The following is a 72089-nucleotide window of genomic DNA, read 5'->3' as shown; positions in this document are numbered from 1 at the left end:
ACTTCTATTAAACCTTTTTCTGCCCATTAATCACGGTTTTTACAAAACCATGTTGAGAACAGAATGGAATGGAAAGTTTCAAGAAGTTGGGAAAGAAATACACAAGGGATGCGCTCAGTCATAAATTAAATGTGTGTAAGGTTATACGTTTTCTACGTAAATAAAAAATAAAATCGGGAGCATGCAGTGCTTTTTATGTTTCGGGTGCGATTGGCGTTGCAGTTCGTACTATGACGAGCGTTTCTCTTTTTACCGGTAGGTGGCGCGGTTGTAAACTTTTTTTGGGTTATCCATTATAGGCAAGAATTAGCTAAGTAAGCTAATTATCAAAACAATTCAATTAGTTAATATGTGATTTATTGTTGCAATGTTAAGCTAGATGCCATTAAATTCAATCGATCCCCTTAAAACAATCGTTGATCATCGTCATCGTTTTTTCCACCAGAGGGCTGCCAGATCTATTTGATAATGGCACGTTCCGCCCCCTGTTGCCATTTGGGTTCAGTGCATTCTGGCCAATAGGTGGCTGGGACATCTCGTGTTACATTTGCATTTTCAGGCTATAAAATGCAGCTTTGGTATCCAAGTTATTTCCCCATTCTTCCTGTGCAGTGCATTTTACCCGACTTATTTATGGGTACCATACATCCAAGCAGTGCCGAATTCCTCTGTTAAAACATCGCCAATAACAGCTATAAAACAGGAGCAGTCGCTGTTGCTCAAGTATAAGAGTGAGTTACATTGATAAATGCGCCCTCTGTGAGGAAGTTGTGCTACTAATTTGGGTCGTCCCCTCTAAAATAAATGCGGTCCATTATTACTAAATTAGTTAAACTTGCTGTATTAATAAATCATTATTGGACGACGGACGGATCTGGGGAAATGCCTGCTATAAAAGGGAAATTAGGTGAGAAATTTGAACAACAGATGAATAATTTGGGAAATTCAAGTCGGATGCAATGCTGACTCGACTCAGTGGCTGTGCTGCTTGCTTCCTATTGACATTTTTTTTTCGGCTGCCAAACATTGTTGGGGCAGGTCGGTCGCTGAGGCGCTGGGGCGCTGGGGCGGTGGGGCGCTGGGAGGACCTACATACATAGATATACAAGTATGTACGTATTGCATTCGCATGGCGTATGGAAATGTGGAAATGTTGCCCGATTCAGATGTCTTGCAGCTGCTAATCTGGAGAGCAATGTGGCGTACATTTAAGCGCAGCTCGGTGGCAACAACAATACTTAATCCTTTTCCTTTGGATGGCTGCCTATGCAGGCAGAAAAGCCGCCAGGTAGCTGCGCACAGCGCTGCTGTTGCGGGGGTGGATCCGAATTTTCAGGTGCTTGTGCTACTAACCGACTGACTGACTGACTGACTGACTGACAGACTGACTAATCAGTCGCATAAAGAAACGGCAATTGGCGGGCCCATTCAAGCGGAAGGCATTCGCAAATCGTCCATTAATAATTTGAATTAACTTTCGATAGCAGCCGGGGGCCAAACACTTGTCAGCTTGCGACTGACTCTGCAAGAGTCGATGCGGCAGACGGCGACAGCAGCCCTGGGGGCGCTTAGAAATGACAATGAAGACGCCCACACACGCTCACACGCTCACACCAACACCAACACCAACACCGACACTCAAACACACACGCACGTTCGTGTCGAAAATGGAGAGCGACACACAGACGGGGCATTAAATTCAATTAACAACGCATTGTAAATATTGTCACACCTTTCACAAAAGTCAACAAGGAAGCTACACTCGACCTTTTCGGGCCTTCTTGTTTGCATACAAGTATCTATTTATATATGTATGTATGTGTAGGTGTATGTGTAGGTGTATGTATGTATGTCAATACGTGTAGGTATACATACATATGTATATACTCTAATTGACTTGCCTCTGTGTCTAGGTCAGGCAGCCTCGGATGGATCAATTCCTATACTCCTATATACTCCTGCTTATGGGTAGCTGCTCTTCCTTTTGTTGTTGTTGTTGTTGTTGTTGTCGTTGTTGTTGTTGTTGTTGTTGGTGCTGTATGGAACGTGTGAATATTTAAAAGGCGCTGGGCCGCCCTTTTTCGTTCCATACGCAAGCACTTCAGACGGAATTAAATAGTTACTTGTATGTGTGTACTCGAATCTCTCGATCTAGGGCTATAAGGTCTGACTGACAAATAATTTCACTTCTCCCTCTCTCCCCCTCCATCCACCAACCTATTTTGGGATAAGCTGCTGCCTGCCTGTTTGCTTTTCTTCAGTACAGTAAGTTTAATTGAAAGTTGTTCCTTTTACATATCCAGCGTGGATATAAAATTGCAAAAATGCCATTCATTGCAATATCTCTACAAACAAAAAGTTATTGGCACAAAAGCAGCTAAATGCTTTTATGACCTGAAATATGATTGCTGTTTGTGAAACGGTAGGAACACCCTGGAGGCGGAATTTCAAGACGAGCGCTCTTTATTGGGATTTGCAGTTGTCTCGTCTGTTGATCCTTTATGCGCCTATAACGGGTGGTCCTTCTGGGTGTTACACACGCACACCGTGACATCAAACACAACACTCCTTTGCTCTGTTCAGTGATGTATTTATTAAGGCTTAGTCGTGAAGTGAAGAGCAGCAGCAGCAAATTGATGATGACTCATTCTCATCCGCGTTCTCTCATTATTGTGAGGCTGCTGATCCGATTTCCCTACATACTCGTACACACAAATATAGCGCGCCGAAGTCTGCAGCTAGAATGACGAAGCAATGCGGCCCCATTAGCGTTAACGAGGCGGCGTTGTTTTAATGAATATCATGTTAATGCATATTTTATAGAAATATAGACACAAATGACACAAACGCGTTGACAACGGCTTGGCGCATGTTTGCATACAAAATGCCGAGCACGGCCAAAAAGGCCCTCATTGGCATCCCGCTCTGAGCCCTGAGCCCTGAGCCCTGAACACTGAGTACTGAGCACTGGTCTCTGGTCTCTGGCCAGCCCCGCATTGGATGCCCGTTGTTTGGGTTCCAAATCATTGGCTTTGGCTCCACTGCATTAAACGGACGAGAAGTAAGCAAAGTGTTGCTGCTCTTGTGCTGTTTTATGTCCTCGTTGTTGTTGTTGTTGTTGTACTGTGCCATGCACTCAATAAAAATTGCAGAAGGGGCACGTACTTTAATTTTGCTTACTTCGTGAATGAGTGCAATTGAAATGAATAGAAATGCGACAGCGGAATGGGCGAAGCGCCGAATACCAGCGATGCGCTACGAGTATGTCGTGACTTTTGAAAAAACCCCCGCAGTAGCTGTGATTTTTTCCCCCACACACCATTCCCATACTACGACAGATAGAAAAATAGAAAGAGAGATAAAGAGAGAGAGAGAGAGAGAGGGAAGCAAATCAACCAAGCATTTATTCAAAGGACTATCAGTTATAAGCATACTACAAGTATTTATTACAAAAACAAATACACCTAAGTGTAGCCCTTGTGTTTCTAGAAACCCCCGCCTTGGGCGAAATCGTGCGAAACGAGATACAGACTCCATACAAAATATGGGGTTGCGTTCCTAGATTTCGACAAATGCATCAAACAATCTGTGCTGTTTAAATTTCTATTGTTTTAAAGGTCCACACATTTTCAGAATTTACAAAAAGTTACTTCAAAAGTAAAAAATGTTAAAGCAGCTTAATAAAAAATTTCAGAACCATTTGAACCCATTGGCATAAATTCTAATGAGAAGCCATTTCGTGCTAAGCATTTTTTGTTTGTGGTGGTCCTCTTTCCTGAAAAATAAAGTCATCATTTCCACCAATATCCGTTCAATGTTGCCTCCTTGAGCTCTTTCAGAGATGAAACAAACAATTCGAGGCCATAGGAAGTTTATTTCAGTTGTATCCGCAACCCTAATCGCCTAAAATACTCGTAATAGTGTTTAGATTTCAGATTTAGCTAGAATTCATTGCGTGGCAACAACAAAAGGGGCTTAAAGACGCCTCTCTTTCAAATATTTCTCAACTTCTATCGTGTAAGGGGAGGGGGTTTTTGGAGCGCGTAAAAGAGAAAAGGTGATCGTGTTCGTATTAAAAGAGGTCGTGCTAAGCGAAGGCTACGTTTGTCAAGCAATATAAGTTCCAATGTCGGTTGGACTGTGTATACATATACTTGTATGTATATATGTAGAAAATGGACGAACATCGGATGAAGCTGCCTTTGCGATCAATCATCATTTTTCATCATTTTTCATCATTTTTGTTCTAATTTCCAGTTATTTTGGAATGCATTTTTCACGCTACTCATTGCCTGGCCAAACAGAATTACTCAATTTATTTTATGTACCTGAAGAGCTAAGTGATTAATACTTGTAGAAGAAAATGCCACTAGCTTTCGTAAAGAAGTTCAGTGACAAAAAATGCGAATTATTAATAAACTTGTAATATTTAAATATGCAATTAACCATAAGAGGAGCAATTTCTTGCCAAGTTATTAAAATTAAAGCACCTATTCCAGACAGTTCTTCTGTTAAATTTGGTTTTCAAAAATGACAATAAAAGAGAAGAAAAAAGAATGAAGAATTGAATTCAATATCAATGTTATCTTTTAATATTATTAAAAGCTTGCGTTAAAAAATACTTTAATGAGAATTCTGTTGCTATTACTTGTATGTTATTATTATCTCTTAGTGCGGTGGATAATGAATTGATTTCCAGTCCTGCGACTGCAGAAAGTCCTGTCACAAGCGCCCAACTGTCGCGCATCTATCAAATGACGTTGTCTGAAATATTTGTTGAGTGACAACAGCGACAACGGCCCTGAGGCGCATTTACATGCGAATGCGAATGTCTCCCCGAGCTCGAGTTCGTTGCCGCCAACTAAATTATGCACATAAATGCTGTTGTGCGTTTAACTTGGCCACCGGTCGCCATTGGTGCCCCATTCCCCATTCCCCATTCTCCGCCAACCTACCACCACCTACACCTTCATCGCCACCTTCCACTGCCTTCGACTGCCGACTGCCGCTTATTATTTTTTCATTAAGTTTTCAAGTGGCGCGTCCACTCGACGCCTCGCCAAGTAATTGGCAAACGGATGCCACGCGGCCAAACTGCTTGCCACCATTTGGTATGTGCATAATTTAGGCAGTCCGGCACCACCCGCTCCACCCGCACCACCCGCACCACCCACGGGTGCACCACTCGCACCACATCTAGAAGTGTGCACAGCTAGCTTGTTAGCCACAACAATCGTTGGGCATACAAGTATGCTTAAAGCCGGGAATTAAAGCTCTGCAATGAGCAGCGAAAGCAATTGCCATTTCAACAGGACATGCAAATGGCGAGCCGGGCAGCTCCCACAAGAGTGGCAATTGTTGCCGGCGCTCTTAATGTGGTAAGAATGTGGGGCGCGTTGGGGGATCTTTGCTTTGCAATAGCCATCAATACAAGTGTGTATGTGCGCATAAACAATTTTAATTAAAATTTGCATCGCCTACCCTTTATTGCGGGCACCTTTGTGGATGCGATACGCCCCTATAAAGGGGGCCAAGTCGTTGAGCGTTTTGTAAATTCAAGCAATGCACGAAACGGCAACCAATTACCAATAAAAGGCAAAAGGCGTGAATTTCAGAAGACACGCCGAAGAGACCGACGGCTCCAAACTATTTATTTTTATGTTTTTATCAACAACAAAATGTATCCTTTATAGGTATCTCCGGGAATATCTCTGACCACTTCTACTGTGAGTCGGGGCATAGCTTGCCGGACTGGCTTTCAAATTTTCCCCCACCGGGCTGGTGATTCCCCTCTTTCTCTTTATGCCTAATTAGCTGTTAAGTAGAATTAATGTTCCTCCTCTACTTAGTCATTTTTTAGACCGCCTAAGGCGGAGGCATTAATAGACGTTATTATGCAGGCTTTTCTTAGGAATTTTTATCCTTTAAGTTGAAATCGTAACGCTGCATTATTAGATATCTCTATTTTATAATATTATAATATAATATAAATCATGGTTTTGTTGATTTATTAAATTGATTGAAAAATAATAAAATACTTGTAAAGAAAAGATCTTGACAGACGTTCCCTATCCACAACCAGAGTGGTTTTTGTGGATGTTTTCAGAACCAGAAAATATTACTGTCCAGACCAGAACTTTTAATTTGTACAGTCGGGGCTTTTCTTGAGTTGTAATACTCGTAGATGCATGCGAGTACTTCTAAACTAGACTTGGTTCCGTGAACGAATTGAAAAAAACTAGTAATTTATGGTCGCAACTAGTTCGATGCCCGAAATCTGTCTTGTTTTTAGTGATAAGCGGGCCAACTAGCATTTGCCTTTTACTCTGGACTCTTCCAATGTATTTCAATGTCGCCATGGGGGAATTACAGGAGCCTCAAACCCAAAGTTTTCATATTCCTATGCTCGTCTATAAAGGAGCTGGAATGACAAAACATCCTGGCAGTTCCCTGCACTGCACATAAAAAGACACACACGCAGACACAACACCGATGCAAATTGAGGCAATTAAAAGGACATCAATGTGCGTAGATGCTACATACTATATTAATTGTTTGATTAGTTGTGTATTCATTTGGTTTCAGTTGAGGCCGACCCTTGCATTCCCTTGTTGTTTCATTTAAAAGTTTCTTAAATGCATGGATATAAATGGAAAGCTTGAGTCTTTGCAAACAAAAAGTCACGCACACGCTTGTCTCTAGTCCTGGCTCCAGGCCTGGCTCAAGAGCTGGACGCACAGTCGACATCATCCATTCAGAACAGAAAACTATAGGGGCTGCTCTACTCGTAGCTATTGCCGCAGCGGGCTTTGTTTTTATTGCCAGCTGTCTGTTGCTTGCCATGCGGCGTCTTAATGCTGCTGTTTGCCGGCCAATATTACATCAACTTGAGCAACAGCAACAACAATAATAACAGCAACAAGAGCGTGTGGTGGGCGTCTGAGAATAGGTTTAACCCCAGAACGGCAACAATAACAGTAACGGCAGAGTTGCGTGTCGAGTCAAGGAGTCGGCGCGATAGTCCGCAGAGACGCATGCGGAAAAATTAGCAACAAGCATCTAAAAAAACAAAACAAAACAAAACAAATAACAACACAAATAGAAAGCGAAAACAAAGCAGCCAAAAAGCGAAGCGTGTGCCAATAAATTATTTCGTAAAGACAGGAAAAGCGAACAGCGAACAGCGAGCAGCGAGGGTCAACCGGCGAGAGGCGCTTGGGGGGCGGATAATAGAGGCAGTTGGGAGGCAGTTAGGAGAGACCACATAACTACGTGTTACCTTTGTAAGAAACACACACACACACACACACACACAACTATTGCTTGGTTGACCGAAATGGCATGGAAATTAGGCCAACGGGGCGTATGCGAAATACGCAATGTTGTGGCATAGTCTGTGGCGTGCGGCGTGTGGCGCGTCTGCAAACCACACCGCTCCCAAAAAAAACGTCGAAAACTAAAACTTCAACTTCAAGTGGTGCCTAATGGACAGTTTCATGTAGGTGTTTTTTTTTTTTTATTATAAAATAGAGAAGTGGTAGACACGTTTTCTATGCCAAACCGATTGAGCCACAAAATTGTGACTTCCTCAAGAATCCTTGACCGAATGCATATGTTGAGTTGTCTTTCATAATATTCTACCAATATGTTTATTTAAACTTGTGTACGTACACGTATGTATATGGAAAAATTCCTCCACTTGTTAAGACTTTCAAAATTTGTGATCCAATAAGTAATGCTGTGGCTTGCTTAAGCTTTTATTTAAATGATCTGAATTCAACATCTCTGTATTTTACGCAAATTTAGTAAGAAATACAAGTATATACATAACTTATTAAAGTGATTGTTATGGCTTATTCCTCCAGTGAAGCATTTGTAGCTCCGATTAAACGAAACACCAATGCACTGTGACTTTTCTAATGCTAAGTACTGTTCAACTGAGGCCTCACATCCTAACTTAAGAGTGATTTGAGGTTCGCAAGTATTCTACAATAGTACATTAATTTATAGGAAATGTTCTTGTCGTACTAGGAACTAATAAACAAATAAATAAATAAAATAATACCGAAGAGGCTAAGCTAGGGCAGTCAAGCAACTGGCCGAGCTCTTCCGCCAGTCTAAAAAGGGTATAAGAAAGTCCGACACTTCGGGCCCAGTGTGCGGAAGTACACTTTTTATTTTTATTTTTCTTCGTTATTTCGGCGAGGTGTTGCTGTTGCGTGCATGCGTTCCTGTGTCTGCAATACGTCCAATAAGTCCATAAAGCGGCCAAGGCCAGACGTGAACTTTTTAAAGGCCCAGGCCCGGGCCCGCTGTTGTGGGCGAAGTCTTGTCACGCACGGAATGGGTGCAATAGCATCAACAACAACGCCAAGGAGAGCTGGGCAAGGGCAGCATTGGACATGACTGACACAGGCAGACCGTTGAGCCAGCCTACGCTGCATTCTGATTAGGCAAACAAAGTTAATTGGATGCGACAGGACGACGCACGGACGCACGGACGCACGGACGCATGGAAGCCACAGATCAGCCACGGCCTGTCCAAGCCGAACAGAGTCCAGGAAGGCGAGTGGTGTGGTGTGGTGTGGGGCGAAGGTTAAGCAACTAAAGCATTAGCAGGACGACCTTAGCTCTACTGAGCTGAAACTGAAACCAAAGAAAAGTTGCGCAACTCCCTCACTACGTGCCCTCAGTTCTATTCACAGCTGTAGCTGGTGAGGTGTGTGTGTGTGTGTGTGCGTGTGTGCGTGTGTGTCTGTGTGTGTGTGTGTGAAGTCCACCCCACAGATTGCTGTGTTTATGCATACGTGTACATGCACTCAGAAGTCATGTTTAGGTCGCCATTCTCATATTTCACATGTAGTTGTAAGATTAAAAATAAACAAATAATAAAATTATAGTAGTCCCACAATCGATGGAACATACCTTGAGCTCAGTAGTTCTTGGAAAAGGAGTACGAGTCGAGTACGAGTTCAATTTCTTTCTGTTGCTTATGAGTGGCAATAGTTTCCCATTCTTAAATAAAGCGGCTTCTAGCTTTGAAATGGAAGTCAGGAAAAATAAACAATTGCCGCGAACAAACACGATTTATTGGCAGCGAATTAAATAAATCACAGATGTAGAAAATCTGTGAGCACAGATTGTACGGAACTTAAATCTTTTATTCTCAGATGTGGTTCCCCTTTTTCCGCATTTACTTCAGAAGACAGAATAGTAGAATAATATTTCAAGTTCAACAGTGATTGCATCTCACAGTTTTTAATGAAAAGGAAAGTTCAAATGTTAAAATAAGGGCCCTTCAAACTACTACAAGTACAAGTATATGTGTTTTTTATTGCCAAGAAAGTCGCTGGGAAAGAAGTGCTTGCTCCGACAACATCTGTAAGTTGTTACTAAATTATGATTGAATTAAATTGATTAAATTATGAGTGAAAAGCTTTCTCCATGTGCAGATGTGATGATACAAGTATCTACGATTGTGAGGAAAACCTGAGCGCCCGATTCAGTCCAATGGTGTGGACGAAAGTCGTCAAATATTAGAAACTATATGATTGAATTAAACCTTTAAGTGCGATATATATTTAGGTGACTGTTGATTTTCCCGAGTGCAAGCCGGAAAAGGAGGATTTTTTTAAAATTTAGTTTTCAAGCAATGCAGCTTCAGGAACCAGGATCCATTCAAATTATCCTTGTTCTTAGTCAGCCTCCTAATTGTGCTTCCTTATTTCAAGCATGTGCGGTTAATAGTTTTGTTAGCTTTTGTTTAAATAAACATGGTTGCTCTTAAATAGGTGTGGATAAGCAAGAAAACATAAGAAACTAATCAGTTCCCTTTCGGATCTGAGAGTAGATGAGAAAATACCAAGCAGGGCATTAAAAATCAGTGAACAGGCATGTGAGGAAAAGGAAAAGGGTCGTCACAACTCAGTAACTCAAAATGTACAATGAAGCAAACACTGCAGTGCACTGTAAGCATCTGGCATCAATTAATGAAGTGGCATCAATCAAATAAAAGAAATACATTTAATCGCAAATCACATGGAACTGAATTCACAGGGAACTGAAGAATGAGAAAGTAGATGTAGACAGTAATTCAGATCTTGGGTCAGAATATTGTATATAAGCCCATCAAATTCCAAATAAAACCACTTCAAATTCTGAATTCAATCGTTAGAGTCTTATTTTTGAGCCCTTAATCCTTTTGATAAAATAAAGTGATAAGCACGCTGAAGCAGAGTAGTGAGTGGGGGCAGGAGGCAGGCAGTCGAATATGTAAATGGCTTCGTTTCCCGCCAGCTCAAGTGTCAATTACTCACGTAATGTAATTGTAATAAACCGAATGTTATCATCAGCCCGGCCAGAAAGGCCTCCAAGCCACCACACCTAATTGGTTAGTAAGCGTAAAAGGAAACAAATTTCTGTCAACGTCAACATCAACATCAGCAGCACCCACAACCAAAATCGATAAAACTAACGCAAATAAGCCATTTCACTTGAATATAGGCCTTGGGTGGCCGTGAAGCCTGGCAGGACTAGCCGATTGCGTGAGCTTTTCCGAGTCTCTGCCAACTAGCGCCGACATTCGAAATGGAAAAGTGCGGAGCAGAGTGGAGCGCTTAAACGCTTGATCGATTTCCCAATGCTCACAATTAGTGGTGTCTGGCTGTTTAGCATCCCGGGAAGTGCGCCTACAACAATGTCAAGCCAGGCGACAGAGTAGGGGCCGCTTAAGGGACACCGACTCACTCAAATACATGCCGAATAATTGCCTAATCACTTAAAGATACGAGTGTAAACGAGAAGAGAGCTAGACGGAAGGAGCAGCACACGAGTAGCGGCGCTGCACGGGATAACTCTACGCCCGTAAAACTACAAGTAGGTCAACTGAGACCCAGACTGCTGCCCGCATGTCGTGAACTAAATCAAAAACATTTGCCAACCGCCTCGGGCATTTGTCTGACTATAAAAACGTAAGTACCATGGTCAAAAGGTGTCCTCCCTTGGCTCTTCTTCTTTTAACAACATGAATAAGCTTTTTCTGAGACTTAAGGTTTGCTAAAATAGTTCTAGAATCTGAATTCGTCTCCAGGAACCAGCAATTGCTCACCTTAGTGGGGAATAATTTATATTTAAGATATTTATATTTAAGATTTATATTTAATTTCGTTTTCTGATAACATCTCCTGGATGGCTTGGCACAACTTTATAAACGCTGTCATAGCCTTGAGCATCCTGTCAGCCATTGACAGGTGCACCAACTAACAAGCACATTTCAATTAAAACCGAGCTTACTTTCATGTACAGCAGAAAAATCCAGGGACTGTAATCATTATAAGTGTTATTAAAAAATTACGAAAAAATTACAAAATAATGATTATTTTTTAGTTTTATTCATTCGCTCACAATTTAATGATTCATTTTGAGTTTTACTTTAAAAATTGATAAATAATCATTAATTAAAAATTAATTAATGGAAAATGTTTGCCTAGTCTCACTGATTAAGGATATATACAAATTTTATCCTTAATCCTTATGAAAAAGACAAAATTACAGCTTGATTTTCATTTTTGATCAAAAAAATAAAACTCAAAGTATAATTATTATTTTATATGTAAGTTTTATTTTTTGTTCAACAATAATGATCGTTGGGTAATTTTTAAAGTAACACTCAAAATTAATCATTAAATTCTGAACGAATAAATAAAAATTACAATTTATAAGTCATGGTGAAAATGCATAGATAATCCCTAAAAAAGGATATCTGTAAGCTCCTCGCTTTCTCAAAGTTACTATAAGTGAATGATTTTTTCGTTAAAAAAAAAACAACATAATCATTATTTGGGGTCTCTGGGAAAATCCAAATAACAATATCAAATGTTGATGTGAAAACATTACTTAAGTATTCATTTTTTCGATGGTGGTTGTGCGATGAAGCTGTCCTGCAAATATTTGTAGTATTGCAGTATTGATTCCACCATATATTAGATGATGTATAAATTAGGATTGTAATGATGTAAGAACACATATTACACTGAAGGCTTGTTCTCCCTGCTTTGACGAAAGACACTAGAAAACTAAGTACTTTCAATAAAAAATAAAATTAAAAACCAACATCTTTTACAAAAATTCGATTTAACTGGCTTTGCTTTCAAATACAAAAAGTACGATGTATTTATTGCTTGATAATAGAGTATTAGTATGTGCTATATGTATATATATTTTTTAAAATTTCTCTTAAGTGACAGTGAAGCCATCGATTGGTGTAGTATTCAAATACAGATCTGCCATTTATCAGTGCTATTCGAAATCATGAATAATGCTTTATGTCCAAGAACCGCTGTTACTTTCCATTGCAAAACAGCTGCTTCATATTAGTATTTACAAATCGGGCCCTTGAGTCCCCATTACATCGTGTTTGAAATGAAAAACGCATTAAAACTATTCAATAATGCCTCCAGCTGAAGACAGCAAATAGTAATAAGTATGTTCCTACAAGTAGTTATACATTTGATTTATATATTTGCCTTGGTAACGCAATTGCTGAGCATTCCTTATGGAAAAATGCTTGTACAAGTATAGCTTAAAATATTATCACTTTCTCCTAATATATTGAAGACAATCCATTTCGTGTTGGACCCAAGCTCATCTTGCTTTGGTGAGTAGCTCGAGCCTTTCAGCCTTTCAAACTTTGAATTGATTGTACCAACAACAACTTCAATTTTTCCCACAGTACAATGCTTGGCTGGGTGGCAGTCGGCAGTTGGCAGTTGGCTTGTGTTTGGCCAGAAAAAAGGTTGGCAGAAGCGTCGCGACAATTATGTGTGTTATTTATGGCTAGACGGACGGGCAGACACAACTGTATGACCAGCAGAAACTGGGCGAGGTAAGGAAGCGACTTGGATGGGACCTTAATCGGTAGTAGCTGCCAAAAAGATTGCACAAACTATCAATATTGATTCAAAATCAAGTCAAAGAAAACGCGCAATATGCTTTGAAATTTGCTTTCTGGACGACACACAGTCAGTTGTGTGCTTTGCGCCAGCTGTGCGGCTCTTGACTGATGGATGGCATCTGTTGAGAATGAGTTATAGGCTCTGGAACGGAAACAGCAGTGTTATGGCCATACCCGGAACTTGTGCTGGGAGTTAGTTTCCGACCCAATATGTACCCTATGTAGACGATTCACAATTAATAGTAAGCATTCCAAATATAAATTGTTAAATTGTTGCGTCAATATAGCTCAACTGTGCCCATTATGGCTCTATCTAGGGTTTCCAATTTGTGCTGGCAGTGTCGACTACAGATCCTCTTCATGCTCTAGGGCATGCCTAATAGCGAAATAATGAGAGGTTGGGATCTATTTCATACTGGAGTTTCAACGAAAATACACACTAAATATTTCTCAATCATTGCACAATTCAAAAGGACGCTATCGAGCAAATGCTAAGTATATACTCGTCTAAGTATGTGGCACGAAAAAACGACGAGAAAGCTGTTCGCAATACATAATTATTATATGAGCACACATACTGTATTATATACACACTGATGTAGGACAGTGTCTGGGAGACAAACCCATAGGAATCGTCAAACGACCCACATATAAACCCGCTCAATCGGGCCCAGGCAACTCCAAAAACTTTGTCGAGCAGAGAAACTAAACAAGGAAACTGGTACCGCTCCAGTGATTTTTCCCATGGGATGACAAACATTCCCCGGGGAAAAATCAATTACAGTCTTTGTGTACAAGCAAGCGGCCGAAAAGAAAAATGGTAGGCAGCCTTTGATTGCCGGCAGCTGGATGAGTAGATGGCTTCCGAAGGCAGCTACGAGTACGAGTTCGGCAATGGTGACGTGTCAATGAACTTTGTAAACAATTCTTAATCACATGCCACCGCTGTTGCCGCCAAGAGCCGCCAAGACCGTCGCCCATTGACGCCGATTTCAAATTAAATTGAATAAATCTCAACCTACGCACGCAGGCACGCACACACGCACACCCGCACACTCGTACACTCTGCCGGACTGAGCTACCTTTCTGGAGTCCTGTTCCACTGCTGAACCAATCTACTCGCCTGCCTGGTGGGCTAATGGGGTGATGGGCTGGAAGGTAATGAAGTTGTGCGCGGACGTGGCTCTCCAGCCAACAATGGTCGCGGCAATTCTGCAAAGGCTGTGCCGGCACAGCTGCGACCCGTGAAGAGTGTGCGTGAGTACAGTGTGTGGCATAAGTATATTGAGTAATTGATTCGAAAATAAAAGAGACAAATAGCCAGGCAGCAAAGGTAACTACTTGGCCACTATTTGTGATCGTTAACACTCAATAGCTTTTTCTCTTGATTGGGAAAAGAAACTGAGATGAATAACAATCCAACAATGACTGTCTAAGAATAAAATAAATATTGGAAAATAATAACAAAGCGATGCAAGTAGGAGGTAAGCGACCGCAAAAACAATACACAAAATCAAAGCACAGTATGGAGTATTTGTGAGGCAGCTCCATGGGCTTGCTCTATTATTGAGTGATTAGTGATGGTTTCCACAGAATTGTACTGCGTCATGTGAGTTGTATAAAAATGTGAATTATGTAGCGATATTTAAAGCATGTTATTATTTTAATTAGAAGTAATATTTACATCATCACATAAATAATGGAATTCATTCACGAGAATTTACTGAAGCTGGAGCTACTGTTCTAAATCAAAATCTACACAAATTACCAATGATTGAGTGGAGATTTCAATGTAGGCTTTTCGAAGGACAAATCTAAATTTCAATTAATTATTGATGGATTTTTATGTAGGTATTTAAATAAACTTGAATCTAAAGTATTTAATTTAATAATGTATTTAAATTGCACAGTACTTTGTAAATATCTACACATCCATGTCTCAGATGCAAATATATTGTTCTAGACTCTGATTTCTTGTGTATAAAGCTAGCTGTGTGTAAATAAAGCACAATAAGGACATCCTATATCCTATACCATACTCTTGCTTTCAAAAACCAACTGTTTTATTTTTAACGTACTCCAAAATTCGCAATATAATTAATTCACAAATATTATTGTTGGACAAATGTTTTCATTTCTATCTTTTTTAACACAATAATTATAATACATATCTTGAAAGCTGAACTGCCAAGAGCGTCGGCTTTTGTCTCGAGGCAGCACTTAGATTTGTTCGAAAACAGGTGTGGACTACAGTAGGCGAGTGTGTTTGTTTGCCGCCGCTGGGCTTGTCAAGCTGGAGGCGGTGGCGGGGCGTGGCTATCATTGAATAGGGATTTGGAAACGCGTCAACACGCGCTTTCGAGTTGACTGACAGCCTGCAAGGTTTTCGGGGCCCCTGCGTATCGAGTAAGCGTCACTTCCATCGCGCGTAGTAATCGTGCGCCACTTCTATGTAGCATACTTTTTGGGGCAGCCAGTCAATGCCCACACAGGAAGGTGAATGGTAATACATTTGTGTGTGTGTGTGTGTGTGTGTGTGTGCGTGTGTGCGTGTGCGAGGTCATTGCACGAGCAATTGCTCGGCGCTGCCATTGTTGTTGCCGCAACGCCTTCCTCCTCCCCACCTTCGTTAGTGTTACGTGCTGTTTTTAATTGGCAAAACAAATGTAATTTAAGCATTTAGCAGGCAGATTGAATACAAGTAATGAGTAATCGCACGCAGCCCGAGCCAAGCCCGAGGCAAGCGCGCTGGCAGTCGGTCCAACTGGCAATTAGTGGTCCATTCTCTTATATTTAACTCTGCTGTTGTTGCTGCTCTCTGTCCGCTTTCGTACCCCTCTATGGACAGCTGGCAGTAGTTGGCGGCAAGACCTCGCCAACTAGAACCTACACACAGGGCGCACGAGTGATAAAATGATAATTGCCTGCCATCTCGACCGAAGGAACCATTTCTGATAATGGCTATGATTCTTTTCCGCGTAACAGCAACGGCAACAATACATGCGTGCATGACGACGAATAAGACTTATGGATGACAGCCCTGAGCAAAGCGGCAGCAACACAAACATCAGAAGCGGCAGTGCCAACAGATGGCTTTGCTTCTTAGCCCTAATTCAATTTGGCGCAAAAGTCTTGGTAAGTCGGAGAATTGAGAAACTGTATTATGCATTTAAGCTGGCATGCAAATTGAAAAACACATTTAAACGCTTCACATACTCGTATTTAAAGGTGAGGTAGAAAGAGACGTTGCATACCAGCCACCAGGTAAGAAGGTCTAGCGAGAGGGTATAGGTATGCGAATAAATTGTATTGCAATGAAATATATATGACATGTAGGACTAGAGAGAGGGTATAGGTATGTGAATAAATTTGATTTCAATGAAATATAGTCTCATGCTGTTTGGATTTTAATGAATGAATGGCTTCTTTCTTGCGCTTGAATGACCAATTGCTGCTTCGGAATGACACAAAGGCTTAATGGCGCTATAAATGATATTTGAATATGTCTTTGAAATGTGAATTAAGACTGATAGCAAGCGTATTGCAATATAAATATGTCAGAAATATACGTGTACGTGTATGTATTCGATTGCATTCAATCTAAAGCCTCTCATCCTTTCACTAGTGATTCTCATAATTATTGCAGCCTAAAGCTCAGCATAAGGAACTGCATGCGATGCACTTAGAAAAAGTGCATGACACAATAAGGATGCAAGACTGCAAGGCTGTGGGGCTGTGGGGCTGTGAGGCAACTCAAGTTACGAAACGCCCAGCATTAAGCAGACGGTGGGACATGATGCTGCTGCTGTTTTTGCTGTTTTGCTCATTCTGGCAGTGACAATGACGGCAATAACAACAATGTCGACGAAGACGAGGATGACAACAAACGGAGACAACATCGAGTATCCTGACAGTGACTACGACTATGGAGATGGCAGTGGTGGCTCGCCTTCCCCTTCCCCTTCCCCTTTCGCCGCCCACTAGGCAGTACATCTGCCATCCAACTGGCTGTCATGCTATTGATTTCCATTCACAAAACTTAGCACACAGCAAGCTGAGAACGGGCTGTGGATGGGCTGGGGGGCTAATCTACGCCTTCTGCGAATGTGGAGCAAGGCGTTTTGCGGGCAACTACTGTGAGCCCTGCCGAGTGTAACCATCACAGACGACGATGGTGACAATAAGAAGCAAAAGACAGCGGCGACAATCGCAACAAGAACAGCCCCAGAAACGTACGACAAATATTGCAACTGACCTACTTACTAAAAAATACTGGCTGTCGTGGCGGAGAACGCGAGATCTCAGTGCACGAGTAGACAGCCGCGGAAGTCAAAATACAAAAAATACGATTGGCTTTCAGCTGGATTTGGGCGCTCTATCGCACAAAATCGAACTTTCTACCGTTTTCACCTTTCTCATGCCCTTCACTGAGAAGTGTGACGGTATATTGCCGTTGTTGTGTAAGTTTGTAGCACCCACAAGGGAAAGGGAAAGGGAGGTGGTTCAACACACGATATGGGTGCATAAATGATAAGACAATGACACGACAAATTTAAATCACAATATCCTCCCCTTCCTTCCCTTCCTTCCCTTTGGCTGCCTGTTTCGATAAATCGTTCTCCCCTAGTTCTATAAAGCAGAGATGGAAACGGATGGTCCCCATATGGCCGAAAAATTAGTTGCAAACGTGAATGTGTGCTGATAAAAAATACTCTTCTGCTTATTCATAATTATCAGAAATGAAATCATCTTCAGTATAGCAAAAAAAAAAAGTCCATTGATTTATGCAGTCTGTTTATTTCTTTAGGGCTCTTTAAGATTGTTTCCAACCTACCTCCACTCCAGAACTTCTGCAACGCTCTGAAGTTGCAAAGCTACAGAAATTAGTCCACATTTTCAATTTCCTCCAACAATTAAATGCTTGACTCTCATGAATTCTTCTTAGCTGTGTGTTTTAAAATCTCAATTAAATCTCAATTCTTAAAGCTGGGGAATATTGTAAATTGTTTAAGAAGATGTACATCTGCTTTGGAGCTAGTGTATTTGTGTATTTATTTGTCAATCAACCTGAGAAATAGCTTAGGCGTGTCATTAACAAAACACATTAGTTCATGTGCTTGTACAATATTTATTGGGAGCCCAAGTAAAGACATGATCTCTCTGTGATAGATAATTATTTCGAATTCAACTAATTCTTAGACAAGGCCTGAGCAGCTTCATATTTATGCATAAACCAAGAAACCATAAAAGTCGAATTCCCAGCTGTAGTCATCTTTGTTGGTTACGTCTTAGGTTGGTGTGCTTCTGTGAAGTTGTTGTTTGGTCCTTTGCGGGCAGCAGTGTGAGCGCCATTTCTCCACTGCCACCAATTAAATAGCTAAACGGAGACTTATTCAGTGGAGCATGCGACCCGACTCGATTTTGATTTTGATTTTGATTTAATCAGGCCTTGCAACATGCAGAAATATCTCAGTGAAGATTTCAATGGGAATGTGGGAGAAGTGTTCAATCATTTCATGTTCCTCTCAAAAGCCAAGTTAGGTCTGGTTTTTGTCACTTTATTGGCGTACCACCCGTTGTGATTTATATGACTTTTATTCAAAAAAGTCACTAAAATACTAAAATGTCTGTCATGTATATATTTATATGACGGTTTGTGGCAGAGCCGCGATATTCAAAATACAAGAAATCGAATAATTTGAAAGCGAACATAGAAAGGGGTGTGAAATAATCTTTGGAGCCATGGCAGTCAAGGGGAAAAATAAAAAAGGACGAGGGCAACGACAATGTCGAGAAAACAGGGTGAAGGACAAAATGCTTATTGAAATAGTTCTCAAGTGAGTTCGACGTCGTCATCAGCGGTGCCGCCTGAGAGGCTCTTCAGCCATTACCGCTGTCGCTGGCGCTGCCGTTTTTGTTTTTGTTTTTGTGGTTGTTCAAGTGCTGCTTAGTCGCAGCCAAGTTGCAGCTCAGCCCAGCTCACAAGTTGCACTAACGAATGCACCAGCAGAGGGCCAGGATGTAGGCAACAGCAGGTGGCAGCAGACAGGCGGCAAGTAGCTAGTGAGCGACAGTCGCAACTGGGATGTGCATTCAAAGACATGCGCAAGTCCAGCTCTCCAACCATCCATCTGACAACCATTCTGTTTAGGCCGACCTAAGGGCCAACCGTACTTTGTTTATTCACAAAACGTACTTCAACGAAATATAAGAAATATAAGAACCTACAAAAACGAAATATATCTCTTTTAATATTTCTTAGATTCATATTACAAAAAATTAAATTAGTTAAATAACACAGTTTAAGAAAAAGAGTACATTATTGTGTCTATGTGTGTCTGTGTCTGTGTGTGTGCAATTGTGCAGGTTTTGGTTTTGGCAGAGGTGGCACTTATAGCTATAACGCGAGGTAATTGCCAAATTGAGTGAAAAATTCCAACAAGTACGGCAGTTATGGATCCCTAATAGCGGTGGAGAAGAAATCATCAACTTGTCCTTTCTCGGACTCGGAAGAGTCTGGATACCAAGCTTGGTTATTCCAGCGCCTATACTTTCTTAGATCTTCTTATTTATCTTCTTATTTATTTATTTATTTATGTCAACAAACATTGACTTAGACGGCCATATCGCCTCGGCTTGTCATACTGATGAAGAATATATAGCAATCTGCTTACACATTACATACATTCGCATTGAACTAGTGTGCCTTTTTACGCGGTGGTTACAGGGTATACAAAAACACCTTCATATTTTGGTGATGGCAAAACAGTAGCGCGATACCGACTCTTGTGTACCCTTTTTTATATGTATACTTGTACATCTTTATTGTGGCGCACGGGGCGAAGAAACGAAGTCCTTATTCCAGCCCAGTGATATAAATATATAATATGTAAATATTGTGTACCCTGTTCCCGTCCTCCCTCTCAAAGTCATTCAACTTAAATAAGTCTTAATAAACGATTATAAAATTAGCGTAGTTGTTTAAATCTTTGCAGTGGCAGCTTGCTCATCACTATTGCCCACAAATACTGCCGTGGTGTGTGAATTATTAAGAAACGCCACTACTGTTAAGTGTCGTCTGTTAACACCGTTATAAATATGTGTGTAACACCGATGCAGCTCAAGTCCCATGTGTGTGTGTGTGAGTGCATTTGTATTTATAGTTGGCGGTACTTGTTTTTATTTTATGTGCTGCTTACACTTGCAATCTTGATTACTGTTAAGGGCTCAGAACATTTCGCATTCGCAGTCGCTTTCGCGTCCGTTTTCGGCTGCTGGCAGCTTATGGCCACAAACAGGCTCCGAGGTGGACGAGCAGTGGGTCCGAGGGGAGGAGGAGGAGGTGGCTTTGGTTGCACCTCATAAAAGGCACTACACGCACACGTTCCTAATTGGTCACGGGAATCCGAGGTCCGGGGCCAACACATCATCAAGGAGAGACATCCAGAGCGAATCCAGGGGGAAAACTAGCAGCGTTGTTAGATAAATTAGTTAGTCGGTATAGACCGATTAGCAGAAGTCAGTTGTCGGCTGAAGATTGGTAAACAACAGCGAACAGCGAACAGCTCATTTCCCTAACAGCTTTAAGCAGTTTAACAGCAGGGAAATTTTGCTCGCTGCCGATTGAAAGTGGCGCATTGAAAGCGCCGCATTGAAAGTGGCGCATTGAAAGCGCCGCATTGAAAGCGCCCGCTGTAAGCGACAACTTGATAAGAAAGCCACGCTTGTCGCCCACGAATCAGTTGCAAGTGAGCGCTTGAACGGCACGGAAGTGCCACAGAACCAGTCAGAACCAAACAGTACAGCAGGTAAAGCAGCAGTCGCAACAACATCAGCCGTAGCAGTAGCAGTAACAACAGTAACAGTAACAACAAACAACCAACCAACCAACCAACAGAAAAAGGACCAAAAACAAAAATGTGGCGAATTTAACAGTTTCGAACGCGTTTAAATTCGACAATTTGTTTGAGAGTGCGGGGGATTTATCGTTTTTGTAATTTCTTTGTAAAACTGTGCAAATTTTTTGTTGTTTTTTTTTTTTGGCTTTATATGTAAATAAATAAATATATATTTTTTTGAGTGTGGCAGCAGTGCAAAAGAATTACAAAGTGGCTTTTGATGTTCACAGCACGCTGCGAATAAGCGTGCGTTTGAATGCGAATTGTGTGTGTGTGTGAGGGTGCGTGCGTGTGTGTGAGTGTGTGTGTGTGTGTGGATGTTAAGAGTTATTCAGTGTCCGCGTGAGTTTGATTGTGATTGTGATTGCGTGTAAGTGCAGGAGAATATGAATTTTTTTAAATTGGTCCCGCTTTTGTGAATTTTGTTTGTTGACTCTGTTTTGTGTGTGCTAAGCCAAAAAATAGTGCCAACCATATTGGGTTCATGTGCAGGCCTACGTTTTTCAGTGTGCATCTGTCTGTCCGTCCATTCGTCCGTCTATCTCTCTATTTGTTAGTATTCAAATATTTGAGTCCGTTGATGTGCGAATTTGAATGTTTTTACGTCCGAAAGCAAGCAATAAATCGCTTGCAAGCGGATTGGCAGAAGCACGAGCAATTAAATAAATGTATGACTTGCGTTATTGCATGTCCGACTTACTGACTAACTAGCTGGCTGAATGAGCGAAGGAATGAATGGGTGAATGAATGATTCACGTTGGATCCGCTTATATGTAAGTACGGCTGTTTGGATAGCAATTAGGAACAGAAACATCAACGGCTTTGACGACGCTAATGATGCTGAACACTGACGAATCCTAGATTGAACAACAAGTAGCCGTCACGGATATGAGGAAGCTTCTGCTTCTTAGACGAGAGTTGAATTGAAGTTAGCCAAACCAAGCCATACCACCTACCACTGCCAACAATGAGAAGAACCAGAAGCGCCACAACTACATGCTAGCTGGAATGTGAACTGCCACTGCAACTTTCGCAAGGAGCAGCAATTAGCATACCGCAAATACAAAGCAACGAGAACAACAAGAACAACAAGAACAACAATCAACGACTGCAACAACTGCCAAAAAGACCGAAAGGCCGAAAGACCAAAAGACCAGAAGAACACAACGGCATCGCTAACGCTTAAGAGCTGTCGCAAATTTAAATACTATAGGTGCGTGTGCACATAAAAACATATGTATCCAGACATACTCGTACTCGTACTATTTATGTAACTGCGTGTGTGTGTGTGTGTGTGTGCGTGAAAGCGCGAAGGCAGTGCCAACGGGGATAGCGAGAACATAAGCAACAAGCGTGATGGGAAATGAAAAAACAGCGACAGCGACAACGACAACAACAACAACAAAACGCATTTTGTGAGCCGCAGTAGAAGCAAGCTGTCCCTGCAACCTTTTGATGTCCGCTTTGTGGCCCAGCTTTGTCACCTGCAGCCGCCCGTTCCGCACATGATGTGGTAAGTTGACATTTCGTTTCAAGTGCACTGCATTTAATACACACGCATATATACACACATACATACTTGCATGTGGTGCGAGTGCTCGTACAAAAAAAATACTCGTACATACTATATACATAGAGTATATAAAAAAGAGCGCCACTTACTCGCCCGTCTTTTGGGCACGGCTAGCAGTTGCATGCAACATGCACGAACATCCACCCATGAAGGATCCCCCTCCCCCTCACCCACACACATGCACACGCACACACTCACTAATTTCAGCGGCAGTGTGTGTGTGTGTGTGTGTGTGCGGCACGTAACTGTGCACAGGGTCAACTCATATTAAAAGTTATGACTGTGGCTTTAACAGGACCATCGTAATGTGTCGTCCAGTCGGGTGCGCTTAACCTTTCATTCGATCCACTGGCCCTGTTGTCACCCACTCAGAAGGTCGACCCATAAATTGGAAATGCACCTACTTTTCCGCCAACTATAGTATTGTCGAATAAACTTTAACTTTAGCTTGCGCATCCGCATCCTCATCGATTATGTGATAAATAGAGATTTATATTAGACCTTGCGCGTACAGCTTGAGAAAGATTTATAAAGATAAAATGTTCCCTCTCCTTCTTAATGACCTGTACTAAACGGCACTACACTAGTGCTAGTGCGTGTGTGTATGTGTGTTTAACAAGCACATGAGTCTTCGAACCGAACCACTCCATTGAGGCCCGCAACTTAGAAAGTTATTCTTATGTCCAGTCTCATCTTCATGGGATAATTCTTAAGTAAGCTATAACCATGAATACCTACATACTTATATACTTGTATTTTCACCAACACAAACCCAATTCAATGTTGTTAGCAATTCCGTATCGTTTTCTTGAACTATTTATAATAGGAAAACTCTTTCTGTAAAGCGATGTCAATTCCTGCATTTTTCCGTTCTTGATTATAGAATAGCTCTCAATATCAGTTGCTTACATACTTGTATGTAACTATTTGGAACGGGACACACAATAAACCATATTGCTATTATTATATTCGTTTATACGCATGTCATAAAACTCCAATGAGAATACATTATTCCAATGGCTTAGCTGCAGAAACGTACATGTCTTAAGTTTCAGGTAAGAAAAGTTATTATTCTGCTAGGAAGATTGTTTGGGTACAGAGTATTTCACTGTCGGGCTTGCTCCACTGTAGCATATTCCCGTATGGGGTATAAAAATATGTGTCCGAGTGAAATACAAGTATATGGGGTACGAAATTCAGTTTTTATCATTAATATTAAAACCTATTCATGAACACAATGATTACAAGTATGTATACTGCTTAGTACGTACTATTTGAAGCGGGTGTGTGCGTGTGCGTGTGCCTGTTCTTAGTACACTTCCAGCACTTTTTCAACTCTTTCTCAACAGCCATTTGTTTTATGTTTTTTTTTTTGACTCCATCTTAAAGTTGATTGAGGGCTTTAGGTAGCTAGCTGCGCGCGGAACACTATTCCTGCGCCACTGCGTCTGCCCGTTCCGGCCGTTCCCTTTGTGGCTTGTCATCGCCAAAGCAACAAGCTGAGGATAGGAGAGGTTGCGTTGCCATGCACGAGTATTGCGCCTGTGGTTATTGCTGTTGTTGGGAGTGTTTTCATTGGCTTTGTAAATTTGCGTCATAGATAGAAGTTTAGACAAACAGAGGTACGAACATCCTGGAACAATTCTGATGGCTTTGAGCACTTTAGGAGCACGCTGACAAGCGCTATAAAGCACCAATGGTGGTAGCCACAACAAAAACGACAGCACCGGAACAGGAAGGAGGACCATCGGCGTCAGATGCACCAATGAATAGACGCGCAGCAGGCGTACGAGGAGTACATTGGCCATTTGTGTACCTGTACTGTTTGTTCCACTATGGCCGTGGAAGGAAACAAAAGGGCGTCCAGTCAATACCAAGTTTTCAATTTCGGTCTTGCAGTGTCCCAGCCTCTGCATGCTCCTTTGTCTTTGCCTTGCCTTTGTGTTGGTCCTAGTCTTGGTCTTGGCGGCCAGTATTTACTTATACTTTTGGGTCTAAAACAACACTTTCCGTGTTTATCTCGCGCACGCTTCAACCAATGCCGTTAAGCAATTTTGATAGCAACGAAGCGACAACGTCACTGCTGGCCGTGGAGCCGCGTTCGCAGCCAACTACAAGTATGCCGATTTATGGCATTGCTATTGTTGGAATACAAATGTAATTTTAAATTGAAAATTAATCGGCCAGCGTACGCGCCCTTGACCAAAACGGACCAACGACCTCCAAGTTACCCCATCAGCGATCAAAGTTGAAGGCAACTTTATGAACAGTACAGAACAGTAGTCCCCACTCCTGCCTACTTGCATATTTCATTTACTCGCCAACTGAACAAAATGTCGATGTGCGCACATTTCAATAAGCCTTCGATTAAAAACTAAAAGCATGGCGTCTATTATTATTATGCTGTGCTCGCTATCAGACACCCATCCTGTGCAAGGGCGCAAGGACGCTGCAAATTATAGAAAATCGCGCAAGAAAGTTTTCCAGACATTTTTTCATTCGCAAGTTTCTCCATTTTAGCAGCTTTCTGAAATGGCTCAGAGCTCATGGTGGCATGCTGGACGAGCTCATTTGGAGCAGGAAACCAGCCCGACCGCTTACGCCCTTTTAATAAGCCCGCCTAATTTCTATCATGACTTCCGCATTCCGTTTCAGTGTGTGCGTGTGTATGTGTGTGCCCCTTTTGGTATGCAATTGATTTCATTCCTATTATCTAAAAGCATTTTTCTTGGGCGCCGCACGGTAGCCTGGAACTGGAACTCAAACGTTCAACTAGTTAATAATATTTGTATTAATAATAATTGTAACAATCATCATGTTGTAACAAAAATACATACAGGACAGAAAACAGATAATAAAACTATATAGTTTAAGGCTATATCGATCTGAAGATTTCATCAGATTACAGAAAACAAATCAGCACGAGAACGCTTTGCTTAAAGTTCAATCTTTTGTAGGCCAAAGGAATATTCATTTATTTGCACTTCTTTCCTTTTCTTCTCCTTTCTTTTTAATATCTAAATGTGTATCTCGTATGTTTTTATGTTATAATATTGACAGATATTTGTCAATTAAATGAATAAATAAGTAATTTTTTTTATTTGCATACACTGTGTGTTCCCGAAAATTTGCTGACTTGACCATTCCTATGCATTTATATATAGCATATCCAATAGTTTTTATACCCTGAGTAAAAGGGTATCTTAGTTTTGTGTGTAACACACAGAAGGAGGCGTGGCAGACCCCACAAAGTATATATATTCTTGATCAGTATGAAAAGACGAGTCGATTTGAATATGCCCGTCTGTCCATCTGTCTGTATGAACGCAAGGATCTCAGAATGTAAAGTCTGTTTGTTTTTTCTGATGTACCTCCCACTCCCCCGCTATAAGTGATTTTTCATAACTCCCCTAATTCTTAGAATTTCGAGTTAAAACTTGGTAAGTACTTTACTAGTGATTATGTGTCCATATGCCAAGTTGTATACAAGTAATGATAGGTCGAATATGAGGAAAGTTATAGCCATAACTGTAATCTCTGCCCATACTCTGTTCACAGATGTTGATTCTGCCCTGCACACATACACGCACTTACACACTCATTTTTAATGAATTCTTTCTTGTGGCTGTGGGTACAGGGTATTTAAGAATGGTTGGCTAGCATTCTTGATTCTTGTTTCTACCTAGAAAAAAGGTAAACTCCTGTTGCGCTGTTGCTACTAACTGCGTTCGAAAGTTTTGAGTTAACTTCGATATTAATTGCATTCTATATAGCCTCCTTCACAGCATACCGCTAATCAAGCAATGCTTGGAAATTGTTTTCATTTACACTGCGAATGCCGGTTGGAACCACATACAACACACACATGTACACATATACACACATACACACACATACACACTTACATGTATGTATTTGACGATGCAAGAAACTAAATAGTGGCGTCCGCTTAGTGGCAAATCAATTTGTACCGAAAGATAAACAACCTGCAAATGCACAAATATTCGGATTTTGCGTCGAAAGAACTAAGTCGTATACATACTTAAGAATTTCGTGTTCAATGTCCACAATCTTTCTGACACAAACAATTCGACCGTCGCGTGACGAAACTTCCTTTGAATAGGTGTTATAAATGAAGGGAGAGTGGGGAAAAGTTGCTAATAATTAGATCAGCTTGATGGAAGCTACTTGATATAGTAGTCCTTTCAAGTATGTGTTGTTACATTCTACTCTATGTCACCATATAGCATGTGGTTAGTATAGTTTTAAAAACAAATAGTTCATTGCGAAATCAGCCAATTGTTTAATGGCTGTGTCCGAGGACATAGTGTTCCGATCCGGCTATATTATACAATTGACCTGCTTGCAGCACTAAAGTGTTTATTTGAGTGAAAATTAAATGCCATTCCTTTGCTTAGAACCTGGTCCTATCTGTCCAGACATACAGACAGGCGGTCAAACGGGCATCGTCATATGATTACACCAAATTCTGTTTTTACATTGTAGATTCTATCCATATGTATATAAAATTATTAATTTTCGAACCGTGTTAAACCAAAACTTACACGAACAGAATTAGGTGTAATTATTTAACCCAAACTTGGTACTTCATTTTTACCGCACGATCAACCTGACAACTTCTTTTTGAGAAGATTTACAACGAGTATATAGTACATTTTTTGCAATTACAATCACGCAACAGTTTTTGGTTCTTGTATAGCTATTCTAGAATATGTGTGTAGGACCAAAATAAGTTGTACACACAATTTAATATATTCGTGGCGTAATTAAAAACAGACACCGGAAGAATATTGTCGATGTATGTACTATATAGCGCAAACGCCGTGGCTCTGGAGGGGTCGATGAGTTCGGCTTCCATTTACAAGTAATGTCGACAGCGTCATCGTTATCGTCATCTTCATCTCCGTCGCTATCGCCATGCACAGCTCTGATAACATTTTGCAGGCACTCAGCTTGGCACTCAGCATACATAAAGAATTTAAAACTTAATGGTCATGCGGCCACAAAATCATACACACGCACACGCACACACACACACACACACAAACACACTCATACTTAAAGGCGGGCAGATGGAGCGGCTGGCGCCCGCTGACCGCTGTCCAACAGCTTTGCCAAGCTGCTTGGCCGCCATCATTACCGGTGGCGCTTAAAGTTCTGCCCGGCTCAAGTCATTGCCAGGGAAGGGGCGGCCTGTTGGAAGCTGCTTGGCGCCCAAGTCCGTTGCACAGTGGTCTTCGAGTCAATTTTAAGCAGCATGCCAAGTGTAGAAAATACTTTCGAAATGTTTTAATAAGTATTAACAGACTACGTTTCAGACATACAAGTAGTATGGATGGAACATTCTAAACACAATATGTTTATATTAACATTTTTAAGAATGAAATTATTTACATGAAAATAAGGTTGAGGTTCTATTTGTACTTTTTCTCGTTATTATATTAAGATTGAGAAAATGAGGAGGAAGCATGTATGCCTGTATTAGACATAGTATGGATGGAATATTTTAAACACAATATGTTTATATTAGCATGTTTAAGAATGAAATTATTTAAATGGAAATAATAAATAGAAAAGTATATGATAATTGAGATTTTATTTCCTCCTTATTATTATTTAAGATTGAGAAGATGAGAAGGAAGCATGTATGCCTGTATTGGGTTCGTGCAAAGCATTAACAGCCGAGTTCATTTAGTTAAGTCTGTCTGTGTCCGTCCGAATGAACTCCTACACACAAATACCTTATATGAGTGCGCAACAAGTGTGTTTCGAAATTATCTTCCTCCTCCTCCGTACCACGCCACAGAATTCCATTGCAAGGCCAACTAAACTAACCCACGTACATAACGAATATGTAATTATGGACTTTTTTCTGCATCGGTCGGTTATAAAAAATGTTATTAGCGAAACTATTTTAATCCAGTGCTATTACACGGCAGCGGAGGTTTGTTGAGGTCGGGCTAGCTTCGCTGTGGCATTCCATTTCGTTTTTACACAAGTAAAAGTATTTCATTTCATTATTTTACTTGATTTTCTCCCCTGTCGGTCTATTCTTAGAAATGGTTTCAGCCAAACAATTGTACTCCTGTGCTACGGCCTTAGCAGCGAGTCCTGTCTCCTGCCATTTGCTGTTTTTCTCATGTTTTTCTCATGTTATTGTCAAGCATGGACACCTTAAGTTCAATCCTGGCAGCAAACCACTGGTGCGAGCCAAAAATATCATTATTAAAGTGTGATTGATTGATTTGGCCACAGACTGTGGCTAATCATCGCACGCATCATTTGGTCGCTCTCTGCTTTGTGTTTGTAAACAATGTGTCGGCTTTATACTTGTAAATAAATAAATAAATAATGCAAAATAGATAAATACAATAATAAGCTCGCTTTATTTCTGACCACGAAACATACTTGTACAAGTATGCCTCTACGTACTTGATATGCTTATATTTTGTGCGTGTGTGTATTATTATGTACAAGTATTTTCATTTAATAAATTGAATTTTAAGACATTGAACGCACTAATTTCTTTGTGGGCATCAAAGTGTTTTTGGCCTCTGACACAAAGGCAAAAACGGTATATTAGGTTTCTACACTCAGAGAAAAGCAAGTACTTTCATTCCGAAACCAGTTAAAGACGGTGTCAATATCTGGGTGAGTGCGATAATACTTGTTTTAAGTACAATATCCTAAATTCAAGTACACTCTTCTAACAATAATTGGCAAACATTAATGTACTATATAAGGGGAATCAGAAGAGGCATCAAGCTACTGGAATATGAACACAGTTAGCAGATTAGGAAATGAGGAAAGAAAATACTTTAGTTCCATCATTTTCGAGCGTTTTCTTTCACTGTATCCCGTCTGGACACACACTTACATACACTCGTACACGCTTGAATATTGTGTGCGACTTTAGTTGATTTCCGTTTTGAGTTTTGCCTGGAAACTCATTTTGCGTGGCCGTCTGCTTGAGCTTGAATTCTCTTCAATTCTCTGCCGACGGACTGACGACATCATTTTGTGTGTAAATTAAAGACAGCCGACAAAAGAAGGAAGGAAGCTTAAAAAACAAACTGTGACCTCCGCATGTATTGATCGTCCAGCTGGTAGCTAAACACATATGTACAAGAACAATCAGTGGGCTGTCTAGCCCCTAGGCTGATAGAAACACACACACACACACACACACCCACACACATACACGTACATGCACATCCGTCTATGTCGCGCATCGTTAGGCGCTGCCTGTTTGACTTAATTTGCGTTAAACTTTTCCTTTTTTGTTGGTTAAACATATCATTCGGTTAGCAGGCAAGTCAAGGCATGGCAAAGAATAAAACCAAAAAAAAAAAAAAAAACAAAAATATATCGCACAAAAAGCGAACGGGAAATGTAAACAAAAGCATTAATCATGCTAGGCGCACACTCACACACACACAGGGACTTTGGCTGGCAGGACTAAAGGGTCCATTAAACGTTGGTTTTTGCTGGCGCATTGGTTTCCTGCTTTGTTGGCATGCAAGCATATACAAGTAGTACAGAGAAGGTTGCGATAGAGATGGGCCTGGTCCAACTTTTTCGGCAATATCAGCAGTTTGTAATTGTTCGTATTTCGCCATAAATAAAGTACCTATACTTGTATATGGGTGTACGATAGCATTTATTTATTCCCACTTGCATCAATTTCGACTCGTCCTTCTTTGTATCAGAAAATCCAAAATTTGCAATTGCAATCAATGAGTGCCAAATAGAACCCCATTTCGACTCGCATAGTTTTGAAGAAACATTCAGAAAACAAAACTGAGGTGTCTATAATCTTAAAAAGGGTTTCCAGAACGACAAAATATATTTCGAACGCGAACCCTCCATTTCAAATATGAGGAAAGGCTAAAGTCGGATGCTCTCCGACTATGAAATATTCTGTACCTACTTGTATGTGAAGAATAATAATATAATTTTTGAAATGAAAATATTGGAAAAAACACAATAAACACAATTGTAAATATAAATATAGGTGTTCGTGCGGACAGACAGACAGGCAGACCAGAATAAATCGACTCATCTTGTCATGCCGATCAGGAATATATTTAAATAGAGAGAGACTTCGGGCGAATACTGCTCTAGATAAATTTACGCTTACAGGTTTTTCGATCTTCACAAAGCGCCTTATATACTACAAGTATATAGATGAGCGTCGTTGGAAGTATTGGTACCCTACATTATCTTGGCTTTTAATTTTTTTTTATGCACATGGTGTACAAGTAAAATAGTTTGGCTCTGGGCGCTTCGGCACTCTCGTCGTTCACCATTACCACGATGGCTCATGATCAAGAACACAATTGATTACCATCCCTATTATAGGCACACACACACACACTCACACTCACACATGTGAATCGCTATACTGTCCATGCCCAAACGGATAATATGTGTAAGATAAACAGCAAAGTCAGGCACTCTTGCACGCGTGTCTGTGTGCCGTGCCTGTGCGTTAGAGAGTGTGCGAGTGTGCGTGTGTGCGTGTGTTTGTTTAAATGACAAACTGTTGTTTGCCTAACAGCCAAAAAAGGAAATGCCCCAAAACGGGAGAAATGTAAAACAAAGTACTGAAAATAAAAAGCGGACATGAACCCAAGCAAATCCGCACTCAGACTTATTATGTTTATACGAGGCCACATAATACAAGTAGGTAATATACTACCCGAATACTAAAAGATCATGCATAGAATTGTAACTGTATTGTAAATTTAAGTGCATGAAAATATTTGTAAGTATAGTATGTAGACAGTAGAATGTCCGAGAAACGTATTCTCTGTTGAATACATATGCACAACGATTTGTTTGTTGGGCATTTTTCATGAAATTGACAAGAATAGTGAACTCTTCTGTTTTATAAATATTCCTGAAATGGCATTCCATGTAATATCTATATATTATTTGATTGTTACCCAGATCATCAAAAATACTAATAAATAATAATAATAAATAATCAAGAAAAGCTATGTTTAAAAAATCCATTAAGAAAACAACAATATACAACAGTAGCACACGTCTAAGTAGATTCGTACTGCCAGGCTATCAGTGGGCGGAAAATTCATCAAAACGTTTTCTTTCTTCTCTTCTCTGGAAATGAATAAAATAATATTCCGATTTGAAACTGAAAGATCTCCTTACGAAATCTCTACTCAATAGCTTTTAGTTTTTAATGTTGGTTTATTATTATGTCCATTAGGAAAACGATGAGAGGCGCAAATATAACTGTGATGTTTGATTTAATCAGTTAACCAGTTAACTGTTGTTAGTTCATCGTGTAAACCTAGTGACAGTGCAGTAAAAAGGTCACCAAGCCGTGCTTTATTTATTTACTAAACGAAAACTGTCGCTGCTGTCGAAACTGAACCGCAATAACTGTAAGTGCTCAACAAACACACCGAGCAGCTGGCCAATACTAATAAGTTGCTGCCTCCTTGCCTCAGAGCCTTGTCCCACTGCCTGTGGACCGCCCATACCTATCCCTGATTCTGCGCATTCGTGTCCTTATGTCAGACATGTTCCTTTGCATTATTTCGTGTGTATGATTATACTTACATATTATATTCGTGGGCATAAATTATTGCATGCCACAATACTTGTATAAAAAGTTTAATATAGCATCCGAAACTACAACCACCAAAAAAGTCGGTATTGTTGTCCGTGTGAAGCGAAGGATGAAGACCTCCGTGAACAATCCTTCAGCAGCCACTCAAGAGGCAGCTAAGCTCCTGTTGTGGTCCACTTGGAGTAGAACTCTTTTATACCCCATAACCCGTCTCCTCCAATTATTAGAAAAAAAACATTTAAATATTCCTCTGTATAATCAGTGCCTGTCCCCACTTTCAGGGTGCCACAACTTAAATTAATGTTAATGTGGTAATGGATTCTATGGCAGCCCTACGTGGCGAAGCGAATTCGAACTCGAAATGCTGAATATAGCGATGAATTACAAAAACTCAGAGATATTACAATTTGGTTAGGATATCGTAATAAACAGGACTGTTTTTTATGCCCCGAAAGAGGCGTGCTATGCCCCACAAAATATATATTTTTTTAATCAGCAATTATATCCGAAAGTACAACAAGCCTCTATCCGTTAAATGGTTATAATGGGAATAATGTTGGGCACTCGGCATTCAAGAGTCCGTCGGGCACGATTCTTTTACTCTGTTTTTGTTCAGTCAGATTGGAAAGTGAAGTTATATGTGTATAATACTAAAGGTGAACAGTCTATTAAATGCATTTGCTTTATAGAAAGTACAACAGTATGTGTTATACTTTCTTGCCCCCAAGTAGAGTTGAAAACAATAATATTAGTGAGGGACCTGAGAATCTTTAATTCAAGTATTCAGGTTGGAGTGTTTTGAATGCCATTTTAATAAATATCTTATGGTGTTGTTTTATATTATTGGTTATATTACAACCTTTGTATTCTTTTCTGAGAATAGAAAAAACACAATTGCTTTTTCGGCTATTTCAGAAGAACAGCAAAATTTACATTGTAGTTGTATGCAAATAACAATTATTTAGTATGGGCACAAGCCTGTTTATATATAATATATATTAGTGTTAAAAAGTAATTGTAAGTAAGTGTTTCGCAACAAGTTGAGTTTTTATGGGCTTTATTGTATCCGTATTTAACACTCCGATATTAGATACGCAGTCAATACTCATTAATTTCATTCAGCAATTAAAGAGGAAATTGTGTCGAAACTATGTATACTTGTACTTTTCTGCTCATACCCATTCAGATTTGAAGTGAATCTTTACAGCTGAAAGAGTTTCGTAGTCTTCCTGTTTTTTCTGCTTGTATGGCTCAGGTAAACGGCAGCAGTGAAGTGTTGGCCGCAGCAAGCAATCCAGTCAGTAGTCGGGTTAGCTTGTCACGGCAATTGCGTTTACCTTGGGGAAATTTGGATTATGTCATGTTTGTGTCACGCCGTGCGTCACTCAAGTGGGCAACGCAATGCGAAAACTCCTATACTTGTAGATATACTGCTCACACATGTGTGGGTATAAGTGTGCGTGTGTGTGTGTGATTTGTGCTGACAACTAAGTTTTTGCATACGAAACTATTCGGGACAACACGTCGTATGCTTGATCTGCTACCGAACAACAGACGCCTAAGTCGAAAACAATTCAAAATACAAAATCAAAACAACTTTCTCGAATTTATTTATATAGTATAATCAAAAATCAGATGTAAATCAGTGTTGATTACATAGGGATATATATATTAAGTATATAGGAATATAGAAATAAACATCATAAAATGAATACCAATTCTGCTATCTACTGTTTAATATGGTAATAACCTTTTTATTGCCATTTGTAGTTTCCAAACAAGTAGAGAAGCTAAAGTCGGGTGTACCGACCTGAAATACTCTGTACGTATGTTTAGAATAAGAAAATTAAGAAAAAAATGTCGATCGATTTTACCTCTCTCGGTATTCAACCTCACGTAAAGGGTGTATAATTGCAAATTTACATAGTAATTGCGTGTAAATGAGTGTATGCATGTCTATTCGTGGCTGTGTGAGCATGTTTGCAGTCAACCAAAGCACAGCATCAAGAACAGCTGCGGTCAGCAATTATATTTATAGGTATAACTTGCTGTTAACTCGGTCTATCATAATGAAACTTGGCATACGGATGTATAATCACTAACTGGAGGTACTTGTTAAATTTGAGTTCGAAATTCCAAGAACTACGGGAGTTAGAGAAACTCACGAATTGCAGCGGAGAGGGGGGAGGGAGGGGCATTTCAAAAAACACATTTTCTGCGTATTCAGATAAGGCATCTTGGACTTCAATTGGTGGCCCTAGGTCATATAGTCTCCGAGATATATACGATTATAAGAATGGCGTTACGGAAAAACCCCCATAGGGGGGAAAATCAATAAATAAAACAAACTTTTTACAAAATGTTGAGTGTCTCTAGTTCTTAGTCTCTGAGATCCAGTTGTTCATACACACATAAGGCATCTTTGTGCAAAATTTGGAGTGTCTCTAGTTCTTAGTCTCTGAGATCCAGGTGTTCATACGGACGGACAGACATAGATCGACTCGTCTTGTCATGCTTATCAAGAACATATATACTTTGTGGGGTCTGCCATGCCTCCTTCTGCCTGTTAGATACATTCGCACGAAACTAGTATAGCCTTTTACCCTTTGTGTATAGGCTATACAAATAATACCAAAAATAAGTTAATGACCAATATGGCTCCTAGACACCGAACTGCACATATCCGTGTTTCTGTTTTCGTTTCTATCACGGACGTGTGATATTTGAGTCTAATCCCATTAAAGCCTCGCGACATCCTTTGGTAAAACGAATACCCTAGCGGCTACAGTTTATGTTTCTATATACGGCCAGGCGGACAAGTATACTTGTATATCGATTTGGAAACAGAACGATTACGATATGTATCCACTCTGATGTTACTAAGTGTTTGACCCTTACATAGGCATTAAAAACAGCTTTAAATAAGAATGCTTTAAGATGTTAAGTACCCTGCACTCCAATCCAAATACAAAAAAGAAAAAGGAATATTAGGGAGTCGGGGCAATTTTATTTTAAATAGATTTGTTCCAACGGTCTTTGAAATAGTCTGCCAGTTTTGTTGATTGCTCGAGTGTGATGACGAATCGCAAAGCTTCAGAACCTCTCCTTACTGATCGTGACTCAAGCGTGGAGGATCCGGTACCGTCCGCCACAAATCGTTGCACCTCAGAGTTATCAAATTCAACTTAGAGAACCTGCAAAAAGGCGATCCAGATTGGTAATCAGGTCAAGCTTAGATAAGTACATTACCGTCATTTTAAATCCATTCACGAACGGATATGTTTATAATAAAAAAGAAGAAAAGCTGCAAATATAAGTACAGAATGCAACGAGACGGTAATCGAGACTTGTTATTTCACTTACGGTGTGTCCATTTTTTACGACTTATAATCATTTAGGGAATGATCCAGTCTAGTAAATATGGAAAGCTAGCAACAGAATTTCTGATTGGGCGCAGTGTCACCGATGGCCTCCTTGTGAAAGCTCCACGCCACGTTATAGCGATTGGTGCGGCCTTGATGGAATTCGGTGGTGCGAGCATTGCTTATATTTTTCGCCTTCAAATAGTCCAAAATCTTTGGTAAGTTGGACTTGACACCCAGCATGGTGGTGAAAATAGTCACACGCTCCTTGTACAGCATACTCTCTTCGATGATGCGTTGCACAAATTCCACTTCGCCGCCCTCACAGGTCAACTCCTCGGCACTTCCGGTACGCACAGTTCTGGACGCTGGCCGACGCGTCAGATTTGGAGAATTCGAGTCGAAGATCGGCGGATTGCAGATACAAAAGTGAAACTTGTCTTTCGTGGCATTAGGCGATTCGAAATAACTTTTGAATATTGTGGTCTTGTCCGGTTGCTGGTGAACTTCGATCAGCGACTGCAGCTCATTGCGTTCGACGTTTTTCTGTGCATATTCTATGTTGATCTCCTTCAAATCCAACGCCAGCATGTGCCATTTGTTCTTCTTGGCGGCCAGCAGCGAGTAAACACATGACGAGCCGCAGCCTGCAATTTAGCAGCGAATGTTTGTCTCAATAGCACCCCGCTAATTAGCAATTACCTACCGATGTCGATGCCACGCACTGTGTCCAGTTTAAGCGGCTCAAGCAAATCCTCCAGCCAGAGCACATAGTTTAGACGCAACGCCAAAGTTGGCATCCAGCTGCCGGGCGCGAATTCAACCTTCAGATCGAAATATTCAAGCAGCATCATTTTGGCCAACTCACGCAAAGTATGCTCATTGCGAAAATCCACCGATACTGTGCCATTCAGGTTCTGCAAAGTGAAACAAATTACTTATTAACATATGTAACTAAAGGCCCAAAAATTTAAATTTGTTTATTTTTTGGAAACAATCGCCGACGTGAAAGCTGTATTTCTTCAATAAAAGAGGTGCAGCGACTCTTGTTCCGTAAGGGAAGCAATTTAAGATTGATGATTAGTAATTATTTGTTCCCATCTTGGTAGGATTTACAATCAAGCTCCGCCTAGGACCGGATTGTGGATTAGGGGGATTCCCTTCTCTTCAAGCCCTTCTTAGTAGACATGGCCATGGGTCGACTATTTTCGGCCCGACACGACACGGCCACGAAACACGCACGCGCACGCACGAAGTGCCACGATCGAAAACACGGCCCGTGTCCAACTCTACTTAGCACCTTCGACACAGACCATGCTCAGCCAACAGCTGGTTTTTTATTGATGCTCTCTTTCAAGGGCACACTGTACACACATGTATGTACATAAATGGAAATATCTATATACATATGTATGTATGCATGCGCATTCAATGGCATTGTAAACGTACATACATATGTGACAATGTGAAAGTGCATATATGTATGTACATGTGAATGTACATATGTATCGTAAATGAAAATTGTAACATGTTCTTACCAAAGTACACACTCTTCGGAAGTCCTTGTGCTTAATAGGTAACTTCGTATAGTTGGGCGGTGTGCGCAGAACATTACGCGGATGCATGTTTTTCAAATTAGATCGCGTCATTTCGATCTATTTCAGCAACAACTTGTTTGGTTTTAGCCTGCTTTTGATCTATTTCAGCAACAACTTGTATCGTTTTAGCCGGCTGTAGAGCTGCAAGAAAAAAATCGATGAAGAATCGACTTAATCGATGTTTAACATTTTTGCTAAACATCGACTTTGATGAGAATCGATTAATCGTGTACATTTAAATGCACGCATTTACTTGACGGTGTCGTTGAATGGCTGGTAAAAGTAAGTAAAATTAATATTATTTAAGATTAGGTTAGTATGTTGGTGGCTTGGTGAAGAGGAGGGACGACGGGAAAATTGACAACGTTTCAAATCAGGTATGAATTTTAATGATCAAATCCCTTATTTAGTAAGGCAGCGTGCGGCACGCTGACATGTGGCATTTGTATGTACATATGTACAAGTATACGTATATTTTAGGCGCATGGATCACTTTAATAATTCATTTCAGCATGCTCGACTGCTTCTGAGCGCATGTTTTGTAATGTAGGATACATCCTGTTTGAATACACGCCTTAAAGCCGTATATACAATCCAAATCAACATATACACATGACATACTCCAAAAGGACCACAATTTTTCCAATTTCATTTCGAAATAAGCAGCTGTCTTCATTATTTGTTTGCGTCAAAGACTTTTATAGAAAATCCCAACCCGTAAATCAATTCAACACCCAACTTTAAAAGTGTCGTATTTTATTGAGACCATATTATATTGTATAACACTGTAAGAAATATTATTAACGGCCAGTAGATATTTCTTAATAGCACCTGGTATTCCGCAATCCACAGACCCTCACCGCTTAGATCTCGAATCACACGTGGAGGGTAAGGTACCGGCTTCAGCAATTCTTCTTTGTTTGCGAATCATTGCAATTAAAGGTGTTGTGTTATCATTTGAATGATTGGCACAATTTATCAGACTCGACATACTCACCAACAAAGGCAGGTGTTTAAAATAGTGTACGTGGGTGTGGCTTTTCCAAATCAAGCTGAAAAGTCAATAAAGAGATTTGAATAAAATCTGCGAGAGTTTTATTTCGGATCTTGTTTCTTACCTTGGGCTTTATGTGTGAAGAGTATGTTAGTTTAGTTTAGTATCGTTATTTGAGTTTAACATTTTGTAAGACGTGTATTCTTGCAATCTGTTTGATTGCAAAATTATGCTTTCGATATTTCCAGGTCAATAATGTTTCCGAAATCTGACAATACCTATTACTGGCATCCGCTTTGGTACAAATAGTCAGCCAATTAGTGTTTATAACTTCAACGAATTTATATTTTTAACTTACATGTCATACTTTTTCACTTTGAATTTTGTTTGAGCCATTTTAGAATTTAATTGTTTCCGAAGGACCTGCTGTAGCTCGCAGCTGGAAAGTGACTGAATAATGTTTTTAAAAATTGTATATGGGTATAATTGAATTTTCAAAGCCTACTTGCGCTCATACTAGATTCGACATTAAGAACTGTTTGTAAGTCTAGAAGTCTAGCATTACCAGGTACGGCTAGGTTCTATATGTACACCATCGAAGATATATCCTTGAGTTAATTTGTCTTCTATAGTACATATTTATTGTTAAAATTTCGATCAAATGGAAAACAAGGGGTAACTGTGTGACGGCCGCTGTGGCATTCGATGTTTTATTAATCATAAATATATGATAGACAAGTTCATATCCATAAGCTCGTTATACACTTTTCCTCATCAGCATGGGCTAATGCAAATGTCCTATATTTTTTGGACACAGACGGATGTCGTCTATTATTGAGCATGTTTGAACGTGTTTTTTGAAAACAAAAGATGAAAAAACTAATTTAGATGCATCTTATTCAAAATAAGTTTGTTGTATTTTAAAAATATTGTGAACCAGGAAAAGGAACATTTTTCCTCCTAATGGCTAGATGCACAGTAATATTTATAATAAGGCGGACTTCATTCTTTCAACATAGAATTGATATCAGATATTTTGAGAGCTGTATCGTTGTTTGAAGTCCCCTTTCTACCACAAAATTAATTACATACTTAAGATTTCTTATAATTAAACGCCCGATATCGATATTCTTTTTGAATTGCATACTTGAATATTTTACATGGATTTTTTATCTAAGATTATGTGTGCTGTGCGGTAGAGCTGTAGAAACATCGATGTGGGTAAACATTCGATCTATTAAGGGGAAGAACATCGTTTTATCGATGCATCGAACTTCTATTAAGGAATTTTTCTAAAGGCTTTATTGATGTTTAAACATGGGGAACTTTATTTTGATTTGTCATATTATATAACAAAAACCAAAGAAAGTATAACATACAAAAATAAGAATTCAGCTGTGGATAAGTAGAAAAGAACATAGAACATCGGGAATAAAATATCGATGTATAAATAAAATATCATAACATCGATGTTTCGTCCAGCACTACTGTAACATAAAAACAATAATAACAGCTGCTGGCGGAGCACGTGGCTCCACGTTCCTTAAAGTTTACTTATATTGATGAAACTTTACATGAGTTCACATAGCCCGTAACAAGATGCAACTGTAACAGTAAGATCGGGGTATTACATAGATGGGTACACTGAGAAAAAGCAAGCAAAGCTTGTCATTTCGTGGATTAAGGAGAGCTCGCATACCGAGCGGGGTTATTCTATGTAGCTTCTACATATGTATGTACATATCTAGCCCTTGGATCCAGAAAGATGTTTGTGACGAAGGTGTTTATGTGCTTGCCACAATGTATGTATTTTCCACAATTTAATTCTGCCTGTACAAACAGGTATATGGCATGTGAATTAATGGTCGCGTTAAGCGCATTCAACAATCATTAAATTGGATTGAACATTAGAGATAGGAAGCATTCATATGGGAACCTGTATGCTCGTATGTTTATACATACATACATACATATGTTATGTACATATATACTACTCAGTTCATGTGTGTGTAAGTATATGTTTATGTTTTAAAGTCATTGCGAAGAACAGGGGGCAATTTATCAAAATCGGTACAAAAAGTGACGCGCCTGCTAACGTTGATTTTAATGTCCTGACGCAAACACCCAGGAGCCGCGGAAACAGGCCACCCCTATCCCGCCCATGGCCCCATACTGTACGTACTCGTATATACTTGTATGTATGTATATGTGTACATATGTATGTATGCATGTAGACCCAGCAACACCACCCACCGTGCCCATCTGCCACGTGTCGAGTGCAAATAAAGCACACCTGTTGCCAGCGACGTCAGAGCGCACGAACACACGTACACACCAGTAGTATAAGAATGCTCTCGCACACACATTTACTTGATATTTCATATGTAAGCTGGTGTGTGTGTGTGTGTGTGTGTGTGTGTAAATGCCAATAATGTGGCACTTTCGGCTGCGTGAGGACGACGGCATCTCCAAATAATAAAATACAAATAAAAACAGTAACGGGAAAGTTGTCAACTGCCAGAAACACAGAAATGGCACATCACATCCATAATTTTATAGCTTTTATGTTGTTGCTGTGCCGATGTCAATATCGTTGATGCTATTGTTGATTTTATATGTACGTTGCTATATCCTATTTGCTGTTGTTACTGTTCTGCTACTTGTGTCTTTGCAGCTCCAGTGTTAGCAGCATGAAGGCCAAAAACAATAACAGCAATTACGAATACAGCAGCCATAACAATAAAGCCACTGCCAATCGAAGCGCTTGAACTGGAGAATTGAAGAATTCAAGAATTGAAGAATCTGGCATTTCGGTAAAGGCCTGCAGCGACAGCCCTACAATTTACCAAACCAATCTTAATAGCACGAACGTCCGATAAACGAAGAAGAAATCGAAATTGAGCAGGAGTAAGCAGCAGGAGCTGAAGGAAAACAAGGAAAACTAGGAAAAGTACAAGCAAGCTTGTTGCATTTGGGAAAGCTACAGATTTCCAAGACGACCGCCCATCTAAATGTTCACCGTATTTGGGACCAATCGGTGGGTGAGTACTCTTCACACGCGTATTCCTATGTATTCCTTGCAAACAGTCGGGTAATCGAGTATTTGTTATTGTAGAGGGGACTACAAGTATACCTCTACACAGATCTCCTACAAGTATTTGCAGTGTCGAACCAAAAGACCCTTTCAAAACCTCTAACTTTAGGTTCAATCATAATTTCCGCAATTCTCGACTGTAAAAAAGCAGTTGCCAATTCTAACATACTACTTATATAAGATAATAAAATATATTCTTTTCTCACATTTAATATATTCATGGTTCGGAATGGGATTTTCAATATTAGTTATTTGGCATCATTTTTGAAATTCGCGACGTTTTAATTAAAATTGATTTTAAATTAAATACATTTAAAAATTAACCAAATTTAAATAACAAAACAAATAATATAACATCTTTTTGAATTGCGTTACTTTTCATAGGGATTCTGTCTATGCAGCGACAACAACAACTGTGGGCGTGGCTTCCATTATAATTGACTTATCACGATAGTTCTTAACTTCGAGAAGAAAAGGCATAAGCTATTCCATATTGTTCCGCCTTCAATCACCCGATTTTACTAATGAATTTTGATAGTTTAACAAGCTCCATTTTTGGTATTTCTCTAAGATTTTTTAGAAAGGTTTCAAGCAATGCCCCCGAACTTGCTAAGTGCTGGACAATAACAACAATAAGGTGTTGTAGAATTCTTCCTTCCCTTTCTCTTCTCTACAACTTCTATAGAATTACGTTTAATACCATGGAAACTTCAATCCTTTTAGTTTTAGCAGCAGTTTGGGTTGATAGAGCACACAGATGCCGGGCTGTTGATCATTGCCTGCAGTTATTTAATTTTGTGCCTTAGAGAGTACTAGAGTTGGGATGGTAAGGACTTATAGGCATTAAAAGTCTTTATGGTCTGTGTAGCATGCAACGTACAAGTATATCGCTACTACTGTTGGGCGAGCTGATGGTCGGTGTAGCGGCTAAGCGGAGCACGCGCTTGTTCCGGCTACGGCGGTCGTCGGCAATATGGGGGTGGTTCTTCTTGAAGGCCGCAGTGCTACCTGCTCGATCGCTAATATTTAATGCCATTAAAATTCGCGTGCTTTTCTTTACTCTGGAGGAAAGTGGTAGATTGGATATGAAAGCGAGTACGGAAAAACTAGATTGTCGTTTTAAAGTGTTCTACCTCTGGTCTCTGCTGCGCTGCTGGTGTTACGTCAGCAGGTTCTGTGCCCACCCTACCATGATCACCTTTGGCCGCAGGTCGAAACCAATGATCCCTAATATTACCAGAACCTACGTCAATAGCCCACCTCTCGTCATGGCTTCTAGAAAATTACGACACGTTAAAAAATCATGGTGTAACAATTCATTTAATTTAAATTTGGTCTAAATTCATTTAAATGCCTATACGTGGTGATTAATATAAAATAAAAATAATTTCAACTTCGGTTATCCACATAAAACTGCATATAAAAATGTATATAATATAAAAGCAAATATAAAGTGATAATTAAAAATTATGGTTAACAATTTTAAAATCTAAAGGCATATGTGCAGCATCAGAGCAAAATAATATAAATAATAATATTACGGAGTAAATAAGTAAAGCGTGGTACAGCTAGTGGATCCACGTCCAAAAGGTCTTTCGAGAGTGGCTGCCAGCTGAAAACAAGAACAATACTACGCGAGAGAGGCGGCGGCGTCAAAGCTAATTGCTCTACATTTTGTTTTCCACTATATTGTTGGTGGTGTTAATTTTTTTTCCCTTTGCCTTGCGCTAGCGCATATTTTGCTTCTGCATATACATATGTATTATTTCACAAATTTTCAGCGCACTATATGCGCTATAACAAAAAAAAAAAGAAAATTTTTAAACCATATATAAAAAAATAATGAATAACTAAATGGGTAATTTGTGTCCTTCACTCCATTTTGGAGATTAGGGGACGAACACCCAGCCAAATTTTGCCGCTCATACAGCTTCAAACCGAATCTTCCACGTTGACACTTTGCTGGACCGTTCGACGCGAGTTATTAATTTCTTTTCGGTGGCCCGAGGTCAATGACTCCTCTGGGTAAAAAAACCAAACAGCTGACTCAGCGCACTTTGACAAAAATTAAAAATTGAGCGGCACGCGGCGACTGTCGAATATAAAGGCCGACGGTGAACTGTCGCCTATTCTATCAGTATGACGGAGCCGGTGCAGAGCTTTTCGGGGGATAAGCTGCACTTGTTCTAAGACATAGAACAAAATAGCACTTGTGCTAGAAATTGCACTTGTGGTGCCAATTCTAAATATAAGAGAGCCTTTGTTACACACAAAAAAAAAATATATATGATGCCAATAACCTACCCTAACTGGAACAGCACCACAAATTATGTGAACTAATTTCCTGGGTTCTGGGTGGGGGCTTCTATTGCTTCAATCGCTCGCTCTAAATTAGAATTTAGAATTTCTACTAATCAGCATATATGGAAATATTATGGGTTATATAAACGTAAGCCACACTTTGCAATAACTTGTATAATTTTCTTTTACTTTCTAAGTACTTTCACTAGTAGAGTCGCTACTAAAAAGAATGAGCTTGGTTGGCGACGAAGACAGGTAACCTCCGTTCGCGGACATTTCTCCTTTCTTCCGTCCTTTGACGACGGGTGCCGGCCAAAAGAAATTTGTAATGACATTACATCTACTTTCTCTAACCACCAGGGGGCGATAACTCCTCCGAACTACAAGTAGGAACAGGCATAGATCAGAAGGGAACCAATATAACTTCTTTGCCTACTTCTGGGCTCATATACAAATTTAAAAATCTGTTCTGCTACGCGAGACAAGCGCACTACATCTGTTATCATTTCTCAGATGAATTGGCGTAGGTGAAGCATGTGGCTTGTACTGAGGCTATCTGTGAACTCCGGGATATTGGTTTTGAGTAGCAATTTTAGGGTTTTTTAGCAAACGTTCTGCCACCAGCCGTCTTCAATCTCTGCAGGAGGAAGCGTAACTTTGCCAACACTTTATGCCTAAAAAAACCGGTTAGCCTTTGTAAATGCCGATTTGTAAGTGACTAATTTCCGCTTATAGGACTTCCAGCAGGATTTCCAGGTCTTCTGGCCTTGTCAAATTGTTTCCTACAGTCGCCTTGTAAACTGCGTTCGGACAAGGCTTGTAGAATATTAAATTGAATTCCGGAGTCCGTATTGTTGAGTTGCGTACTCGACGCAATATTAAAACGGACACAATGAAGCTTCATTTTGGTGGCATTTTGCAAGTCGATGGGAGTCGGGGGGAGCCACAGGTATTACTGGTATATGCTTTTACCTACCACATATGCTTCATGCAAGACTATAGACTTCATGCCCATTATTCAGCTGGTTGTCATTGCAACGTATTGTTTGTTTGGTTGGCTTTGTGCTCCGTCAACGGAATGGAATGCTGTAAAGATAAAAGGCAGCAAAGGTGCATATAAATGAATGCTCTATTTGGGCAGGCGGTAAACACAAATATGGTCATTCTCTTTGAAAGAGGCGATGTAATTCGGAACAGCGCTGAATACCTACGAGTACGAGGACGAGGATACCCCTTTGCCTTTCTCCCACTCAGCAAGCAAATAAGCAATCCAATAAACAGACCCAAGAGGCGCCTTCGAAAGTACTCGCCCCACCTTTGACACTCGCTCTCATACATTTCACATTTTATTTACAGCACGCAATTATTTGCAGCACTTTATTACACATTTATTTCGCATTTTTGACTGACTGTCAACCTTTTGGTGCCTCTGTTTGCCGCTTGCTCTTAACTCTTGTCTGCCTATCGGTACACATAGCCCTCTGACGTCTCGCCCCATAGTACATACACGTACGTACTATATAGAACGAGGATGTAACTCTGGCAACCGCCTGTTACTTTTTGTTAATTTTCTCGTGCCTCGCGCAATCAAAGGCTCAATTGTTCCGCCATGGCCACGGCTCGGCCATAGCTCGATTGTTTGAAGTTAACTGTTTTCTGTTATTTTGTCCTTCTTGATTTTATCGCAAAGTGTCCAAGTGAACGCTTCCGTTTCCGCTAGGCCTGGTGGCATCGGAATCAGCATTGCCATCGTTCTGCTATTTGAATGACACGCTCCTGTTCATCTGTTCATTTATGAGCAGGGCGGTGGGGGCTATTCTTTTTTCCTTACACGTATATTTACATATTTTCAACTCTTTCCTCTTCCACTCACGCAAATATAATAACTCGAACGGCACAGCGAAAGCTCTGACGACAACAACAACTAGAGCTACGCCCAAGCACGGCATCCCGGCCGACACTATGATAAGAAGGCTCTACAACACCGTGGAGGATCCAGCCTACTGCTCATTCATCTGGGGTGATAATCTAACCAACAGCAATGATCTCGCCGGCGGCAGTAACTCAACATCGCTCTTCACTAGCGACTTGCGCGATGATTTTTACTCGGTGAGTAAAAAAAACTCATTCTTATCGTCTCTGTATGATTGCACCGATAGCTTCTAGGCAAATATATTAGCAAATCTACCCATAATTTGTGGGCAGGTTGCACCAATTTTGAAAGAAGGCCAGTTAGTGATTTGAAAAATACTATATGGCTGAAATTAGTTTTGCATACACTGTGTAATCGGAGGAGCGACCAAAGAAACCATCATTCAGCAAACAAATGCAACTTAGAAATGTTTGTGAGTCTTGCTGTTTGTCTTACTTTAATAAGTTTTTAACAAGTACTAGTGGCATTGGCATAAATAATAAGAATAAAATTAAATCAAGAAGAAGAAGATGAAGTAGATGGAATGTCACTAACTTCAATTCTAAACATTGCTTTTCAATGAAACTGTGTTCTGTTTCCAATTCTGTTTCGTTGACAAGGTCAAAAAATTAAATTTAATTATCGTCTGCCACAATCAATTTTAGGAAAAAAAAGTTGGAAATCTAGTTCGACTATTTCCTTTACAACAGTCTATTAGGGATATTTTGGGGACAATTTTATAATAACGTAATGATTGACGGGCATCTTCGGCAGCGATCAGACAGACATTCAGACGGCATGACTTCTCTGTGCCCTAAGCCTGCTCCCGAGTCGCATGTTTTGAGAGGAAGAAAAAAGGAGAGAAAAAATTGGGCAGATGTTTGCCGTTTTCAGATTATGTGGCATTGTCTGCGTCTGCCAAATTGTTGCCCGTCGACTTTTCTCATAAGTTGGCCAAAGACGTTTTATAAAAATATGTTTTAATAAAATAAAATTGTGTTTGGCCATTTTCCCTACGCTTTTTGAAGTAGAAGGATACCTCTGCTAGCCATTATTCGATGTGTAGTTTCAAATAAGTATAGTATTAAGAGGTTCTTAAAAGGTACGCTAGATTGATGCGAGATGGCACGAGTAGATTTTTACAGACTATCGCGAGTTGGCACAACAGACTCGATTCTAAATGCTAATGTGTCTTCGGTGCTGTTCAGCTAAAGCTGGAAACTTGCCAGCATGGCAAAGGGAAGGTCCAGGTTAAGTAGTTTACTTCCGAACGAAGTAAAGTCACAAATGGCAGACTGCTTTTGGCTCGCACAGAATGACAGGGAAATGTACAAAAGCGAACTTCACAGTCTGATATCAGTTTTCCAAGTAGGTTTATTATTAGTATAGCAGGGGATGTATGATACTTTGGAGTCGTGCCACCAATTGCTTCTGTTAGATCCATGTTGGCATCATAGAGTCGTCCTTATCATTTCATGACCATGTGAAATGCGGTAATTCATCAATTTACTGCCAGAAGTTGGCGTCGACAAATGCTCTCTTTTAAAACAGTGTTGCTATATCAACTCATATCGAACGATTGCATCTCCACCTTCTACATACAACAACAAGTTGCTGTTGCTTTCATTTTAATAAGCTATCTGGTCTAAGTATCTGAGCTGCCTCTCTGATGATGAGCATCAGCACTGAGGTTCATGTTGGCCCCGGCACCTCCATCAAACTAGAGGCAAATGAAGTAGTTCATGCTAAAAGTTTGCTGACAACTCAAATCGAAATGCAATTCCAGCTATGCCTGCAACTTGCCAGGGCTCTGAAGGTGGGGGTGGGGGGCAAACCGTCGGATTGGTGGTAAGAAAAAGGAAAAGTGAAAATGCACATGCTCATATATTGTAGATATCTTACTCTGCCTTGCATAAATAGAAGTGACTGTGTGCGTGTAAGTGTGAAATGCACCTGCGTGTGTGTCAGAGTAGCAATACTTGTAAGAGTGTCAACTTGACTATTGAATTTTCATCTGAGGCACCTCAAAGCCTCGCAGATGCACACACAACTATACACACCTTTGGCGCTCAAAGGACCAGACCCAATCAGTTTCCCACTGAAATCGGAGTACAAAGAAAAGGCAATTTTAAGGCATAGAATATTATTTAATGTAATTCTAAATTGCAACTTCTTGTTGCCTGATATGTGGCACCACCCGAGGTGGTTGGCTTAATGTCAGTTGTGGGACTTAAACCTGAGAGTTGTTTTCTATGTTACTCAGCTAATCGGTCGATGCATTTGTCAGAGAGAGAGAGAGAGAGAGGGAGAGAGAGAGAAGGCCACTTTGGATTATGCATTGCTAGCATCAAAGGGATCGCTGCTTTTGTACTATTATGTTACTTAAATATTTTATATCGACCACCATCCGAATTCCAGGGAAAAAACAAAGCCCGCACACACGCAAACGCATTCTAAGCCGGATGATTTACGAGTTGCGCTTTTTTACAGCTTCTTATCTACTTTGCTTGTTCCATTATAATATATTGCGTTTGTTTCTCGTTTCGTTTCATATCCTTTCCACTCGCCTCGCCTCGCTTCGGCCCGTCCTGTCTCGTTTGGTTGGGTTTGACAGGATGTGGAGGACCCTCGCACCGAGAAGCTGCGCGAATACTGCTACGGCATCTTGCTGCCCATCATCTGTGCTCTCGGCATTATTGGCAATGTGCTCAACTTAATTGTCCTGACGCGTCGCAACATGCGTGGCACGGCCTATATCTACATGCGAGGTAAGTCAGAAAACCTCAGACACTGAAACAGTTTGTACGAACTGAACCCTGACAAATTTTCAAGAAATCGATAATTAATCAGCTTACGATAATGTCGAGAGAGAGGAGCCGAATCTTGAATAACATTTATTCGCTCTTTCTGTTTTGAAATGTTCTTCCTTGCTTAATTATTGGGTTTTTCCAATTTCAACCTTCAAAGTCCTGTTTCTGCATCAATCAGGAACAGGGTACCTTGCAATGAATACATACGAGTATGTTAATATGCAAGCCATCGAAATAATATTGTTTGGCATTTAATTGTGCTGGCAGTTTATTACAAGTATTATTAAGGGGAATGCCATAGAAGAGTAGCGATAGTCTTTTGTGAGGTAGTCTACAAAGAGACACAAGTACATTTATCGCCTTTTCTACTACCCTGCTACCCCGTTCTATGTCGAATCATAGTCTAGTTCTGGGCCGTCAAACGTCCATTCGCAGGATACAGCGTCACATTCTTGGTGGACGATAGAGTACGAGTCAGTACCCGCTTAGATGGTGGTTTAGTCCGACCCCGTGCGGTTCATTGGAATAGAATTGTGACAAACGAAAGCAGCATTTAATGTTCGTCTTCGATGTAATACCAAGTGTTTAGGGTTCCATAAAGGTCATCCAGCTGCTTTAGCTTTTAAGTCTATTTATTACGAGGATGCGAAAGTTTGCAACAAAAGGAGGCAAGTAGTTCGTGAAATACTTTTCACAGTCTGAACCGTCTTAAGTCATAACTCCTTGTTGTCTCCATTATTATCTATTCTATTGTTATGTGTGAGTGTGTGACTGCCTCCGTGGGCTTATGGAGGCGTGACACGTGCGCGTGCTGACACAGCCCGGAAATTTATTTCATTATGCGCGTTTCATACACACAGTGGCGACGGGCGCGCTTAAACTAATTTATGCAAAGCCCCCGTTAAGCCGATGTCTGCCAGGCCAAGGATGAAGGAAAGCCAAAATGGAAGTAATGCCATCGGCAAGCCCAATAGCAGCAACACCAGAAAAAGGATGTGGCTCTATTAGGGCAACCGTTTGCTTTATGGTGTTTTAATTGATTAATGAGCAGGCAACCAAAATGAATCGCCCGGCCCTCAAAGAGGAGCCGGCCAACAAGGACTTAAGCGCCAGAAAAAACAACCTTAGCATGTCCACATAGCGGCGGGCTCTATTCTTTAAGTTCCTGCTGTTGTTGTCGTTCTTCTCCACGCTTTTTATACACTGCAGTGCACTGTACCCACAGCATGAAAATATATTGAAAGTATATTTGGCTTGTGCAGGGAGAAGAAAACAACTATGTACTATACAAGTATATTCTTAATCAGCAAGACAAAATGGATCGCTATAGTCATGCACAAGCTTGGCATGAACACTCTCCTAATATCCAGACAACACGAGTTATTCTTTGCCGCCTCCTCCGCTACAATCTGTCCACAATTCCAAAGCAGCATAAGCTAGACTTTTTTCAAATTTCAAATTTCAATCAACTCTAAGAAAAGTTATTAGCGAAACAATTTGAACATCAACCTAACCGCTAAATGGTTCGCACGTCAGGAAGCAATTTGAAGAGATTACTCATTACAATTTTATTTTGAGAATGGTTTCGTCTATTGTCATTAGTTAGAAGGGCCATAAAAGCCCGCAATAATCAAATAACCAACCCAAGCACATCTTCAGCACGACATTTTTCTGAGGGTCTACTGCCTGATGAATGAGCACTAACTTAAAATTTAGCAATTAGCCAGAAAAGACACTCATGGTCCATAGAAGACCACACAATTATGTATTATTAATGGAAGCCAGTAAGAACGTTCGGTTTGTCTCTTGCATACAAATAGAGAAACCAAACCACTTTCGGCTCACACTAAGGCTAGTAAAAATCCATAGAGCACCTCACTTCGATTCCGAAAGGCACATGTGTTGGCAAGACAGCATAATTGATTGCCCAGCGAAACTAGAAAATGTAAAGTGAGACGACCCTTTGGCTTAAAATATCGCCGAGGCGGTGCCTGTGCCGTGCCGTTGCCTTTGTCGTTGCCGCGATGACTATTCCCCGCAGAAAAAAGCGACAAATAAAATGGAAAAAGTGGAAAACATCAATTTAATGGGTTTGCGCAACAGCAACAGCAACACAACAACACAAACGAACCGGAGGCGAAGCTTAAAGTAAAAAGGCGACACGCCAGCCGGAATCAACAACAACAATAAGAATAGCAACGACAAGGACGTTTGGAGGGCCGTGTGGAATAATGACCGAAATCAGAGTAGTTATTTTATTGAAATAACAGAATTATTTTCTGCCGGCAGCCTGTTTACTCGAGTAGCCCCTCATCTACAGTGGACAGAGCAGTAGGCTGTTATTAACCTATATACAAACACACTATGCACATATATACTCGTGGTATATATGTATGTTAAGACATAGGCAATTAGTTCAAGTTGTTCCGTGCTTGCACAGTGCGGTCCTTTTAATTGGCATCATTTGCTTTCCTGAGAGTCTTTGATCGCTGGCTTCTGCTGCTTAATGACAGAACAGGCGCCGAAAGCTACAGAAAAAGAAAACAATGGAACTTTAAAAATTTCCATAAAAAGTAGTACCTTTACTAGTATTTTACGGACACACTAACAACAAAATCTTTAGAATAAAATAAACTGTTTTGGGTCCCACAAGCTAGCTGCTTCTGTTAGTTTTTACTTTTCAATCGAGAAACTTCATAAAGCCGGCCTATTAGTTAGTTAGAGCTTAATATGTAGTTAATAAACTCTACTAATGTCTGGAGTTTCTAAAACAGACGCCAAGCCATTTTTCTTTCGGTTGACTTTGGGATTTTTTTAGGTGTTTTCATTCTCAGTTGCTCTCTCAAATCTATATTCTACAGAGAAACAAATAATCTCTATTAAGTAATTTATTGACAACATTTGAATTTCCAACTCGCCTCCCTCATATTTTTTACTTTCGATTTTAAATAAAAAATCTTATTTTTTGGCGGATTTTCTCCTGTTTTATTTATTAATACATGTTTAAGAACCGTAGAGAAATAATAAGGCGATAACATTTAATTCACGAGCTTGTTCCCATTCGTGAATCTAAGTACGAAGGCTAATGGATTTCATGTTCGATTTTATTTAAGCGAATGCTTCTAATGCCCATTAATCGCAATTTTCTGTACACTTTTAAAAACTAATAAAAAAATGCTATAGGCCCTATTTTTCTAAGCAGAGCAAGTTCGTCTTTGTGGAAGCTCCCATGTCGATATTGGATACAAATAATTGAGAAAAATGAAACCAAAGATATGCGGAAGTAAATAAAATTAAACTTTTTGCTAAAGAAAACAAGATTACATTCAGACTCTTAAAGTGGTTTTAAATCCCTTATTGCTGACAAGGTCGTCTCTCCCTAATGTGATGGCATTTCCGCTCGTTATCTAGTTTACTTCCATAAAAATACATACAGAGTCTAAAGCTTGTTTGTGGCATTGTTGGGACCGAATTCAGGAGAGGAGGACGATGTGTTTAATTCGAACTGACATTATGAACAAATCAAGTGACAAGCAGTTGTCAAGTCCTCAATAAAGTGACGCTTATATCGATATACCCAATTAGGTGGCCAGCAGTATGGCAAATAAACTAGCATTCACATTCGCCCTGACAAGCATGTGTGCGTGCACACACACACACACACACACACGCACGCGCACATGTCCCTAACGGCCACACGGTTAGTGGATGCTGACCACGGGCTCTACGCAAATAGGCATGGCCATAAACGTAGCCAATTTTTCATCAGAGGGGGTAACCACGACTCCGCTAATGAGCACGCTGTAAGACAAATATAAAGTGTTGGGGGGGTTTTTTATTTTTTTAAAAAGAGACCGCCGAAGCTCATCTTCTGGGAAATGCTCCAAGTTGGGTCCCAAGGTTAATTTATATAGAATATTATTGAAAGCTATTTCGTTGGGTATGGTTTTATGTAATTACCAATAAAGGTGGCGTGGACATTTTTCTACTGCCTTAATCCTTTTCCAAACACTCCTTGATAATAATCAATTGATTTGCCAAAGGAAGCGATGATGTATTTTACTTTTTTACCTGTTTCTGTTCAGAAATTTAAAAATGATTTAACTGCATGTATCGCCTTGATCCCCTGCTATATATTCTGGCCCTTGTTGGGGCAAAAAAAGAAATTTCTTTGCTAAACAAAAATATTTGCGTAGCCCACAATAATAATTTCGTTCATTTCTTTATAGCACGACATCTGTCGCATACATTTCATTAATCTGTAATCAGATACTGATATAGGTTCTGCTTTTGAAAATATTATGATCTCACTTTGGGTCCATTTTTGTTCACTATTCCTCCATTTCCACAAAACTCTTATTATTACTTAAAAAAAGAAGCAAAATGCCATTTGAGAAACAGAAATAGAACAAAAGTTTCTCAAAAACAAACCAACAAAGAGCACGGCAAGTGGCACAGAAAATTATTTGGTTGCGCTAATTTAAATGAAATTTTTATTGCATTAGCCTTTTCATATTAGTACTTATACTACATAAATATAATCACACTTTCTGAAAACCTTCCTTAAACAAAAAGTAATAATAATAACACCTGATGTTTACCCCACTTTTGATATCGGGAAAGAGGTGTATACAAGTATGTGAAGGTGCTTTTTTTGCTTGACCTGTTTACCTTAACTCGAAATACACTCTATTTTCTGATACTTATTTTCTTCACAACTAACCGCTTCATGCCTGCCAGAGGCTTAGCGCAAAATGCTGGCCATAGGCAAAGCCCAGAGTGCTGTCAGCACCACATTAACGATGGGGGTGTGTCTCAGATTTTGGCTGGGAGTTGGGAGCTGGGAGCTTGGTAGAAGAGGAAGTCGTATTAGGCGTTCGGTTTTGTGTGCTCAACAATTTGCAGGCCAGTGACACACACAGGCATTCAGCCCTACAAGTAATAATGTAATTATAGAGCTATAAACAAAATCATAAATCAATAAAAATACGCACATGTGCCCATATAAACACACCCCAACGCACATGCACACATACACTTATATGCAATATAAGTACAAACAATCGCCCACTCAAATGAGCCTAACAAATGAGCGATAAGTAGAAAAATTATCAACAAAACAACGAAGGCAAGCAAAATGGGCGCCTCGAAGGAGAATTCAAAATAAAGAAGGCAAGCGTAACAGAAAACGAAGAACACAACATACAAAGCACAGAACGGAGCATAAAACAAGCACGCAGCTTGAGTATTCGTGTGCATGTGTGTGTGTGTGTGTGTGTGTGTGTGTGTGTGTGTGTGTGTGCTTAGGATGTTCCGGATGTTTTATGGACCAGTAACGGAAGTAACGCTGTAGTCTGCCATAAATGAAAACCATAAAACTGCTTTAACGACACGCTCTTGGGATTTTTTTAGCCTACTCCACGTTCGCACTGCTTGCCATAGTGTTCGCCATACCATTCGGGATACGGATGCTGGTTCACAAGGATCGTGGCCAATGGGAAGAGTTCGGACCGGCCTTCTATACCGCACATTTGGAGCTTTTTCTAGGCAATGGCTGCTTGGGTAAGTATTTGTAACTTTTCCACGAGCTTTTCTCAATCCTGCCGTCTCTATTTCCTTAAGTAGGCGTCGGTGTCATGATGCTACTGGTTTTGACTATCGAGCGCTACGTCTCTGTCTGCCATCCAGGATTCTCGCGACCCGTTATTGGACCCCCAGGGTATGTATTCATTCGCACAGTTCTCACGCTCAGTGACAATGAAAAATCGGCTTAAACTTAGAGAGTATCCAGGTTAAAACTAATACAAGTAGACCCACCATTCTTACATCGCCGTAGAATTTGTTCAGGAGTCACTCTCCTTCTGGTGATATTGACTATCCTTTCCTTCTTAGCCTCGTACACTTGGCAGTTCCCTTAAGATTTACTCGTGCATTTCGTAGCTCTCGATTGCCTATTTGTAGATCTCACATTGCTTCACATGAACCCATTCGTGTGTTGTGTTCAAATGACAATTATTTTTCACTCAACATATCCTTCGAACACTTCATTAAGACTATTTCATCATTAATACTTGCAACTTGATTCTGACAGTCTCTAATCCTGTCTTGCGCTACTACTTGTTTCACTTGTTGAATTTTGTTTTAAGTTATATTATTGTTATTTTCTTGCAAAGTTAGCAGTTCTTTGTTAACTATAAGTAAACAAATAAATAACAACAAAGCAGTAGAGCAATGAGCGTGTTTCTGCTTTAATCCGCTTAGTGGATCGGCGTTTTGGATCAAATTATTTGTTCTTAAAACATTTTTCTCTTCGTATATCCGAAGTATAATAGAGTCTATGGTGCGCTTTTTATAACTTACTGACACAATATGTTTATATGGCACTTTCGAGTGCAACTTATGTATTTCGTGTAACTGTCGCTAATGTCCCTTTCTCGAGAAGGATGGGATAGATGCCCACGCACCATTGTGCATTGCTGCTCACTAAGATTTCTTTTGTGTTCAGTTTTGTTGTCTTTATGACCTGCCTCTTGACCTTCATAATGTATCTTCCGAGCATCTTTCGAGGCGAGTTGATCAAGTGCTTGTTGGTTGGACGGAATGTCTATGTCTATTTGCGGCGCGATAACCAAGCCTATCAGCACACCATTTTTTATACGGTAAGTAGCATTGGGGGAGCTCAATAAAAAGTATCTACATAAATGCCAATAAATAAATACTATGTGTTTAGATCTACAAGGTCACTCTGGAAGTCGTATTCAAGCTTATACCCACCGTCGTCATAGCTGGCCTCAATGCACGCATCATGCAGGTCTATCGACGCACCTGCGAACGTCGCCGCCAAATGGTCCTAACACGTGCTATTTACGTTAAGGACGAGGATCCCCGTAAATTTGCTGAGGAGCGTCGGCTCTTCCTTCTACTAGGCAGCACATCCCTGCTCTTCCTGGCCTGCGTCTCACCCATGGCCATCTTACACATGACCATTGCATCGGAGGTGCTGCCCAGCTTCTCTTTCCAGGTTTTCCGAGCGCTGGCCAATTTGCTCGAGCTCATCAACTATTCGATCACCTTCTACATCTACTGTTTGTTCAGCGAGGACTTTCGGAACACCCTGATGCGTACTATCAAATGGCCGTGGTTTAAGCCCAAGCTTTGTCAGCAGGCAGATGAGGTGAGCTGCAAAGTTTCCTGTACTCTAAGCTGCCTCAATTATATACATATATATGTATATCGCTGCACTATTCGCACAGATGTCCGCCAAGCCCACTCGCCTCGTTCACTTAGATAAGGTAGCACTGCGAAACCACCATGTAACCACCACATCGGGCGTTTGCACTGGGGCCGGACGTTCGAGCAGCATTTGAAGTTCGCCTATGTGCAGTCATATGATTGCACCGCCACCAACACCACCGCTTCCGCCACCGCCACCACCACCTACGCCGCCGCTCCCCCCACGACCACCGTTCGCCGTCTCCGTCGATGTTTACGTTTAATCAGATGAGCAATGCATACACACCCATTATTGTTGGGTATTCATCCAAGTCCTGTCCTACATTGTCTCAATTCAAACCCATTGCGGACTGTAGGATCGCAGCCAAATGTAGAGCTTAGAAGTGCTGATTTGTTGACTCCATACAGAGGTCTGAGTAGCATTATTCAACGAGAACACCCATACAACCACCCAACCGCCCAACCGCCCAACCCATAAGTATGTGTTGTATTGCGACACTGGACAGGTTGGTCGTCAATAGGCACACTTGGTTGGCTCCAAGACCAGCTCTTAACTTAGTCCCTGAACTCTGAGGATAGAAGGCTTAGCGCGAAGCAATAAACAAGAATGTGTTGTTGATAAGCATGATGAGATGAGACTTAATAGGAAAGGGCTTGAGTGTATTATTGTTGCTACACGTGTATGCTTTTTATCTAAATAATTATAAATATTCATTCCTGTTCCATTTAAAAAACGATACCGTGGAGGCAGTTTTTAGCGTTATTTCCAGCCTCAAGCTGGAGTTTCTGCTACAATTTTAGCAGCACTATCTTTCCTCAATTAAAACAGTTAGTAGAAAATATTAAGCTGGCAAAGAAATCGTCTTCTTGGGATTGAGAAACAAAATGAATAATGAATTCAATTTCCAAATAATCAGAGAAAATAATTATAAAAATATATTAAAATAAACGAATACTATGTCGCGCACACTTAATTCTTACAAGTATACTCTTCAACACTGTTCGGCCGAACTCTTTTTGTTGAATAATTCAAAATATTTATAATTTTGCGTCGAGAAAAATCATACATTAACAATAATTTAAAATAATATCTAAATAATTATACATATTATTTATGTATTTATATTTACTATTTATTTATTTTTTATCGAAGGACTGTGCCGAAAAGAAAGGGAAAGAAAGAAAGAATGGAAGTCCGATTGTACCGGACTGGCGAGGCTTTGGCGTTTTCTTGAAAAATCTAATTGTATGTAACGGAAGGGGAGAAATATCCAACAGTCTGTCTGTCTATGTATTGGGACTTGTCTAATCTAGATCAAGCTTACCATTAGCCATATAATGCAAACATCACTTTTAAACAACACTAAGTTTTAATGTCTAACAATATTCTAAAGAATCGATGTACTATTTCATTAAGAATGATAATATAATATAGCATGCAGAGAGAAGAGGAAGAGAGTATAGAAGAGTAATCTTTACAGCAATTTCTTAGTCCTGGGTTTCTAATAATGGAAATAAGTAGCATAAGGAACAGATAAAAATGTTTTTAAAATGAATTTAAGGTGAGACCCAGAACTTGACCAAAGCGATATATTCCGCCGGTCATTCAAAATTTTCACTTTACTAAAGATAATATATATGAATAATTAATTAACTTATTAAGTAATTAATGTTAATTTTAATATTGTTTTTGCTAAAAACTTGAATGGCTAAAGCTAACATAGATTTTGTTAGCCATTTTCGGAAACAAATACTTTGAAATGAAATTGGAAACAGATTCGGAGAGAATTTTTATATTTATTCAATGCAAGTATATCTAGAGCTTTGCACAGAAAATGCCGCAAATCTAGGTTTGATTAAATACAAATAATTGGGCTAACATTCTGATTTTATAACTTAGTGCAGTTCCTGTTAGGATTGGAGTCCTCAGAACAAACGATCACATTAAAAAAGCTCACGTAAAATGACGAATTCTATTAATATAATCAACTATTTTAATTATGAAATATTGTGATAAAAACCGATTCGAGCTAAAAACAAAGATAAACCAATACATGCGTATTATAAAGAAACAAATAATAATAATAGACGAAGATAAAAATAGTTTAACATATCAATCATTAAATCGTAAATTAAAAAACGAAATAAATCGAAACATAATAAAAACTAACAAACATTAAATTGTGAAACAGTCCGGTTATAAAAGTAAGAAGCCACTAAATAGTCACCTATAAAATAAAAAAAAAATAAATAAAAACACAAACATAATATTATAGAATAATACATAAGCAAATAGCATGAATATAACAATAAAGTAATCATGATAAGCTAGAGGATGATGTCACTGATGTCTGAGCGCGACGTACCTAACTGCTGTCGCGCGAATGATCTTCTTTTGGTTAAAAAAAGAAGAAGAGGAGTGCAATCGCATTAGCTACAAATTGTATCATCAATAGCCCCCTTGAGAAGAATGTAAACCACATAATAGTTGTGGAGAGCATATTTTGGTCTCTACTGCTTTGCAATTAAGTACCATCCTTAATGATGTTTCGTACCAGATGAAAGGGAAACGAAAAAACCCATAAGAAATAAAATAGACTCATATTGTGCTGTGCTTCTGACCGTTTTCTAAATCAGAGAACAGTCGAAACTCTCGTCGTGCTTATCAAGAATATTTGCATGAGTATACTACTTACATAAATGTACTTTCTGAGGTTTAAGACTCTCTTTTCTGCCTATTACATGCTTAGTACAAGCCGAATACACCCTTTTATCTTTCGGGTACAGGGTATGACAAGGTGAAATAAATAAGCTATAAAAATTGATGAAACAAAAAAGACAAGAAAAAACAGAAAACAAATTTTAAGAAATTAACTACATACTTATACATACATATAAAATATGAATGTACATATATAAATGTTTACTTAAGTAAAAAACACACCAATATCACATCACGTTCAATAGAATAGAAAAAAGTGAGTGAAATGATGAAGAGCGAAAAATTCAGTAAAGAAACGAAAGCATTCAAATAAATCAAAACCATAATTACAATTTCAATTCAAGTAGAGAAATAGGTGTACATGTGACTGAATAGTCATGAGATGGAGTTAAGGGGAAAATTCGACAGTGAAAACGCATTTACACTGGTCGGCACAATTATTTTGACGAGAAGAAAATCATACATTTTTGTCAATAACTGGTTATTGGTTTAAGATATCAAAGGAAACTTTTTTTCTCAATTCCATATTGGTATTACAAACTTAAAAATAATTCAAAGGATATATTTTTATAAGAACTTTTAAAATTATAAATCAAGGTAATTTTCATGGGTTGGCATAAGTATTTTGACAATGGATATTAACAAAAAAAACAAAGCTTAATACTAAACAAAACATAAGAAATTGATGGTAGATTAATAAAATGTATACCCGCCTTTGGCTTCGATAACTTTTTGAAGACGTCTTGGAACTGAGTCCACTAAATTTTGAAGGACCTCTAATGGTATCTCTTTCCAAAGAGAAGTGACCTCGGAAATAGTTTCTTCTTCGGTTTTATGCAAAGACGCATTTCTTTTACGTTTTACAAGAGACCACACATTCTCAATAACGTTTAAGTCCGGACTTTGTGGTGGCCAATCCAGAGTAGTAACACCAACATCGCTTAAAAATGCTCTTATCATTTTGCTTTTGTGGCATGGGGCGTTATCCTGTTGCAGGATAAATGATTCTCCAATCAGCCTGTCACCGGAAGGGAATGCGTTTTCGTTAAGGGTACTCAAATATTGTTGCTGGTTCATTGAGCCGGTGATGGGAACGAAATCACCTAACCCATTGTACGCAATGCATCCCCAGAACATGACTGAGCCTCCGCCATGGCTCACTTTTTGACATACGGGGATATTTTTTTGTCTTTGAAACTGTTTTGATGAATTATATTCAAAGGAGCTTTCATCTGTCCATAGAACGCTTCTCCAAAACTCTTTTGGCTTATGCAGATGCTCCTTTGCAAAAGCCAATCTTTTGAGCTTGTTCACCTTTGATATGTAAGGTATGTCCTTCGCTTTGTATGTCTTAAAATCTTCTTCTTTTAGGCGTCGCCGAACAGTACGCTCACTGATTGGAGTCTTGGTCGACTTATTCCATTGATCTGCAGCAGCTTGCGGCTTTAAATGAATATTTTTTTTAAATTCCCGCAATAGGACTCGATCTTCAATGGGTGTTGTTTTGCGGTTAGCACCTGATCTAGGCAAGTTTTTGACGTCATTGTGGGTCTTATATTTGTTAATTTGATAGTGGACTGTTTGCCGCGACAAATTATATTCATTTGCAATGTCTTTTGGTGCTACGCCGGCATTAAACTTCGCCACTATTGAGGCTCTAACAACATAACTTAATTCTGTCTTTTTTACCATTGTATCGATTACTTTTGAATCAAATTTTAATGAAAATAATGTAAAAAGGTCAACAAAAATTGTTACACCAAAGTTATTTTAGTATCACTTGATAAAACGTACGCGAAAACGGCGACAAAGATTTGGTCAAAATACTTATGCCGTGCCTGAATCCGCAGTCAACTCACATTGTCATTTGTAGAAAAAAGGTGTGAAGAGTAATAGACAAAATATTTTGCCTACATATTGTTGTTGCTATGAACTCAATATCCCGTATGAAAATTGTACCGTTATTCCTTGAAACTAAAAGCAACCAGCACCGATAGTCGTGAGTACAGTTCGTCAAAATAATTGTGCCGACCAGTGTATGTTAAGCAGGAAGACTACGTATTACAACAAATATTCATATTAATAGACAGTTCGTTCCATACAAATTTACTATATAGTATATACATACATACATACATGTGAGCAAAAAATATATACATATGTACAAGTAAATAATCAATGCATTTTAAAATTCTGAAAATTTGGGAAACTGTTAAGGTTCCATTAAAATGCAATTGAAAATTTCTATTCTCCGCTAGGCATATAAGACACATTCGAGTATTTTGAAGATTAGGTGGGTGGTGTCTATTGATATCTTGAAACGGCAGACAGTTCTAAGTAGCTTGCCAAACGGGGCATGATTAGAGATGCTTTTAAGTACTTATATAGATTTGTCTAAGCATATCCGAAATAGGCTTAGAATACAGTGAATCGATCTACTCACCCATACTATATACATGTACGTGAATCTATAGAAGTCCTCAGACCAGCACTTCTGCAACTAAATACCGAACGAAATGAATGCAGAAAGCTGCACCAACTATACAAATACAAATATATACAAATATAATATTTTTATGTGTGACATCCTCAGATACAGCAACCTATATGAAAATATGACCCCACATTAACCAAACTATAGTATAATAAAAAATAAATCAGAAAAATAACGGGAAGAAAGAAAACAAAAACTAAATATATACAACTATATATAGTATACATGTATCTAGGGTACTCTGAAACTAAAACTAAAAACTGTATGGACATGGATTTATGTAATTTTTAGATGTGTGCATTAATTATACTAAAATTTACACAAACGTGCGTATATATTTATGTAAGCCAGTGTATTTCTACATGTAGGATTAAGTATACCGATTATACTATATACACCTATATACATACTGATTACAAATTGAGTGTTAATTGTAAGTGTGTGCAAGATATATTGTTTTCGTCAGACGAAATTGTTAAATTAATAATTAATTACAATTAGAATATGTTTTGATGCCGTGGTTTCGTGTGAACAAAATCCAAACTTGACTAATTTTAAATACGTACGAGTATAAGTAAATATATTTTAGTGCATTTATATAGGGGAAGCTCACAGCATGGCAGCTACTAACTATTTTGAGCGGCTGAACTAAATACCTTCTTGGTATTTGAAAGTATTATTTACAAATATTTCCTTACAATACACATAATTTTCTGAAAAGATTTTAATGATTTGTTACCGTTTCCATGCAACATTTGGTTAAATAATTTAATGGGATATTGAGTTCCTTGTTATATATACACCTTCCTTACATATATGTATACTTTTCCGGCATTAAAGATAGCAATATTTTATTAACACACATTTTACTCATACCACCTTTCATCCATAAACAAGCGTATTCAAATGGAATCCTTATTCTGAAAACAAGAAGCCTATTTAAATTTTTTGTTACACTAGTAATGTATTCGAATTTTAGCGAGCACTGACCGGAGACATATATATACGTGAAACGACAATTTTTATAAAAATTAAAACTAATCAATTACCAATATCTCACTTCCTTTTGTTCTTGCCTGTTTGATTTGGACATCTACGATTTCGCAATGATTCTACATACTCGTACATGTTAAGAAAAAAAAAGAGTGCTTGCTTGTAAATAAAAAAATGAAATTGTTCTTTCGCGGACTTGCAGAATGTTTTTCCCAAAACTTGTCTATTTTCCAATTCTCTTTATTTCTATTTTTACAGGTCAAGGCTAATTTCGATGATGCACGGAAAAGTGATGCAATTATTATAAGTCTGGAAAGCCTGATAAAAGTATTATTTGCTTCTTCTTCAAATTATTATTCACAACGAAATGAAACAAGTTGGCAAAATTAACTGTTTCAATTTCTTCCCAATGGAATTTCAAATGTTTTCCCTTAATTCAATGGAATATAGATTTGATTTTAAACTGCTAACTACCCTTGAAAATGGCATACATCTGACATTTATTAAGTTTATGGATCTACACATACAAGTATATTAGAAAGCATTTTAGTATTATTTCCCATCTATAGTATAATGGGATGGTTCCTTATTTAAAATGTACTTAGTACTATTTGGGAATACTACTTTCAATTTTTTGACAGGCTTTTATATATATATTTTACTATCATTTAATATATATTAGGTTTTGGTTAGCAGGCATACGCGTTTTTATTGAAGTAAAATGAGATCAGTGTATGTGACACGTAAAATCATGAACTTGTATTTACATTTTCTTATCTTAAGTTTCGAAACATGCGACCCAATTAAAGGAAAACATTATATATTATATTCCTCCTCCTTATTTTATAACAAAACATGTAAGCAATTCAAAATATCAGCTGCCATATGGAGCTTCCAGTTATAGTTTTTACGACATTAATTGACTTAGTTGGAATAAGATAGAATAGCGTTAAAATATGTTTCTTTATAAGTACAATTAACCCACTGCCGTCTATAAGTTATCAAGTCCGACTCTTGCAGCACGTATGTATAACAAACTCAGCTAAATGTGTTTGGAACTCGACAAATTTTGGTGCGTAGTGTTAACTACAAGCAAGCGCGAAAAATATTTAAATACTACTTACATATTCGCCCACATAAATGTGTGGATTTCTACAAAATAAACAATAAGCTACTGAAATGCGAAACGCAGAGGGGAAAGAATAATTTTTTTTTTTGCATATGCGCTGCTTAAAGCAGTCGCGCCAAAATATAACAATAAGTAATACAATATATTATATACATACATTATATATATGTATCTACAGGCATGTTTCAATGTAACTACTCAAGCAGACACACAGACATAAGAATCTGATGAGACATGAATATAGTCCACAAGACGCCACTTAAGCCACTTAAGACACCAAAGCTAAACTAGCAATAAAAATGAGGAAGGAAACAAGTTCGATTTTCAAATGAACATACAAGTATATAAGTATACTATATGCATAAATAATGAAATATATTTGCAAAAGATGCTGGAATGATATTTATAAGAGAGATGCTTGAGATTGATCAGACTTTGATGTGATTTATGGTCCGCTTCTCACCACGCACTGCAGCTTGTCAGATCACAATTTTTCTAAAAAGTGGTGATCAAAATTGAATCATTGAATTCTAGCTCTACTTGTAGATAAAGTAATGCAATTCATATGTAGACTTTATCGCTATCTTCCCAAGAACAAAGTAAATTAAATAGGTTACAATGAAATGAATTCAAATACATTTCTTTTTATTATTTGGACATGCGACTAATTCCTGGTAAGTGCAACTCTCTGAAAGCTCTTTCGAGCACTTTCTTTCCCTTCCCTTGCAAAGCAGGGATCTGAATTTCATTTCTTTAGTTTCAAAACTAACTATGCTGTATATTTAGACGAAGAAGAAGAAGAAGAAGTTCACTGCAATTAGCATCAAAGTGTATCGGAGAAGAACAGATTTAAGAAAATGCATCAAATACCCCATATATACATATAAATGTACACTTTTTTTTTGTGACGTGAAGGAAAATAACCGTAATTATACAATATACTATATATGCAAATTAATATATGATCTAAGTGTACTACAAGAAATATACGAAACCATTGCCGTACAGCGTGGGTTAATAAAAACTTATTTAAAACCATAAAACGCATTTTGTTTGCTTTTCTTCCCTGAGGAAAACCTATAAGACATATCATCTAATTGGGTCTATCGCGTGACCGTCCAAATAGTAAAATAAAAGCATTGTGAAAATGGCTCGGGAGGTGAAAAGTAATAAAACGTGCATAGCACTAACGCAAGGAAAAGAAGGACTCTTAGTACTGGAGTAAAATTGTTTCGCTAGTAATTTATTTTATAATTGACCCATTTGCATACAATTCTAGAGAAGTGCTGAGACTCACATATAAATGACATTGCAGATCTGTCGAATTGTGGTTCGATTTGTCTCGCATTGCCGATTCAGAATATATTTTCATGCATATGAGTAGTTAATGGGGTCAGAGATGCTTCATTCTGCTTTGCAAACCTTTCAGATGTAGGGTTCGAAAACACCTACTTATGGAAACGGTGAGTGATGATGTCTGTTGGTGATGTTTTTTGGTGTTCCCCAAAGGGTCAGAGTACTCCAGAAAAAACTGCATTCAATTTTGAAATGTTGTATAAAATATATGCTCTTACTTGTATATTGATGTGTACATGGTATATGAAATCTATGCTTATTCTACGAAAAAAAAAAACACTGATGGTTATTAAAATGGAAGAGCAGCGTGAACATCACACAGCAGAGGAGTCTTGAGAGAGATTTGGGATACTTAGAGGGTTACCAGGGTCGCCAGACCACCAATTGCTGTTCCATGAGCTCCTCTAGTTGCCGTTGCCGCTGGCGCTCAAATATCTGATGGCGTATCTTAAGCAATATGCTGTCGCGGGGGGCTTGTGCTGCAACTCCTGCTGCTGCTGCTGCTGCTGCTGCAGTTGTTGTTGTTGTTGCTGCTGCTGCTATTGTTGTTGTTGTTGCTGCTGGGGCTGCTATCGCCGACGAAGTATCCATAGCACTGGCATCGCCGTGCGGCTCGTCGTACCACTGCTGCTTAAATTCCTCATAATCCCGTTTCAGACGCTGCGCGTTGGGAAATGAGCAAATTAGTCGATTGCTGGGCAGAATTGAAGAAAAGCTCACCTTTTTTCGCGCCGCGTTTTCAGCTAAAAAGCAACAAAGCTGCTGCAATTGCTGCTGGGTCTGATACTCTTCCTCTGCATCCATTCCCATCGTCTCATTCGCACTGTCCATGGGCTTCATTATGTTGACAATGTCACCATCTATGTTAATCATGCGCAGGCATCGTTGCGATTGCTGTTGCTGTGCCTGATGTTGTTGCTGCTGCAAATGAGGCAGCTGCTGTTGTTGTTGTTGCTGCTGCAACAACTGCTGCTGTTGCTGCCTTTGCTTGATTATAGCCTGCACCTTTGATTTGGCGGTTGTTGTTGATGCCTCAGCACCTGTTATTAAATTCACATCCTTCTGCTGTTGCTGCACTCTGAGCTGTTGTTGTTGTTGCTGCTGCTGCTGAAGTATTTTGTAAATGACGCCCATATTCCTTGAGTTATTGTTGTGCACTCCTTTGCATTTATCGCTGCACACTTCCAGCCTCGAATGTTGACTGTCAAAAATTTGTGGCACATTCGGCTTCTTATATAAATTTCAAGCAGCAACTGCGACAGCGAGCTGTTGTTTGAGTGAGCGAGTGAGCGAATGAGCGAATGAGCGAATGCGTGAGCGAGAGGGCGGGCAGCGCGTTGGCGGCATGTTGAGTGGCTGGCAAGTGTGTTTGTTGCCGTTTTGAGAAATGTATGCCCAAAAAAAGGAGGGAAAGATTAAAAATAAAACATAACTCCCGGCTATGTTGTGTGTGCGTGTGTGTGCGTGTGTGTGCGTGTGTATGTGTGTGTAAGTGCCGCTACATGCGGCGCACATTGCGCGCCAATCTTCGCTTTATGAGCCAGTGCTCACAAGTGGATGGAGTTCTATTTATTTTTTCCATCGCTGCTCATTACAATGCATTTAACAATTCAGATGCACTCGTTCAACACATGTGCGTTCTAAAAATATACTCAATTACACACACACACACACACACACACACACACACACACACACACACACACACACACACACACACACACACACACACACACACAGACACAGACACACAGCTGCTGGTGCAACACTTTCTTGCCTGTGGCTCATGTGGCCATTGGTGGTACCTCTACTTAAATTTTGATCTGCCTTTTGGCGGCGCCACAACATTCCTCGCCGATGCAGAACTTGCTTATTTTCTCTGATTATGCTTTCATGTTGCTGTTGTTGTTGTTGTTGTCGTTTCTTTTCTAAAAACCGCCAAGTTGAGTTTTGGCATATACTTACTATATGTCATACGTATGACATTCATACACACACACACATATTCATACCCATAGCCATAGCGGTACCCATACATACAAAGACATTATCGCATAGGGCCAGGGTCTAACGCGCTGATGACTGTTTAAAAATAGCGCCTGGGAAAAAACACTTTGCGCGCGCGATTCTCCCGCGGTCGCCTCGCAGGAATTATTCAGACAAACACATATACGACTACACAGATAGTACAGACACACAACTGTGTGTTCTGAGGCATGATGCATGCACTTGAGGCTCATGTGCATACATACATACATACATACATACATACATACATACATACATACATACATATGTATGCATGTGTGTGCGCTCTCCTTATTTGTTCTCCTGCATGCCTGTCGTGCCTGATGTCGTCGTTACTGTCGTTGTTGTTGCTTCGACTGTGGTGATTTTATTTCGGCCTTAAGACGTTTCAAAGTGCACTTCAAGTGCGTTCCAATTTGTCTATTTTTAGGTACTTGGGAAACATAAAACAGCCAAACAAAAAGTACAATGCGACATGAAGTCAAACTGTAGAGAGAAACAATTTTCTTCGTCACACGCATATGTGTAATTTATGCGATTCCGTTAAAGCGGCTTGTAACGAAAATTTCAAGCCTAAGTTGAAATATTGAGCTGAACAGTCATGGGTGGAAAACAAAATAGAAAACCATAATATTAAAAAAAAAATGGGAAATGAAACAAGGTTTACTTCAATGTCATTTATTAACTATTATTGTAGCAGATTTGTATTTAAAAGTCTTTTCAAGAGAAGCGACGAAATTTGAATATTTTATATGGTTTATTACACAAAATATAATACCATAATATTAAAAAAAATGGAAAATTAAACAAGACTTACTCCAATGTCGAAATCTTAAATATTTTATATAGTTTATTATCTCGTCCACAAAATATGAAGCCATAATATTTTGAAAAAATGGAAAATGAAACAAGACCTAATTCAATGTCACTTATTAACTATTATTGTAGCATATTTTTATTTAAAATTCTTATGAAGAGAAGAGACAAAATCTTAAATATTTTATATAGTTTAGTGTCTCGTCCACTTAAATTATATTTAATTAATTTTTTGAATATATTTTATATACAATATATATACCATTTCCATTGGTAACTAACCTTGCCTTGTGAAGCAGATAATGTTTTGCTCTGGAACAGTCAAGGGAGTACGGAGGGAGGGCAGAAAAAATTTTTCCATATAAAGTCGCACTGTTTCGCCTTAAAATTGAACTGAGTTGGATTTGTTGAAGTTTTTTCATTGGTCATATGCATAAATTATTTTTGAAGTGCATCGTGCATTATTTGATCAAAATTTTAATTGTTTAGCCCCCCTTTATTAAAAGCTGCGTACACCCTTGGGAACAGTAAAGCTTTTCAGTTTTTCAGTGGAAGAATTCAGTTCAGTATCGTATATGCTTTAAAAAAGGACGTGTGTATATCAAAACAGTTGACTTTCTTTTTATGCAGCGGACAGACGACCAGATTTTCACCGGACCTTAGCAGACCAATAAACTCGTCACAGACACATCGGACGGCGGACAAGGCCACGGCCAAATACGCTCAGTATAGGCGCGTGCATAGCCAGTGTCTGGCTGCGATTTTTGGTTTGTTTGTGAGGGCGTCTGCACTTTGATTGCGTTTCTCGTCTTCACATCACATACAATGTACATACGTACATACTATATACGAGTGTACATACTTACAAACATATGTGCATGCACTACTTGTACGTGTAAGAAACAAATGTTATTTTCATATTTCACTCTTGCATTGCAGTGGAAAATTCAAAACTGAGTCTGCAGGCCTCTGACTTCCCGATTACCCTCCTAAGTCCGATCCATTTCTCGGGCTCTCGTATCCCAACAACTTGCTGCGCACTTAAGAAGGGTGCATTGCAACCGAACATTTCCCACAATTGGGGAAATAAAAACATGCAACGGGAGAAATACATTTTCTAAGTAAGAACCGAACAAGTGCCGAGACGAGCATGGCTTGCCCTTTCTCGAATGGGTAATAAATACATGTGTCATCAATAACTTATGACAGCCTTAGGCTAATCGCATTGTTTATACAATTTATTTAGTAAGTAGCTGGTTTTAAGAGTTAAGTTCCGGAAGCAACATTTTTAGCCGTATCGAAACCGAACCCTTTTTGAACACTAAAAGTACAGAAGGTACACACAAGAAGAACTTATGAGATTGAATAATAATAATAATATTGATTCGCCTTTCTGCAGTTTCACGTGCTTGTCCAATGTTTTGGAAAGCAACATAACTATGAGGGAACGTCGATGAGAATCTCCTCGGCATTTCAGATCAGAGCTACTCTCAACTAGAGAGCATACCTGCGCGTCATCAGGTTAGCACACCTACTATACACCAGCTAAATATAATTGCTTCTGATTTTGTTGTTGTTTACTTTAAGCCACCTTTTTGTTTTCTATTTTTCTCACCTTTGTATGCACTGTCACTTTTTTTTTCAATCGAAAAGAGTGCTTAGTTTTTGCGTCATCAGGTTAGCACTTGCAATTGGTTTTTCATTTATCTTCGGAACAGGCATTGAAACCAACTTTTGTTTGCTGCTCAAGTGATCTATTTTCTTTAATATGGGTATGGTAAGAGAAATCATAAAACGAAGCTTATGAAGAATTAAAGCTTTCAATAACTGAAATAGCAAAATAAGTCGGCAGAAGTCGAAAAGTTACATACAATTTCTCACCTAAAAAGTCGGGATATGCTATAAATAATAAATGCGGTAATAATAAAGTGACTTCCGATGCTGATAACTCTCAACTCTCATGAATCGACTACAAAGATCAGGATAAATGTTGGAGTCGAAGTCAGCTTATCTACTGTTTAAAGGGTGTTAAGGAATGCTCCACATTTGAAAAGATTAAAACTAAAGAAAAAACCACCACTTAACTATGCTCGAAGGGAAAAACGATTAAATCAAACTCTGTTTAAATTTTGATGGGAGCTTTGTTTTCTTTTCGGATGAAAAGAAATGTGATTTGGAATGATCCGATGGATATAATTTTTATTTCCATCATCTTCGGAAGAAGGAGCATCAGTTGGTTCGACTTCATAGTCGTGTGGACGGTGTAATGTTGTGCGGAGCTATCTCCTATTATTGTACGTGCGAGTTGCAATTTTTGAACATGAATATGAATGCAAACACTTATAAAAACGCATTGAAAACTGCTTTCCTGGATGCAATGCTTCGATTCATACTGCCCGGGAGATCAGAGTCTTGGAAAATTTCGATTTATTTAAGCGGCCGCCTTACTCACCGGACATCAATATAATATAAAACATGTGGGGATGGCTGGTTCGCAAAGGTTAAACATTAAAAACTAGAATGTAATAAAATGGCTTTGAAATTAAAAAGGGAATCAGCTGCAGAATAACCTGCTGATTTTACGTAGATAAAAATTAACTGCTAAAACAATAATATGATAGAGAACATAAAAGAAATAAATTTCATGTACAATAATTTATTTAAAATAGGATCCAGGAAATAGTTAGACTTAAATATGATTACTCTGCAGAGTATTCGAATGACGATAAAGTGCGACTTTCATTTCGAATGTTCCTTTAAAGAAGGACACACTCGTATATGCATTTGTAGTGCATGTCCAGGCCTACTTCCTTGCGTTTCGTAATTTTTGTTGCACTGCTTGAACTATTTTCGACAGCGACTTCCGTCTTGATTGCTCTACCAATCGTATCTGAGAATCTGTGCTCATAGGTTCATGGATATCGCAGGCTGCGCGCTTAAATGCTCGTCAAAGTGACCCATAAATACAAATAATTGTACACATATGTATGTTTCTGCCAACGCGTTGGCAAATCCTTTGTTGTAAATCACCATTGTGGGGGTCGCAGCTCTCGATTTCTCTGCTCTCTTGCTGGCTATGCCCCTATTATTTTTCTTCGTCGTCCATCTGGCACAGCTGATAAGTTTTATTTTCCCAACGAACAATTTCTCACGCTTGCTAAGCTTGTATCGCGATGAAAAGGGGAGCGCCGGCTGAGAATTTGTACAGCCTTCAGTTTAAGTGAAGGGTACATTGTGAATGCTTGAACTAAATTATCCCACTTAAAGCCAGCACCTAAGCCTAACAATACACATCATACTTGTATATTGCTGTTCATTATTCCGTTAATCGTAATAAAATAAGTATATCGTTAAAATCACTGTTAAACGAATTTCAAAAATCATCAGAATCTGCAGAGCCCCAAAAAAACTCACAAATGCAAAATTTGATGAAGATTTGTACAGGAAACGGTTTTTGGTACTATGCTTGTTTTTTGCACCGATGATAGACCTACTTGTATGTAGGCAATCATTTTCGCTGTTTATACTTGTCCCATCCATAACCAAGAAACGTTTATTGTGAACCATATATAGTCCAATTATTTTGAGGTATTCTAATAAGGTGTTGTTTATTTATTTATTATTATTACTACTTCCTAGTGCGACAGGAAAAAATTCTTATTAATTAATGCAAAAACTCAAAAAACGTACGATTTTCATTGAACAAATTTAAGACGATTGGATTAACCTACTTAACCTATTTTGTAAAATTTAGAGTTTAATTAAATACATTTTGTATATTTTGAACATTTTATGTTGTCAGCAATTTATTTTTTAATAACAAATTTAATTTTTCCCTTAATTGCGATGGACTACTAATTTTCTTCGAACGTTGAGATAATTGATTCCACAGGCGAATAGCATAAATAAAATAATTATATTATATATGTATATTATTTATATTATTGGCTCTTGTGGAGACACCAAATCGTAGTTTTTCATAGTCCGGTATATATAATTTTATGCAACATAATTAAGTTTCTTTCTTTCTACCCATGTTCCAAACTACATATGGTAAATGCTGTAGCCAATCTGGATATGTGCTCTCCCCTCTGGCTATATTATTGCATGCAATACAATAAGAGTATATTAGGTTTGCGGGAGCTGAAAATGTAACAGGCAGATGGAGGCGTGGCAGACCCCACAAAGTATATATATTCTTGATCAGCATGACGAGACGAGTCTAGCCCTGTCTGTCTGTCCGTCTGTCCGTATGAACACCTGGATCTCAGAGACTATAAGAACTAGAGACACCAAATTTTGCACAAAGGTGCCTTATGTGTGTATTCTATACGAGTTTGTTTTATTTTTTTTTCCCCGCCACTTCCCCCCTATGGGCGTTTTCCCGATTTTCCATTCGAATAATCGCCTATATTTTGGAGACTATAAGACCTAGGGACACCAATTCAGTCCCAGATGCCTTATGTGAATACGCAGAAAATGTGTATTTTGAAATTTCCCTCTCTCCCCCCTCTCCCCCGCAAATCGTAACTCCCGTAATTCTTGGAATTTCGAACTCAAACTTGGCAAATACCTCCATTTAGTTATTATAAGTCCAAATACCATCATCATCATCATCATGATAGGCCGATTTAACAGGAAGTTATAGCCATATATGTACATAGGACCAAGTAGTGCCCGCAGATGTTGTTGCTGTTACTGCTTTGCTCAGGCACACGAGACATACACAGACACACACAAATACACACATACACGCATAATTATTCTACACATATGTACAGAGTATTTCAAAGTCGGGATGCCCGACTTTAGCTTCTCTACTTGTCTTAGACGTATCTTGTTTCATAAAGGCTGTGCGGTCAATGACTGCTCAGTGATTGCAGGAAGTGCTTTTCTCTAGTAGGTGCCCGAATAATGTTTACTTACCGCCTCAGAAATAAACTATCCCACGCGACTCGACATAAACATAAATAAATAAAGAATGGACGTGCAATATTTCCTAGCATCAACAGCTTTCGCTGATGAATGAATAAAATGACTGAAGCAAATAATAAGCAGCTCCAACAACTACTCTGCGGCAAGGGTCTCAATTTTCAGGGGAACTACGCATGCGCAGCTGAATGTTGCTTTGTCTGCTTGCATTGAGCTTCGTGCCGGTGCTAAGAAATCCGAGCTGCGAAAAAACAAGAACGAAAACACACATGC

General features: G+C 39.2%; 2 protein-coding genes and 1 long non-coding RNA gene across 3 annotated transcripts; 1 reads left to right on the top strand and 2 right to left on the bottom strand.

Annotated features, from left to right (window-relative positions):
* Nucleotides 1-22208: 22208 nt before the first annotated feature.
* On the top strand, nucleotides 22209-55488 carry LOC115627578 (probable G-protein coupled receptor B0563.6). Its single transcript, XM_030523301.1, has 9 exons — nucleotides 22209-22363; nucleotides 40671-41037; nucleotides 45292-45500; nucleotides 47918-48071; nucleotides 53526-53675; nucleotides 53739-53832; nucleotides 54619-54772; nucleotides 54844-55287; nucleotides 55367-55488. Exons 3-9 carry the CDS (start codon nucleotides 45354-45356, stop codon nucleotides 55478-55480), a joined length of 1257 nt encoding a protein of 418 aa, XP_030379161.1. The 5' UTR covers nucleotides 22209-22363; nucleotides 40671-41037; nucleotides 45292-45353; the 3' UTR covers nucleotides 55481-55488.
* Nucleotides 35030-37069, bottom strand: LOC115627579 (U6 small nuclear RNA (adenine-(43)-N(6))-methyltransferase-like). The gene is made up of 5 exons (XM_030523302.1): nucleotides 36943-37069; nucleotides 36111-36321; nucleotides 35406-36051; nucleotides 35292-35346; nucleotides 35030-35236 (listed from the first exon to the last, which is right to left on the bottom strand). The coding sequence occupies exons 1-3, from the start codon at nucleotides 37051-37053 to the stop codon at nucleotides 35471-35473; spliced, it is 903 nt and encodes a 300-aa protein (XP_030379162.1). The 5' UTR covers nucleotides 37054-37069; the 3' UTR covers nucleotides 35030-35236; nucleotides 35292-35346; nucleotides 35406-35470.
* LOC115627580 lies at nucleotides 37742-38443 on the bottom strand. The gene is made up of 4 exons (XR_003995709.1): nucleotides 38355-38443; nucleotides 38121-38290; nucleotides 38000-38054; nucleotides 37742-37916 (listed from the first exon to the last, which is right to left on the bottom strand). It is a non-coding gene; the product is annotated as an uncharacterized LOC115627580 (long non-coding RNA).
* Nucleotides 55489-72089: the final 16601 nt, after the last annotated feature.

This window comes from Scaptodrosophila lebanonensis, unplaced genomic scaffold, assembly GCF_003285725.1.
Source record: "Scaptodrosophila lebanonensis strain 11010-0011.00,11010-0021.00 unplaced genomic scaffold, SlebRS2 tig00000096-arrow-pilon, whole genome shotgun sequence".
NCBI classification, from domain to species: domain Eukaryota; kingdom Metazoa; phylum Arthropoda; class Insecta; order Diptera; family Drosophilidae; genus Scaptodrosophila; species Scaptodrosophila lebanonensis.
Note: the sequence above shows the minus strand (reverse complement) of the source record. Positions and strands in the feature narration are given on the sequence as shown.

Coding starts and splice junctions, on each gene's coding strand:
- LOC115627579 (XM_030523302.1), bottom strand. CDS start 37,053: ATGACGCGATCTAATTTGAAAAACATGCATCCGCGTAATGTTCTGCGC. Junction 36,322..36,942: donor TCCGAAGAGTGTGTACTTTG/GTAAGAACATGT, acceptor TTCACTTTGCAG/AACCTGAATGGCACAGTATC. Junction 36,052..36,110: donor AGTGCGTGGCATCGACATCG/GTAGGTAATTGC, acceptor GCTAAATTGCAG/GCTGCGGCTCGTCATGTGTT.
- LOC115627578 (XM_030523301.1), top strand. CDS start 45,354: ATGATAAGAAGGCTCTACAACACCGTGGAGGATCCAGCCTACTGCTCA. Junction 45,501..47,917: donor TGCGCGATGATTTTTACTCG/GTGAGTAAAAAA, acceptor TGGGTTTGACAG/GATGTGGAGGACCCTCGCAC. Junction 54,773..54,843: donor AGCACACCATTTTTTATACG/GTAAGTAGCATT, acceptor CTATGTGTTTAG/ATCTACAAGGTCACTCTGGA.